At 41.5% G+C, this 70,721-nt stretch overlaps 6 protein-coding genes across 8 annotated transcripts in view; 1 reads left to right on the plus strand and 5 right to left on the minus strand.

The window, feature by feature from the left end:
• Positions 1-3,171: 3,171 nt before the first annotated feature.
• LOC310933463 (branched-chain-amino-acid aminotransferase, cytosolic-like) lies at positions 3,172-21,475 on the minus strand. 2 transcript variants are annotated; one of them, XM_083896961.1, is made up of 18 exons: positions 21,269-21,475; positions 21,145-21,183; positions 20,314-20,411; positions 19,204-19,270; positions 18,707-18,798; positions 17,035-17,139; positions 16,871-16,938; positions 16,084-16,180; positions 11,079-11,150; positions 9,546-9,746; positions 9,083-9,193; positions 7,786-7,905; positions 7,416-7,579; positions 5,216-5,358; positions 5,041-5,126; positions 4,789-4,929; positions 4,622-4,696; positions 3,172-3,522 (listed from the first exon to the last, which is right to left on the minus strand). In XM_083896961.1, the coding sequence occupies exons 1-18, from the start codon at positions 21,348-21,350 to the stop codon at positions 3,481-3,483; spliced, it is 1,803 nt and encodes a 600-aa protein (XP_083753087.1). In that variant the 5' UTR covers positions 21,351-21,475; the 3' UTR covers positions 3,172-3,480. The 2 variants fall into 2 exon arrangements, with proteins under 2 accessions (XP_083753087.1, XP_083753086.1); XM_083896960.1 differs by lacking the exons at positions 16,084-16,180; positions 16,871-16,938; positions 17,035-17,139; ... (3 more) ...; positions 21,145-21,183; positions 21,269-21,475 and adding an exon at positions 13,311-13,445.
• A 1,141-nt stretch (positions 21,476-22,616) lies between these two features.
• On the minus strand, positions 22,617-32,544 carry ifi35 (interferon-induced protein 35). 2 transcript variants are annotated; one of them, XM_083896958.1, is made up of 10 exons: positions 32,504-32,534; positions 31,933-31,961; positions 31,413-31,493; positions 29,983-30,141; positions 28,269-28,385; positions 28,022-28,181; positions 27,817-27,926; positions 25,405-25,588; positions 24,374-24,486; positions 22,617-23,535 (listed from the first exon to the last, which is right to left on the minus strand). In XM_083896958.1, exons 1-10 carry the CDS (start codon positions 32,520-32,522, stop codon positions 23,329-23,331), a joined length of 1,179 nt encoding a protein of 392 aa, XP_083753084.1. In that variant the 5' UTR covers positions 32,523-32,534; the 3' UTR covers positions 22,617-23,328. The 2 variants fall into 2 exon arrangements, with proteins under 2 accessions (XP_083753084.1, XP_083753085.1); XM_083896959.1 differs by lacking the exon at positions 31,933-31,961 and having other exon boundaries at positions 32,504-32,544.
• Positions 32,545-33,504: 960 nt separating this feature from the next.
• On the minus strand, positions 33,505-37,378 carry rpl27 (ribosomal protein L27). Its single transcript, XM_083896966.1, has 5 exons — positions 37,325-37,378; positions 36,696-36,778; positions 35,553-35,722; positions 34,143-34,253; positions 33,505-33,608 (listed from the first exon to the last, which is right to left on the minus strand). The coding sequence occupies exons 2-5, from the start codon at positions 36,774-36,776 to the stop codon at positions 33,560-33,562; spliced, it is 411 nt and encodes a 136-aa protein (XP_083753092.1). The 5' UTR covers positions 36,777-36,778; positions 37,325-37,378; the 3' UTR covers positions 33,505-33,559.
• Positions 37,379-40,098: 2,720 nt separating this feature from the next.
• On the minus strand, positions 40,099-47,069 carry rundc1 (RUN domain containing 1; the record flags this gene model as incomplete). The annotated part of the gene is made up of 5 exons (XM_083896955.1): positions 40,099-41,140; positions 41,781-41,876; positions 41,996-42,194; positions 43,286-43,444; positions 46,674-47,069. The coding sequence occupies 5 exons, from the start codon at positions 47,067-47,069 to the stop codon at positions 40,278-40,280; spliced, it is 1,713 nt and encodes a 570-aa protein (XP_083753081.1). The 3' UTR covers positions 40,099-40,277.
• A 2,627-nt stretch (positions 47,070-49,696) lies between these two features.
• The window catches only part of grna (granulin a), a gene marked incomplete at its 5' end in the record, with an annotated part of 22,595 nt that continues 1,570 nt past the window's right edge, over positions 49,697-70,721 (minus strand). The window contains 18 exons of the mRNA XM_083896480.1: positions 49,697-49,923; positions 51,172-51,423; positions 52,844-53,104; positions 54,102-54,434; positions 57,785-58,021; positions 58,539-58,778; positions 60,128-60,367; positions 61,616-61,855; positions 63,115-63,354; positions 64,620-64,859; positions 65,766-66,005; positions 66,224-66,321; positions 67,178-67,309; positions 67,394-67,547; positions 67,729-67,835; positions 69,666-69,747; positions 70,403-70,531; positions 70,634-70,721. The exon at positions 70,634-70,721 is cut by the window's right edge and continues 50 nt beyond it. Coding sequence (XP_083752606.1) covers positions 49,780-49,923; positions 51,172-51,423; positions 52,844-53,104; positions 54,102-54,434; positions 57,785-58,021; positions 58,539-58,778; positions 60,128-60,367; positions 61,616-61,855; positions 63,115-63,354; positions 64,620-64,859; positions 65,766-66,005; positions 66,224-66,321; positions 67,178-67,309; positions 67,394-67,547; positions 67,729-67,835; positions 69,666-69,747; positions 70,403-70,531; positions 70,634-70,721 — 3,457 coding nt within the window. The 3' untranslated portion in view covers positions 49,697-49,779. The remainder of the gene's footprint in view (positions 49,924-51,171; positions 51,424-52,843; positions 53,105-54,101; positions 54,435-57,784; positions 58,022-58,538; positions 58,779-60,127; positions 60,368-61,615; positions 61,856-63,114; positions 63,355-64,619; positions 64,860-65,765; positions 66,006-66,223; positions 66,322-67,177; positions 67,310-67,393; positions 67,548-67,728; positions 67,836-69,665; positions 69,748-70,402; positions 70,532-70,633) is intronic.
• On the plus strand, positions 55,998-56,990 carry LOC310933466 (S-adenosylmethionine decarboxylase proenzyme-like; the record flags this gene model as incomplete). The annotated part of the gene is made up of 1 exon (XM_083896964.1): positions 55,998-56,990. The coding sequence occupies one exon, from the start codon at positions 55,998-56,000 to the stop codon at positions 56,988-56,990; it is 993 nt and encodes a 330-aa protein (XP_083753090.1).

Raw genomic sequence — 70,721 nt, forward strand, 5'->3', positions numbered from 1 at the left:
ACAGGGGCATCATGAATAGTAAATAATAATGATAATATCAGTGTCATCACACATGTTGATCACGTGCAGCTTTAAAAGACAATAATAAAAATAAAACCTGCTTTGTCATCATATTATTATTATTTTTTTTATTTTTTTAAATGGAAACAGAAAACCCTTAAATGTCTTCATTTATTCACATTTCTCTGACATTAGTTTACATTTATGTCGTCTGTGTTCCTGCAGATTTGCTTCGGGGTAAAAATACATAAAAAAATAAGTCGTTTGAAGCGATGAGTTATTTTATTAGTGATAAAAGTCGTCAACATCAGAGTTACATCAGAAAATAAACATTTTAACTTTTATCATCACGTCCATCTTCATTTGTACATTTATACACATTTGTGACACAGAGTGTGTGTGTATGTGTGTGTGAGAGAGAGAGAGAGAGAGAGAGAGACTGATAACAGTAACCAGATTATTGTTAATGTAGTTTTATTTCTATTTTTCTTTAAACAAAGAAATAATTTAAAAACTCAATCATTCTGCGTTTGTGGACAAAAACAAAGACGTTTGACAAACTCTGATCAATGTTTTCTAACATTTTCTAACGTTTCATCGTCAAAATCCAGGAAAATTAAGTGATTTCTGAAGAGAATCGTTGGCTGCAGCTCCACTACGGTGGCCCTGAAGGCCAGATCACCAACACACAACGGGAAAACACAACAACGTCAACTGAAACAACTGAAATGCCCTGAATCATGTTGTTTTTGCCCGTTTTACCTGATATAAATCAAATCAAATGTTGTTTTTTCCATTCACTGACATACTGTGTGCTAATAATCAACAATGAAAAGACACTCTGGGTACAGTGTGGAACATTTTGATATTTATATATATTATATATATATATTTATATTTCTCCAACAGTTTCATTGTCACAGAACTCAGGGACTTTATATATTATTGTCCAAGAAAATAGTTATAAATAACATTAAGTACTTTAAAGATTAATAAAAACATTCCATTGAATATCATAACTTCTTTTGTTGACGTGGCTGACAAATAAAGCTAACTTATCGTTATAATGACTATTATGGTTCATATAATGATCCTAAAATATTAAAATAAACTGCAGACTCTAACATGACCATATTATTAGGATCAATAACAACAACGTGTTAAAAGTAGTTTTTAACTCCAGATTCTTTCACTCAACATGTTCATCTTCAACTCTAATTCATGGTCCCATCAGTATTTTTTGTTGCAGTACCCAGAGTCGCCACCAGGACAAACTTGTCTTCAAGGCAGAGGGGGCGGAGCTCTTACATCGATGATCACGAGTCTCACTTCCATTCCATGGGTTTTTAACTGGGACTGTTTTGCACCTAATGCTGAGAGTGTAACACTTGTTCGTACACGGTGAATTTTAGCCTCAGGCAATGAACAAAAAGGTGAATTTAACAATGAAACAAACGACACTCGGTCACTTCAGATCAGTTTTAATGTAAATACAACAACCAAGTAAAAGTAATAGTGTGTTTTTAAAAAAAACAACAAAACTGACATTTTAATAGAATCTAGATAAAACCCTGACTGCACAGACAACGACAAAGCTAACAGGCTAACAGGTCAGGCACTTCGACACAACATCGGAAAAAGAGTTTGTGTGTGAACATTAAAAAATACGTTGAGCGAAGAAGAAGAAAGAAAACAGCCGGAAGACAATCAACGAGAAAAAAAAACATCATGATTTAAAACCTCGGAAATCTACGGGAGAGGATGAGGGACATAAACAAAATAAATACATTCAGAATTCTGAAGATTTTTTTTTGTTTATTTCTTTGTTTGTTACTCCTCCCCCTTTACGAAAAAATCGACATCACAAACCACAAACTTTGCGTTGGCGGACGTTGATCACACAGTAACTAGTGCAGGGCGGAGCCTTCTGTGCGTTTACATTTATGTTGACCCCGCCCCCTCGTCAGTGCAAACATGGTGTCATGTGACATGGCCCCGCCCCCCCCCACCCCCATCAAAACCACCACCAGTATATAACACGACAGCAACAAAACCACATCCTATGATGACGTCGATACAGTGATGAGTCAACAACTCACGTGTAACAATTTTTCTGAATAAAATTGTACGTTAATACGTTTCCTTGACGTCTAACAGTAAAAATAATACCGTCCAACATTATTGTTGTTTCAAAGGGATATTTCATGTTGATTTCAAGTGTGGTTGTATGAGGTTACGACGGAGTATAATGACTTAAACGTGCAGTACGGCATTTCTCTTGCGATCAAAACGATACGTAAAAATGTGTCCTCGCTGCGTCGTTTCACTGGAGTCGCTTAGTTTTTAAACATTTGCTAACGTCACACATTGACGTCGTTTTAACGCACGTTATGTAATTTCTGATGCTGCTGATATCACTCAAAACAGACCTAGTGTAACTACATCAGCGGGCAGTAGGGGGCAGTGTAGGATCATCCTGGTATTTCTTTCCCGAAGTCGCTTTGTTTTTTTTTGTTGGGAGACATTTTAGCTAATGCTAATGTACGACATTTCTCGCGCTTAATGCTTCGAGTGCAACACTTGTTCGTACGTTGTGTATTTTAGCCTTTTAGTTTACGGCGGATTTTAAAAAAGATAATGTAACGCAGTCGTGCTACATTTAACGCTTTCATTGTTTCGTCTCAATATTAATAATGAAAAACATTTAATGTAACTTGTTTCTTTTGATACAAGGTCATATCGTTAAAGGTAAATTTGCATGATCGTGTTCAAAAAGGTCACATGTATACATACTGGAGATGATTGTTTCACAATAAAAGAAACTATATTATGCTATAATAGAATCTACTAAAAATCAAACTGTCCACTTTGTTGTGACGGGAAAAAAAAAAAGTCAAATTTCAAACAACTCGTTTAAAATCTAAAAAAAACGTTAAAATTCAAAGATTTCAAGCACCTGCTCGAACCCTGATCATTACACTTCCTGAGTCCTCACTGAGCGTGTGCGTCTCTCGACCAGCAGGGGGCGCCGACGGTAAAGTCTGTATGTCTGCACCTCATAAAACCACACTTTAAAAAAAAAAAACCCTGAACTATCTCTAACTGTAACAGATCTCACCAAACCTCCGTTGTTTTGTTTTGGTTTAACCCCGCCCCCCCCCCCCAGGACTCTGAAGTGCGTAACCTCGAGGTCAAAGGTCGTGTTAAGTCGGGGAAACTTTGCGTTAATATTGCTTTGCGATAAAAAGCCGGCGGCCGCGTCTAAGACCAGCGACCGTCTTTACGTCAGAGTCTGCAGAGGAAAGGACTTCTGTGGAAGTGGTTTTTCCCCCCGAGAAGACGGAAGAGAAGCAGCAGGAGTGTGTAAGTGTGTCCAGAGCGAGGGAAGGAGGGAAGGAAAGGAGAGAAGGGAAGGAGAGAAGGGAGTCTGGCCGTCCAAACTGGAATTATGGGACTGAGTGACGTGTGCAAAATGGCCGTTTAAACGACAAGTGGAGCCCATTCACTGGGTTTGCGTCCGTACTGTAAAAAAAAAAAAACAAGGAAAGAAAAAAAATAAGACTTTTTTTCTGCACTTTACTGTAAAATAATGTTTCTATTTTTATTTCACCATACTTTAAAAAAAAGTTTTTTTCCGGAACTTTAGTTTACTCTGATATTTTGTAAAATCTTAAATGCACTTCACAGGTTTAAAAACATTTGACATTTAATGCACTTTTTAGTGCAATTTATTTTATTTAATTTTTTACTTTTTACTGTAAATTAGTAAAAAAAAAAAAAAGTTTTCCCACTTTGGTATTTACTTAAATGTTTTTACTACGCCTATTTTTTAAAACATTTTAATGACTTTCTTTCATGCCCTACTTTACAACTTTAACGATTTTAGTTTACTGCGATATTTTGTAAAATCTTAAATGCACCTTTTAGATCTTTACTACACCAAAAAATGTGTTTGAACCTTTTACTGTAAAGTAGAAAAAAAGAAAGGTTTTCACACTTAAGTATTTACTCAATGTTTTATGAAATTTTATGCTCCGCCTATTTATTTTTTTTACAAATCCGAATTTTTTCCATGACAAATTTTTGACGACTTTGGTTTACTGTGATATTTTGATAATATTTAAACACTTTACGACACTTAAATTTCACATTTTACTGGCAAATTATTTTATACTTTTTTTCCCTACACTTTAGTAAATTGCGATGTTTTAAATCTTTAGCTTTTGACCACACCCAAAAAAAAATTCTCACTTAATGTTTTTTTTTACTTTTCAAGCTTGACAAAAAAGTTTTGAATTTTTAATACTTACGTTTTGACGCTTTACTTCACTACACTTTCGGACTTTTTTCAGTATTATCTTAGTTGTTTTTATAACTTTTTTCATGGCCTACTTTACGAAAACTTTACGATATTTTCACACCTCAAAGAACGAGTTTCGGTTCCTTCATTTCGCCGATGATACTTTTATTTCCAGAACCGTAACGTGACCATTTCAGCTTGGACTCTAACGATTTAACCTTTGTATCTGTACGTTTGTTTGCAGACCGTTGTCAGTAAAGCTGTAGCACGGTGTGTGAGTAAAAGCTAAGCGCGCAGCATTAGCACCAGATTAGCATTTACCTGAATATCAGTCAGTTCTTTGTGGAACTTCTTTGTCAGATCTGGACCGTTCTGCATCGTCGGGATCTGATACGTCTGAAAGAGAGGAGACAAAAAGCAAACGCTGACACTTTGAACCACGCAGCTTTCCTGAATCAGAGCGGATTTTGACCCGTTTCAATTCCTACCTTTCCTTTGTAGAGGATGGAGCCGACAGGACAGACCACACAGGCCGTCCCTGCGCCGAACACCTCCAGGATCTTGCCGGCGTCCAGAGCCCCGAGAAGCTCCTTCATGGTCATGGTTCGCTCCGTCACCTTAAACTCTCCCTGGAAAACACAGAAACAAACAACCATGGAAAGATGACTTTAGCCTCTCATGGACGTGAAGCCTGGAAATAACAGTGAACCAGTCCAGGTATCCGAGCGTGGTCGTCTTACCCAGGATCTGCCCAGGTCCAGCAGAGACTGTCTGGTGACTCCTGGTAGAATGATGCCATCTAGAGGCGGAGTCAGCAACTCTCTCTCTGCAGACAAACATTTATTAGATTCCTTTTTGCATGTTTTGAGAGAACTACGAGGTTGTTTTTTCTGTCGAGGGTGTGAAGAGTCTGACCTCCTTTGTCGTTGGTCCAGTAGATGAAGAGGTTCATGGTGCCGACCTCGGTGATCTCCTCCTCCTCTCCGTACAACCACAGCACCTGCTGACAGCCACGCTTCACCGCCTCCGTCTGCACCATGATGGTGGGACCATAGTTACTGGACACACAGACGGGGACAGTTAGGGGACAGTAAAAGGATGGTTAGGGGACAGTTAGAGGACAGTTAGAGGACAGTTAGGGGATAGTTACAGGACAGTTAGAGGACAGTTAGAGGACAGTTAGAGGACATAGGGGAAAGTTAGAGGACAGTTAGGGGACCGATACAGGACAGTTAGAGGACAGGGGACAGTTAAAGGACAGTTAGAGGACAGTTAGGGGACAGTTAGGGGACAGTTAGGGGACAGTTAGGGGACAGTTAGGGGAGGACAGTTACGGGACAGTTAAAGGACAGTTAGAGGACAGTTAGAGGACAGGGGCCAGTTACAGGACAGTTAGGGGACAGTTAGAGGACAGGGGACAGTTAGAGGACAGTTAGGGGACAGTTAGGGGAGGACAGTTACGGGACAGTTAGAGGACAGGGGCCAGTTACAGGACAGTTAGGGGACAGTTAAGGGGACAGGGGACAGTTACAGGACAGTTAGAGGACAGTAAGAGGACAGTAAGAGGACAGTAAGAGGACAGGACAGTTAAGAGGACAGTTAGAGGACAGGACAGTTAAGAGGACAGTTAGAGGACAGTTAGAGGACAGTTATGGGACAGTTAAGAGGACACTGGACAGCAGCTGAGTTGTCCTCGGGATGCACTGATTGTGAAGATTCTGAGGCGTCACCATCTCTGAGGTGTGGAGCTTCATGATGGTGAAGCTGTGACTCAAATTAGAGCTGCGACAATTAATCAGTTATTAATCCATTACTAAAAAGGCACAGGGATAAATGTTTGATTATTTGTTGATTTATAAAATGTACAAAAGTAAAAAAAAAATGTTCTTCACTGACGACCTAGTATGTAGTATGGTGCACCTGTTACCACAAGGTGGCAGCAGCAAGCAGTTGGTCAGTGGACTAGTGATGACTTTTCTTCAATGCATTTTTAGAAAATTCAACAAATATTTATGATAATGAATATTTTTTGGGCTAGAAATGCATCAACTATTTCAAGTGTTTAATGATTAAAATTAGTTTCTTTGATTTTTCAGCTTTTCAATCAAATATTTTCTAGTTTCTGTGATTTTTCAGCTTCTTAAATGTGAATATTTTGTAGTTTCTTTGATTTTTCAGCTTTTCAATCATATATGTTATAGTTTCTGTGATTATTCAGCTTCTTAATTCAAATATTTTATAGTTTCTGTCATTTTTCAGCTTCATAAATGCAAATATTTTCCAGTTTCTGTCGATTTTTCAGATTCTTTATCAAATATTTTCTAGTTTCTGTCATTTTTCAGCTTCTTAAATGTGAACACTTCCTGGTTTCTTTGCTCCATAGAACGGAGGAATCATTAAAACTTAATAATTGTGTATTTTTGACCAAACAAAACTTCATTACTTCAAGGTTCTGGAAACATTTTCTGACATTCTACGAGTCAAACAAGTACTGGAGAATTCAACAGAATCACATTCTGATTTATCAGTAATGAAAATCTTGTTGAGTTTGAGCCCGGCAGAAACAGACAGGTGTTTGTTTGTGCTGAGGAGGAAACATGACTAATAAATCTGTCGTCCCTTAAAAATACACAAATCATTGTTTCCTTGAAAGAACACAACGTTTTGTTGTCGTTTCCAAAAAGTTCAAGGAAACAAGTATCCAGGTTTTCTCTGATAACTGCACAATAACACGTCTTTGTCTCTGAAAGTCAACAAAGTCTTTGTCTGCACCATCATAACAATGAGTTTGCATTGTTGTCTCACAGTTTGTAAACCGCTCACTCTCCTTCACCAAAGTCCACAGAGAAAATCAGGGATTTTCAGTGACTGACCTCGTGTGGTCAGTTTGTGTCACTGAGGTTAACTTGAACAGAAGACTTTTGATGCTGAATTGTCAAAATAAGACATTTGAAGTTATTGATGGAGGCAGCAGTGGATCAACGGCTCCTGTGTGCTGTGATGTTAAAACTGGGATTTTTCTCTATGGACTTTGGTGTGGGGCGAGCGAGCGGTTTCTGACGCGACACTCGATTCAGTTTCCATGCAGACAAATGCTGAGAGACGGTGAACTCACCCTCCCATCTTGAAAGCGCCGACGCCTCCTTTACAAGCTCTGACGAACGCGGGGTCGGCCAGAAGAGACACGGGGTTAAAGAATCCTGTGGTGAAGTACGGCCCCACAGGACCCACGATGACGAAGAGCATGGCCTCTCCTGAGCGAGACACGCCGAGAGACGGCTGAGGACGTCAGCGAGGACGCGGGGGGGTGAGAGTTAGTATGAATATGCACAATGAGAAACAGCAGTAAACATATTCTGAATGGAGCGAGGTGCCAGACTAAACCCCGTCATCTATGAGAGGCAAGACAAACCTCTTTTTGTGGAAGCTAAAGGTGAATGTGATGCCTGCGATTGAAAAACACTCGTGTTAAAGCTTTCGTTTACCTCGGTTCCTATGAAGGTGGGTCTGATGTAGAGACTGGCGTCCTGCGAGTAAGGAACCCACTCCTGGTCGACCTCCACCAGCTTCTTGATGCACGACAGCAGTTCACCTTTATCAAAGAGCTGCAGAGGAACAAAATGACACTTTTTTAATCATCAGCATAAGACTAATTATTATTTATTCATCAGCCAATTATGGGCCATTAAATGCTGTTGTTTCCCTAAACCTGGAACTGATGATAATCTCAACCAAAATGATGGAGATTCATTAATTAATGGAGAAAATAATAGTCAGTTGTAGCCCTGATGAACACAGACCATTTTTATGACATTTCCAGCCCCTAAAATTTATGGGACAGTGTTTTTAGTCTCGGGGAGAAGAAACTAAAGACTAATTATGAAAACGTTTGTTTGTAAAATGACAACAAAGCAGCGAGGGGCTAGCAGGCTGTAGCCTGAGGAGGAGGCTGTAACCTGCCTGTAGCCTGAGTAGGAGGCTCTAAACTGCCCGAGGAGGAGGCTGAAGCCTGAGAAGGAGGCTGTAGCCTGCCTGTAGCCTGAGAAGGAGGCTGTAGCCTGAGAAGGAGCCTGTAACCTGCCTGTAGCCTGAGTAGGAGGCTGTAACCTCCCTGTAGCCCGAGGAGGAGCCTGTAGCCTGAGTAGGAGCCTGTAGCCTGAGTAGGAGGCTGTAACCTGCCTGTAGCCTGATGTAGCCTGAGTAGGAGGCTGTAACCTGCCTGTAGCCTGAGTAGGAGGCTGTAACCTCCCTGTAGCCCAAGGAAGAGCCTGTAGCCTGAGTAGGAGGCTGTAACCTGCCTGTAGCCTGAGTAGGAGGCTGTAACCTCCCTGTAGCCCAAGGAGGAGCCTGTAGCCTGAGTAGGAGGCTGTAACCTCCCTGTAGCCCAAGGTGGAGCCTGTAGCCTGAGTAGGAGGCTGTAACCTGCCTGTAGCCTGAGTAGGAGGCTGTAACCTGCCTGTAGCCTGAGTAGGAGGCTGTAACCTGAGGAGGAGGCTGTAGTCTGAGGAGGAGGCTGTAGCCTGAGGAGGAGGAACTAACCTGCCTGAGTAGGAGGCTCTAACCTGCCTGTAGCCTGAGCGGGAGGCTGTAGCCTGAGCGGGAGGCTGTAACCTGAGGAGGAGGCTGTAGCCTGAGGAGGAGGCTGTAGCCTGAGGAGGAGGCTGTAGCCTGAGGAGGAGGCTGTAGCCTGAGGAGGAGGCTGTAGCCTGAGGAGGAGGCTGTAGCCTGAGGAGGAGGCTGTAGCCTGAGGAGGAGGCTGTAACCTAAGGATGAGAAACTCACGGGCAGACAGCTCCTCTCGGCGCTGCGGTGCATCCTCTCCATGTTCAGCATTGGTCTGAAGAGGCGGACTTGGTTGTCGGCGCCACGAAAAGCCTTCATGCCTTCAAAGAGCTGCAGAGGACAAAGAAAACAGACTCTCAGCAGGGATTCACTGTAATATGGTTTGTTTACATAAGTGGAACTGTCCCATTTTGAGCTGTGTCAGCACATTCCTGTCCTCGAATTTGATGTCAACCCAGGTATGGGAAGAGAATCCCGAGTTCTCCTCACAAATGAATCCGTGTCATGCTTTTCTTTTAACTGTATAAATTAAACATGTTTATTATATTTGTATATATCAGTTATCCAGTCCATTCCCATGGAAAATTTCCTGTTTCTCTGCCTCTTAGTAACCTAATCATGATGAGGTTACAGATGTGTGTGTTTCAGTGTGTGTGTGTGTGTGTGTGTGTTCCCCTCTCACCTCTATGGAGTAGTGCAGGGCTGAGGAGGCAGGATGCAGCGACAGGTTCTGGAAAGGTTTGATCTCCGGCTTCTCCCAGCCGCTCTTCTCCGACCAGTTGATGGTCAACATGTGGTCGGAGAACTGTTTGCCGAACACCAGCGTGGACGGGTCGGGCTTGGGCTTGCATGTCGCGTTGCGCTCGATGCTGAGGTCCGCCGCCTGAGTCGAGGACGAGGACGAGCGCACGCCGAAGAACGGCGGAGAAAGACGAGAGGAAGCGAAAGGGGGACGAGACAAAGGAGTGGAGAGCAGAGAAAGGCCACGGACACAGCAACTGATTTTAACTCGGTATTATTGGCAGAGCATGCTTTCACAGGACAATTAGTGGAAGAGCGGACGCGTCGGCTTCATTAAGTTCAATTAAACTGAATTAAATAATGACAACGGGCAGACAGTGAGGGAAAGACAGAGGGAAAACAACAGTTTATATTCATCATCTCGACTCCAGAGACTGCAGGCACCATGGCGCGTTCCACTTGGCGTCAGAAGTCGGTATTTGCGTAGCCTGGAGTCTGGGGAGGGCGTCGACCACACCTCCCACTTTCAAGAGGCGTGGCCAACGGGCGTAGATCAATATGTACGCAATTGGACGGACCTACAACCAACTGCGTAACAAATGTCGATAACCTCTCTTATTGTAGTTTTCTAGCAGAGACGGTTATCTCTCGGAAAGTCGTAGCAGCCCCATACCCCGACCTGTGATTCCAAGATGTCTGCCGCTCCACTCCCGTCGCTAGTAAAAAAGCTTGGCTATATTTAACGCGAAGGTAACGAAAATCGGTCATAAACATCGTACTGTTCACATCTGTGTGCGTGGACATGTTGCAACGCCATGTAAACGCTAGAGCTGAAATGATTAATCGATGAATCGATTACTAAATTAATCGCCAACTATTTTGATAATCGATTACAAGCTTTTTTTTCATGATTAAAACAAGATTTCTGATCGTTTTAGCTTCTTAAATGTGAACATTTTCCTCGTTTCTTTGCTCCACATAACAAAGAAATCATTAAAACGGAATCATTTTGGTTTGTGGACAAAACAAAGACATTCAAGAACATCGTCGTTTACAGGTTTGACGAACACTGATAAACGGTTTTTAACATTTTCTGACATTTTATGGACCAAACGATTCATCGATTAATCGAGAAAATAATCGACAGATTAATCGATTACGAAAATAATCGTTAGTTGCAGCTCTAGTAAACGCACAAACTACCATGTTGGAAGCAAGTCATTTTTGCTTGAGCCAATTTTACTTTTGCCATTTAGTTTCTTCTGTAGTGAAATTCAGGTTTAAATCCGATTATATCACGAATCCTTACGAACAACCGCAAGCCCACGATACATTTGTCGCTAGTTTTTTTTTTTCCTCAATTGGAACACGGTCGACCCGAGTACCGACTTCTGACGTAATTGGAACAACAAACCCCATGGAGCGGAGGTAACCGGGGAGAAACAACAGCGTTAACAACGTGGTCCAGGGTTACCTTAAAGGAGCTGGACAATCGCAGCGAGCCCGTGGAGAAAGGGAGGGACTGGACAAGTCGTGCATGAAGAGCCTGCAAATGAAGACATAAAAGCTGGGAATGTAACCGTGTTGTCGACATCACAATTAAAGAAAAGTGTCTTAGATGTGATTTTCAGTCACTTCCACTCTTTAAATCCTAACTGAAACCCGACTGCTATCGTCCTCGCTGACACTGTAACCTGTTTAACTTGTTTCTTTGTTTCCTTGTGGGTTTTATTGTTTTTATTTCTTTGTCACAGAGTGCTAAAAAAGGCCAACTATAAATCAAATGCATGATTATTACTCAGTGGTCAGTTTATTAGGAACACAAAGAGCAGTGTAAAAACAACAACGCACTCATGTACCTTTGTCGTCACCTTGAGTGTGTGTGACACACGCGTCACATGTGTTCGACCACAAATAGAACCAGGCTGTAAAGGGTTTACGATGCAAGGAAAACAAGGAAAACGCAAGGTGAAAATGACTTGTCCTGATTTTGACAATCATCAACCATGTTTAATGTGTACAATTTAAATGTGTTTTAATGACCTGGAGAACTTATTGTACTTTTACAACAGTTTTAGAGGTGAATACCTTTCGTATTTTTATACCTACTTCATTTCCTGGAAAATGTGCAAGTACTTCTTAGATATGGTGCAATATTGGGTACTTTTAATGACCTGTAGAACTTTGGGTACATTTTATTTTAGTTGACAATTATCAACCAGTTTTAGATATTTTTTAATTAACTGTAGCACTGCACGGATGTATACAGTATGTGGTACTTGTACACCTTTGGAATTAACTGGGGCTCCACTCCTTGTACTTTTTGGATACTGGTACTTTTACACTGGAGTACTTTAGGCCAGTTTTAGATGTGTACGATATACCTTTTGTACTTTTATATACCTTCTTCATTACCTGGAAGACTTCAAGTACTATGTGCAATTTCTGATACTTTTTTATGACCTTTAGAATAAGAACCTTGGATAATTTATAATAATTTATTTAAGTAACCATAGCACTTCAGGTACATTTAAGAAGTGTACAATATCTAATACTTTTAGACTTCAGTCAACAATATTTGGTACTTTCATACCATTTTAAATGTTAACAAAATACCTATTTTTTTTATTTACTCTTAAACCGTTTTACCTGAAAAACCACATGGAGTACTTTCAGAACACCTAGTACTTTCTTTAAATTTAGTGGAGTATTTCATGTTATTTAGGACGTGTGCAGTATCTCGGGTAAGAGATAATGTTGTTGACAATGTAATTAGTTGTTGTTCAGGATAAACGTTGCCACGTCACGCGGGGCAGGAATGCGTTTAATTAACGCTTAGTGGAATCTAAACCACTTGAGTTTGTGTTCAGTTGAACGGATGATGCAAGTTTTGTCCTCATTGCGAGCACGAGTCAAAGCAGTAAAGTCAAACTCTAACGTAGCCATTGTTAGCATCGACGCCGGCTAGCCTCGTACTTGAGCGAGCTAGCTAGCAGCGACTTAGCTAACATCTTTAATAGCGACAAATGCGAAACACGTAGTAATAATATAGTAAACATACACACAATGCGGGTCATATAAAAGCACATACGTGTCTTAAAACACACAAAAACATGCCATTTTACAGCCCCAGACCAGATTCCTTTGGCAAATCTAACAATTAAACAAACACGTTCTTGTTTTGAAAAGTGTACATACATATTTGTATATGGTTATTAATGTTTCAGCATTTGTTGGATATATTTTGCAATTCGGCATACTTTTTATAAACCAGAGGCACGTACTTTTTAAAGAAAAACGCAACTATTTACTGGATCCGAGTAGTGTGTTAATCCGTGTGAAGTTAGGTCACTTAAAAAAAAAACTAAATCACAATAAAACACGGTTTAAATTGTTAGACGAATTGAAGATCAGGTAGAGAAAGGTTTATATCCGAAATCGTGTCCTGCTCAGGCTGTGCACGGTTTCACGGTGAAGCGCGAACAATTTTGGTTTCCATTTTTTCTGAATGAGGTTTGGTTTGCGTGTCCTCTCCCGTGCTGCTGCCGCCAGCGTCGGCGGGACAGTAGCGGGGACAGAAGCAGCCGATCAAAGGTCGCGTTATCACCGTCTGCCTCCTTATCTTTATGACGCAGTGAATCATTCACCAGCACAGTCGAAATATAAACAGACACACACTTAATTCGCCACAGGTCACTGAACTCACCGTCCGGAACGCTGCCATGTCCGCTACGTAATGACGATCCCGTTTATTCGCCCGTGTGGAAACAACAAACTCGGATCAAAGTCAAATAGAGTTCCGCTTTGAAACGAAGACACGCAGACGGAGCTGAGGGGGGGGGGGGGGGGTAAATGTGACAATATTGACGGTTGAACTCTTTTCAAATGTATATTAAAAACTATTTTAAATGAGCGACAGTTGAAATCTAAGGTTTTATTGATCCGTGGAGTCACCGGAGGCCTGACAAAAAGCGTGACGTTTCATTGGTGCGGTTATTAAAGGTCAGCGAGGCGGACGATGATTGGTCCCTGAGGGGGAGTGGACCGGACCGGCTCATGTTACACGGAAACTCGGTCTGACAAGAAGCACAAACCAAAGAATGAAAATAATCTTTCGCTTACACGTGGTGTTGACATTCTGAGCGATCCGATCGTTGTTGGAATCACAGTGTGTCACATTTAGGAGGATTTACAGGCTCCAGATTAAACATGCTAAGCACATAAAGTACGTTTGTACGAGCGTATCGTATTCACGTAGCCGGTAGCGTATTCACGTAGCCAGAAGGTCCAAGTTGGCTTGGTTAGCCACTGTTAGCAATAGCAATAACGCTCAACACTTGATTTTGTCATTTTAAAAACAACGTTGCAGCGCGTCGACGCATTAAAACATGTAAACATTACCGCGCGTACGCCTGATTTTTTACGACAAAATTGCGACTAACAGTAAAAGAAGCAACATTTGTACAAGTGGCGGCCATTTTGGAATCCCATGACACAGTTGGTGATGTTGGTGGAAATCTGACTGGAGCACACCTTTAATTTCATTTTGTGACTTTAAATATTGTGATAATGTGAGTTTTTGATGTAAAATATCTTGAAATAATTTTGTAACTTAAATATCGTGATATCGTTCTGTGACGTGAATATCGCGATAATATCGTATCGCGGTGTCTTTGGCGATGTATATAGATTTTGCTTTTATTTTTAAAGCTGCAGTGTGTAACTTTTTTTCAAATTTTTCCACCTCTGATTGACGAATGTTATTCGACTGAGGGAGCCGTTGTGTGTATACAGCAGCCGAGCAGGGATGGGCGGGGACAGGAAGCGTTTTTGAGCAGGAGAATTCGCTTCTCAAACACATTTCTTTGCGTTTTCGCTCAAACTCGTCGCTAGCTCGACGCTCCTCTGTCTGTCTGACCTGTCTGTCTTGACGTTAAATCACTTCCTGTGTGCAGCGCGGCAACACGACGCGAGTCGTGTACGATGTGGCGTGTTTATATAGGTTACGACGTGCTACAGCTTTAAACGTAAACAGGGCTGAGTCTCACACACTGATTTTTGGTATCAAGCTTTAATTGATTTGATCCATCTTGATTAGCCAGCTCAGCTAACAACCATGAGGAGGCTGCGGAGAGTCCGGACCGGATCAGGACCGGATCAGGACCGGATCAGGACGGGATCTTGGTCTTGATGCCGTAGTCGAGCTCAGCTCCTCCGCTGAACAGCAGGTCAATCCCGGTGCAGTAAGTAGCATCAGCAGCGAGAAACAGGACGGCCAGTCCACACTCTTCCTCTGTCCCCATTCGACCCATCAGCTGTTTGAGAAGGAAAACACAACAATTTGTCGTTGTTGTTGCGTCTGTGTGTGAACACAACAACAGAAACACCACTGAACGTGGTCACGATCGGAGTCCTCTGTTAAATACTGACATTTGGGACATTTCCTTTGCTAAATGTTGGAGATTAAAGTATGTTTTCGGGATTTTTAAGTCTTTTTAACTCATTTGGAAGGTTTTTAGTTTGTCAGTTAAAAACAGAAATGTTAAATGTAAAGGTTCATTCTGTAATAAGGAAAAACACAGTTGACGCGTGTAAATCCGCCATTTTATTTACCTCCACCAGGGGGAGAAACCGAAAGAAGAGGAAGGTCAGTCTCTATTAAAAGTTCACATTACTGTTGAGTTATATTCACCGACTGTGTCCTTGAAGTTTAAATTATTGTTGTCTAAAGATAATAAAACATAATTCCACTTTTTAGTTATTTGATAAAGAATGAGTAAATAAGATAATAATAATAATAAGATATAAATAATAGATCATCAGACAAAAACATCACAGGTGTCTTTTAATTAATGACAATTTTAATAATTTAGTGTCTGAAGCCCGATCAAAGGCCATTTACCATTTCAAACTGGACCGTACCATGATTTACCGGCTAGAGATAAAACATACCAAACACATTAAGTACATTTGTATGAGTGTGTCGTACGTTAAAATCACAATAAATTGGTTTGACGTAGCCAGAAGGTTGGAGGTTGGACTAGGGAGCGACGTCTCCTCCCAGTTAGCCTGGTTAGCCCCTGTTAGCAATAGCAATAACGCTCAACACTTGATTTCGTCATTGTAAAAACAGTGTAGCATCGCGTCCACGCATTAAAACATGTAAACATTTCCGTGTGTGTAAGACTGATTAAAGACAAAAGTGCGATTAACAGTAAAAGAAGCAACATCTGTACAAGTGGCAGCCATCTTGGAATCCCAAACCGAACCGTACCATGATGGCAACACAGCACAGGGATCAGATCAGTTCAGTCTGTCGGGTAAGTAAACTCTGACGACTTAAAACCATCACGGGTCCCGATCATTTTTTGGCAGAAGCTTTTCCTGCCAATATGGCAGAGTAAACAAAGCTAACTCTCAAAGCTAACTCTCAAAGCTAACTCCTAAACCAGGTCTGAACAGAACCAACGAAAACTCACCTGACACTTTTCTCCCAGCTCAATGGTGGCGGCGGCGTCTGGAGTGTGTCCGGCTAACTCCTCCCACAGCGGCGTCATTACGTTACCTGGAGAGAAGCTGCGACACAAAGAGCGACGTCACCTCCGAGTTTCACCGTGACGTACGCTAATGAAACGTTACTATGGTTACGACTGATTTACCGAGGAACAAAAATACAACAAAAGGTGAAATTTATCTGTAAAAGTAGCACAACATTTTTACGATTGATGCGAGTGGCAGCCATTTTGAAACCGAATCTTGGGATTTGTGACGTTGCTCCGACTTTTTTTCCAACAGGACTGGGAAATTCCAACTTCCGATCACAACTGGAAGATACCATTTAGTGAACGCACTCACAGATTTACTAAGGGCTTGAAAAATAAAGTAAACGTTGGAGCTTTAAAGTAAAACACGTTATGTACGTATATTTTATTATATGTATATATATATATATTTTTAGTTTTTTTTCTATGATTGATTCTGATTTCATTTGCCATTTTTTTAATTGCTCAATTTTGCTAATCTTTGTTTAATATTTTTAATAAATCTGAGGAATTTTAAATTGCTGTTTGGATTCTTTTTTAATCACAAATACTTCTAAAACAAACATTTTTGATGAAAAAACGTTGGTTAAATTTAAGTTTAAATGTTTCAAACTGTGAAAACTGTGGAGTTTGTTTAACTTTAAATATTTTTAAATGTGTTTAATTTAATTTAATTTAATTTAATTGTCTTATTTTTTCCTGTGTAAAGGAAACACTTCCTCACCAGTTCACTCTGACACTGTAGCGACTCTCGTCCACAGCCATGGCCTTTGTCATGGAGACGATCGCCCCCTTGTGGAGAAAACGTCACATGACAGGACTGTGTGAGAGCAGCAGCAGCAGTTACTGTTGTTTCTGTTGTTGTTGTTGTTGTTGTGATGGACTCACCTTCGTGGCGACGTACGGTGCCGCGTCCTTCTGCCCGATGGTCGCAACCAGACTGGACACGTTTACGATGCTTCCACGACGCTGACGCAAATACGGCAACGCATACTGAGAAAGAGAGAGAGAGAGTGAGACCTCCTGTGAAATCAAAGATCCTACACAGAGACCTCCTGTGAAATCAAAGATCCTACACAGAGACCTCCTCATCCAAACTGATCATGTCATCGTGTTATTTTATTCCTCTATATTCATATATATATGGATTAATCCGGGCTGAACTAAGCCTCAAATCGAGTAATACGTCACCATGGTGATTCATTCTTTGCTTTAGCCAAAGAATATTTGTTGTCTTTTTACATTTAAACTGTGAGACGAGGAAACTATTTTAAAGAGCAAATATGATGATGTCAGCTGAGCCGTGAGCGAAGAGCTCATTTGAATTTTTTTTCTTCCTTTTTTAGGTTTTATTTGTAGGACACTTCTGCTTTTTTACATGGAATCATGACATATATAACCTCAGTTTATACTATGGAAGAGTGTAGAAGAACAAGAACAATATAGAACACTGTAGAACAGTATAGAACATTATAAAGGAGTATAGAACAACACTATAGAAGAGTATAGAACACTATAGAACACTGTAGAAGAGTATAGAGTATAGAACAGTATAGAAGAACACCATAAAACACTATAGAACAGTATATATTCTATAGTGTTCTATACTAGAACATTATAGAACACTATAGAAGAGTATAGAACACTATAGAACAGTATAGAAGAACATTATGGAAGAACATTATAGAACACTACAGACCATTATAGAAGAGTATAGAACAGTATAGAAGAACACTATAGAACATTATAGAAGAGTATAGAACAGTATAGAAGAACACTATAGAACATTATAGAAGAGTATAGAACAGTATAGAAGAACACTATAGAACATTATAGTACACTATAGAAGAGTATAGAAGAACACTGTAGAAGAGTATAGAACACTATAGAACAGTATAGAAGAACATTATGGAAGAACATTATAGAACACTATAGAAGAGTATAGAAGAACACTGTAGAAGAGTATAGAACACTATAGAACAGTATAGAAGAACATTATAGAACACTACAGACCATTATAGAAGAGTATAGAACAGTATAGAAGAACACTATAGAACATTATAGTACACTATAGAAGAGTATAGAAGAACACTGTAGAAGAGTATAGAACACTATAGAAGAGTATAGAACAGTATAGAAGAACATAATGGAAGAACATTATAGAACACTATAGAACAGTATAGAAGAACACTATAGAACATTATGGAGTACAGATGGAAATTAGCCTCTGGGCTATAATCTGGCGCATTTAAATGTACTTTTGTATATGTTCATTAATGTGCATTGTCCTGATATAAATAAATTATAGTACACTATAGAACAGTATAGAGCACTATAGAACATTATAGTACACTATAGAACAGTACAGAACACTATAGAACAGTATAGAAGAACACTATAGAAGGGTATATAACACTATAGAACAGTATAGAACACTATAGAAGAGTATAAAAACCGCTGCTTTGCTCACATACTTGCTGTGAGTATTTATATTGCGTTTCTTTTTTAGTAATCAGTTGTACTTTTACCCTGACGACTAAAAAGGACGTGTGTGCATTACTTTAGAAGCCAGGAAGTAGCTGATGAGGTTCAGATTGAGCAGATCTCTGAACTCGTCTGCCGTCGTGTCGTCGGTGGCTTTGTGAGGTGGATCTGAAGGAAAAGAGAGGAAGAGAAAGGAAAAAAACCACACAAATGATGCAACACTCGCACCTCGTGTCCTCGTCTGAGGTTCTGCTGAGAAAAAGTGCTGAACTCGGTGTTTGTGTTGCTTTGTCAAACAGCTCAATCCAACCTCTCACCAAAGTCCATGCAGAAAATCAACTACACATGTCTGATTTTGACAATTCGGCATCAAAAGTCCTGCGTTTTAGATTCACCTCGGTGACACAAAGTGACCACACGAGGCAGCAGCAGACCAGCAGCTCCTGTGTCGCCGCGAGCTAAAAATCACTGGTTTTCTCTATGGACTTTGGTGTGGGGAGAGTGAGCGAGTGAAAGAGTGAAATATTTTTGTGACCGAGAGCAGGTTTCAAGAGACAATAAAGTGAGACTGACGCCAGCCGGCGTTGTTGACGAGGCAGTCGATGTGTCCGTGCTGCTCCACGGTGAAGTCGATCAGTCTCTGCAGAGAAAAGACATAAAGGAAAAGTCAGGAAGTCAAACAGAGACCTGAAAAACCTGATCCTGATCCAGAGCAAACAATGGAAAGAAACACAGACCAGGCCGGGGTTAAAGGTCACGGTTTCACTGTAAAGTAACGTTATTATTGCTATTATTATTATTATTATTCTTTAATCTGACACCGGCTGATAAACTAGCATCACAGAGTAAAAGAATTCAAATAAAAAGCTTTAATTATGAACAAAAAATGTTTTTTCTAATCATTAACATTGACGTTTGTGTGGTTTAGTCGAGTTTGGATTGAATATTTTGCGTTACGAGTGCTGTCAAACGTTGACGCGTCAACAGCGTATACCAGCGTCGACGTTAACGCACGTCGCGTTTCCGTGACGACCGACCGAAAAAAGACGCGCGCGACGTCACGTTTGCGCGACTCCCCGATTTGTTCAAATGAGTCTCTAAAGTAACGCTAACCTTTAAAAACGGAGGCACACGTACGCAGTTACACAGGTACGCTAACGTTATTTGTAGCGCTGCTCTTTTCCTTTAATAGACAGACCGATCCGGTTCCACTGTAGGCTAACGCTAACAGCGCTAAAAGGAGCTAACGCAGCTAACGCAGCTAACGGTAAGCTAACTGGTAAACGGTGCCCGGGCTACGGTGTGGCGGCACGCAAACATGACGTCACGCGCGCCTTTTTGCAGTCAGTCGTCATGGAAACGTGTCGTGTTTTAGCGCGTTAACATGTGTTAACATGCGTTAACATGCGTTAACACGTGCTAACCTTTTGCACAGCGCTAGTTATTGTTATTGTCTTGTATTTACATTGTTTTACTTAATTTGAGAGTTTTTCTGATTTTAAGCAGCAAACAAAAATGTTGTGTTTTTTTAAGAAAAGACCGGGGTATTTATTGACACTGTGGAGGTTTGTGTCGCCCCCCTAGTGTACCGTAGTGGCATTGCAGGTGATAATAAAAATTGCAGGTGGCATTGCAGGTGATAATAAAAATAATAAAAGTTTTACACAGTGTCGTGTTTTATACCTTTATGTCGTCCTCTTTGGAAATGTCACATGAGATGAATTTGCATGACCCCGGTCCTGCTTTGTTTAGCTCCGCCTCCAGAGCCTCACCTGCTGCAACTGTTGAAAGAACAAAGAAGAAGAGAAACGAGGAAAATTAAATAAACATATTATTGTTTTAAAAAAAAAAAACTTTATTGTGTCAAACATTTACTTCTATGTACGTCATCAATACATTTGAGATTAGACTAGATTATGTTGGACGAGATTAGACTTGACTAAATTAGATTGGATTTGGTTACATTAGACTAGATTAGATTACATTAGAATAGACTAGTTTAGATTTCATAAAACTAAATTATATTATTATAATAATACATTTGATTTGAAAAGCCATTTCCAAGTCAAATAAAACACAAACATCAAACACACCGAGGTTAAAAACATAAAACAGATAATTATTGCACTAAACTAGTTCAGATTACACCACACTAGATTAGATGAGATTAAATTAGACTAAGTTAAATGTGACTAGACTGAATTAGATTACACTAAAATACATTGGATTAAACTAGAACTGATTCAACTAGAATAGATCAGTCCATCTTGGACTAGATTAGATTAGATTAGACCACTGATACATTCATAATAATAATAATAATAATAATAATAATAATAATAATAAAAGTACATTTAAAAAATGTTAGAATTTAAGTTAAAATATAAATCAATATTTCTGTGAAAAAGTACATCATACATATTAGAACACAAACTTAATTCAACTTAATTATTAATAATAATAATGATGATTTAATCCCGACATTTGACCCAGATTAAAGTCAGATTAACTCACCTCCTCTGGCACAGAACACCACTTTAGCGCCGTTTCTCACTGAAAACGCAAGGGAATAAATTGGGATTATCGTGAGCAGATTAACACAGAAACATTTGTTGAGATTAAAGTGTGTATTAGTCACCAAACACAGAGACGATTCCTCTGCCCACGCCCTTCGAGCCTCCGCTCACGATCGACACTTTGTTCTCGAACCTCAGCGACATTTTCTTTTTTTTTTCACGCCGCGTCTGAAAAAACGCTGTGAACGTTGAGATTAACGCAGAAAAAGTGACGCTGAGGCAGAAAAAGTGACGCTTGTGTCATGAGCGAGAGTCAAGTGAACCTCATGACTTCTTCTTCCGTCTGAAACCTTTGAAAAAAACACGTGTATGTCGCCACCTGGTGGCCGAGAGCCGGAAGTGACGTGACCATGTTTATAATATCAACGTTTATATGTCAGATTATTTCAAATACAACCACATATTCTTTTAAATTGCACTAGATTGAGATTAGATTAGGACACTGTAGATATGTAGTATAACTAGTCCAGATTAAGACTGTAGATATATAGTATAACTAGATTAGATTAGGACTGTAGATATGTATTATAGCTAGTTTAGATTAAGACTACAGATATGTAGTATAACTAGATTAGATTAGGATTGTAGATATATAGTATAGCTAGTTTAGATTAGGATTGTAGATATGTAGTATGACTAGATTAGAGTAGGACTACAGATATGTATTATAGCTAGTTTAGATTAGGACTGTAGATATGTAGTATAACTAGATTAGATTAGGATTGTAGATATATAGTATAGCTAGTTTAGATTAGGATTTTAGATATGTATTATAGCTAGTTTAGATTAGGACTACAGATATGTAGTATAACTAGATTAGATTAGGATTGTAGATATGTAGTATAACTAGTTTAGATTAGGATTGTAGATATGTAGTATAACTAGTTTAGATTAGGATTGTAGATATGTAGTATAACTAGTTTAGATTAGGATTGTAGATATGTAGTATAACTAGTTTAGATGACAGTGTCACCGTATTTCAGGATTAACCTCTAACAATGTACTGTTTTTAAATCTGAACGGATTATGTTTAATCCCTTTTGAAAGAAACATATTGTTATTGTTATTGTTATTGACAAAGGAGAGATTAAATCAGCCTTGAAAAAAATAAAGCCATAAATATAAGAGTTGCATCGATCATAGAAGGAAATTAATAACATAATTGATAAATTGTTAATCCAGTAGATTATTTGTTATTAAAACCCAAATGTTCAACTCTCACTGCTTAATCCAACCGTAGACTATTATAAATCAATCAAACATAAATAATGTGTGTATGTATATGTACACTAACATTTATCAGATATAAATCCACATTTTAAAGGATTAATCTTTCATTTTTAAAAACAAAATCTCGTCACATTTCATTTGAAAAATACTTGATTTATTTTACTGTGAACATCAGCCGTTACATTTTCAATCCTATGAAGTTATAAAGAAAATGGTTTTAAAATCCTTTTTATTATTATTATTATTATTATTATTATTATTATTATTATTATTATTATTATTGCACGATAACCGTAAAGTAAACCTGATATCACCATTGATTTAAACAGGAAACACAGGAAACGTCTGATACACTCTTAGAAATGAAAGAGCTAAGTCGAACCATGTAAGGTTCTTGGGCTTGTCCTCATAGAAGAACCCTTTTGGAAGGTTCCACCAAGAACCCTTTATAAAACCCTTTATTCAGGAAAGAGGTTTTAAAGGGTTCTCTGGATCAAAATGGTTCTTACTGGAACCATTAGTGTTACCAAGAACCCTTGAAAAACCCTTTATTCAGGAAAGGGGTTTTTCAGAAGCAAATGGTTCCAGGTAGAACCTCAGCCCTTGTAGAAGAACCCTTTTGGAACCCTTATTTCTAAGAGTGTACACAGGAAACACCGGATACGCAGGCAACACCCTCTTCACTGATAAATCATCATGAAATCATGACAAGCAGAGAAGGAAAGGAAAGAGAAATTTAAAAAATTTGGTTGTTTTTTTTATTCCAGAAATCGATCAAACTTATTTTTGAACGCTTGACTTCCTGTTTTTGTGCATTGTTTGTTTCCTTCACGAACCACGAGCAGCAGCATCAGCAGCAGCGGCAGCAGCAGCATCATCAGTCATCATCGCTCTACTGCTTCTCCACTCTGGGCGCGACGCTCTGGAACAGCGCCGAGGTTTGCTGACCCAGAGGGTTGTAGAGACAGGCCTCGATCTCTCCGCCGCCGCTCACGCTCTTCTGGAAGTGGATCTCCAGCAGGTCCTGAAGAGTCTCCTGCTCCATGACCGCGGGGATCCCGGTCAGCAGCACCGTACGAGGACACGCCTTCATCCTGGTCTGGAGCACAAGACAAACTGTGAAGTCCAATTCCTTGCTTAACCCTCAATCTTAACCCTCAATCTCAAAAATGCTCTCCCTCTAGTGCAAGTGCTGTCCCGATTCTCAGAAAAATTAAGTTGAGGGTCAAGTTTAAGGGCTGTATTGCCCTCAATATTGAGATTTTTCCGAGACCACCCTTGGGAGCAAGGGCTACCCAGAATGCATTGCGTGTTTCGACAGAACAAAGATGGCGCCGAAAGCAGCGAAACGAGTAAGATACAAATGAAGTATTTTCTTTGTTAATAGAGATATAAAAATGATGAAAACCATTGTATTATCTTAGTTTAGGCCCATATTATGGATTAGTGACGTCATTGTTGCGTAACATTTATTTTTATTTTACGATCTTTTGTCAATAGTCGGCCGGTGCGGACAAGCGATGGTTTGCTATGGTTTACTTTTCAATAAGTCGTGGTGTGTGGTAACTGTCAGCTGAATATTTGTATGAGTATCATCTTATAACTAACTGACAACCTAATAACTTGACTGACAAACGGATCGTAATAAATAATCCTGACGTAAATGTCTTCTTCTTCTTCTTCTTCTTCTTTGGAGTTGACAGACTGGACGCAGCTTTCGCGTTATTCTGCCCCCTACAGTCTGAAGACGTATCTGCATTTAAGGGGTGTCCCATTTCTAAGTGACAAAATAACCCTCAACACTTGGTTTTGAGGCCAGTAAAGATTAAGGGTTGAGCTTGAGGGTTAAGATAGGAGTTGGAATTGGCCCAAAGACTTAACGTGACCGAGGAGGAACATTGATCAAAGATAAACGTAACGAGTTTAACTTTGTTTACCTCTAACTTTGTCACTGTTCCGTTGAGGAAAGGCGTCACTCTCACTCTGTGCTTGTTCTTCTTCGTCTGTATCTTCACGTTGTGGAACTCGGTGTCGGTCAAACCTTTGGCAACTGACGATTAAAAAACATCATTTTCGGATTGTCATTAAAAACATAAACACATACATCTTAACTAAAAAGTTGGATACATTTCTGAAAATCAGCTTGGGGAACCCCCCCAAAAAAAATCTAGAGCGAACCATCTGTGGGCCCCGAACCAGTGTTTGGGAATCCTCAACAACACTGCTGCATTCAATTTATATTTATGGCACAAGTTGGAAGTTGGAACTGGGAGTGAAGCCAATCGGGAAAAACACAAATACATGGTTTCCAAGGTCAAATTCCATGCTGCCAGCAGGTGGCGCTAATATGCCCATGTTTTCTGGCCGAATCTCTAATCACGTGTGAAGTTTTATTCAGAACGGTAACTGTACGACAATGTTGAAGGCGACTTCCTGTTTCGCTGCAAAATTAAAAATGGCCGACTGCCTGTTGCGCCAGGAACTGTTGCAACTTCCGGCGCCAATGATCAAATTTCGACAAAATCCCGACGGGTGCCGTGGCCACGCCCATTTGAATCTACGAGACCTTTTCATAACTTCATCTTTGATGTGTTGAGTACAAATTGACACATTTTATTTATTGTTTTGGTCCACTTCCTGTTGAGTTGGGATCATGGTCCCAATGGACTTTTTTGTTCGTCCTGGACTGAGACGTCTTTCTACCAAGTTTTGTGTCATTTGGTGCAACTTGGTTTCGGCTTCGTCCTACCAGGTTTCACCTTTGGGGGGGCGCCGCTGAGCCATTTTGCACCGCTTTTGCGTATTTTCCTTCTTTTATCCAATTTTTTTTTCAATTCCAATTATTTGATGAACTCCAAGGATTTTCAAGCGCACGTACGAACCCTGTTCACAGTTATTAAAAACACACGTAAGCTTTAGTCAAGAACGCGTCCCGACGAACATCGTCAAAAGTCAAAACTCCACCCACCGTCTTTCTCCACGAACGTGAGGACGACCGTCCCAGAGTCGGACAGGAAGTCGCAGGACTCCACCTCGCCGCCGCCGAATTTCCTTGTGTGGAAGTGAATGTTCAGCTTGTCCAGCAGAGTGTCTTTGTCCATTTTGGGAAGGTTGGAGATTAAGATTCGTCTGGGACAAACTTCTGACTCGATCTGCAGGACAGAGACGGACACGGACATGGACACGTCAGACCGGGACGTTTATTGTTTATCGTTTTGTGGGTGAAGGTGAAAGTGGACAAAGACTTCTGGTCCGAAAAGTAAAGGCCAGGACATTGGACAGAAGAAGCACTTGGCCACCAGGGGGGGCGACTTAAGAGGCGCTGCTTGTGAACAGGAAAGGCAGGCAACTGCTTGGGGCCCCGAGCCGATAGGGGGCCCCCGACACTCGGAGCCTGAGGGCTGTTTTTACTGAAATGTGCAGTGAGCAGCCGCCTCCCCGTCCCCCTTAAACAACAATGACATCTCAGTAGTAAACCCCCCCTAAAGGGGCCCCACCTCACTTTAACCTGTGTGAAGTTATCGTTCTGCAAGTTGGAAAAATTAAGAGGATTATTTTATTGTTCTATATATTTATATTGTTTTATAATGTGGGTTCTTTACAGTGTAATGTTTTTTTTTTACTAAGTTTATATAGTTTTTTAAAAGCTATTTACAGTATTTTATTGTTCTTTACATTTATATTTTCACATACTTTTTAATTACAAGGTTTTTCCAAGTTATTTCATTCATTTAAAAAAAAATAATAATAATTTTGAAGTCATACATTTTTCATTGGTGTCAGATTATTTATAACATAATGGTGATGAACACTGGTTGGAAGGAAGGGGCCCCTGGGAAATTTTGTGTAGAGCCCCTACAGACTCTAGAACCGCCTCTGACCTCAACCCTAACCCATGTTTATGTTAAGGTGCTAATAGTTATACGCAGGTAAAGTTGTTCTATGTATTTATATTGTTTTATAATGTGGGTTCTTTACAGTGTAATGTATTTTTTTTACTAGGTTTATATAGTTTTTTAAAAGCTATTTACAGTATTTCATTGTTCTTTACATTTATGTTTTCACATACTTTTTAATTACAATGTTATTTCATTCATTTTGAAAAAAAATTTTAAACTCATACATTTTTCATTGGCGTCAGATTATTTATAACATAATGGTGATGAACACTGGTTTGAAGGAAGGGCCCCCTGGGAATTTTTGCTTAGGGCCCCTACAGACTCTAGAACCGCCTCTGACCTCAACCCTAACCCATGTTTATGAAAGGTGCTAATAGTTATACGCAGGTAAAGTTGTTCTATGTATTTATATTGTTTTATAATGTGGGTTCTTTACAGTGTAATGTATTTTTTTTTTACTAGGTTTATATAGTTTTTTAAAAGCTATTTACAGTATTTTATTGTTCTTTACATTTATATTTTCACATACTTTTTAATTACAATGTTATTTCATTCATTTTGAAAAAAAAATTTAAACTCATACATTTTTCGTTGGTGTCAGATTATTTGTAACATAATGGTGATGAACACTGGTTGGAAGGAGGGGCCCCCTGGGAATTTTTGCTTAGGGCCCCTACAGACTCTAGAACCGCCTCTGACCTCAACCCTAACCCATGTTTATGAAAGGTGCTAATAGTTATACGCAGGTAAAGTTGTTCTATGTATTTATATTGTTTTATAATGTGGGTTCTTTACAGTGTAATGTATTTTTTTTTTACTAGGTTTATATAGTTTTTTAAAAGCTATTTACAGTATTTTATTGTTCTTTACATTTATATTTTCACATACTTTTTAATTACAATGTTATTTCATTCATTTTGAAAAAAAAATTTAAACTCATACATTTTTCATTGGCGTCAGATTATTTATAACATAATGGTGATGAACACTGGTTTGAAGGAAGGGCCCCCTGGGAATTTTTGCTTAGGGCCCCTACAGACTCTAGAACCGCCTCTGACCTCAACCCTAACCCATGTTTATGAAAGGTGCTAATAGTTATACGCAGGTAAAGTTGTTCTATGTATTTATATTGTTTTATAATGTGGGTTCTTTACAGTGTAATGTATTTTTTTTTTACTAAGTTTATATAGTTTTTTAAAAGCTATTTACAGTATTTTATTGTTCTTTACATTTATATTTTCACATACTTTTTAATTACAATGTTATTTCATTCATTTTGAAAAAAAAATTTAAACTCATACATTTTTCGTTGGTGTCAGATTATTTGTAACATAATGGTGATGAACTCTGGTTGGAAGGAGGGGCCCCCTGGGAATTTTTGCCTCGGGCCCCTACAGACTCTAGAACCGCCTCTGGGCGACTTCACTGGTTGCAGAAAAGACATTTTAAATGTAAATGACTTCCTGGTTCCTTGACTTTACCTCCACCAGTTGGGGCAGCATCAGTGTGACCGTCTGCGCCTCCACTGTGATGAAACTCTCTTCAGTCAGATTCACCTTATGCTGCTTCATGTTCACGATCTTCTTTGCCACTGACGACGACGACACACACACAGAACACACTTTAGTTTTTTTTTTCCACCGCCCGTCACCGGACTCTGACCGCACACTCTGGACACAAACTCACCGACTTCCTCCTCGAACGTAATCAGCGCCGTTCCGCCGTCCATCGGGGAAACGATGCGCGACTTCATTTCAAACGCCGACGCGTTCGCCGCCGCCGCCGCCGCCGCCTTCGCCGTCTCCCCGGTGAAGACGAGCGTCTTCTCCGGCACGCTGCCGAACACCTGAAAAAAATCACATCCTACGCTTTTTAAAACGGAGCGTGTCAACGCAGAGGACAGGTGCATGCTGGGAAACAAAAAATCACGTACGTCGACCTGCTCTCTCAGGTGCAGGTTTTTAGACTCCTCCTCCTGCAACGCCGCTTCCACTTTCAGGATCTCCTCCATGATCTGCTTCTCCTCCTGCTTCAGTGAACTCACCTTCGCCTGCGAATGAGGTCGCAATCTTTGTAAATTACAGATTATTGTATCATCATCTTTGTAAATTACAGATTATTGTATCATAATCTTTGTAAATAACAGATTATTGTATCATAATCTTTGTAAATAACAGATTATTGTATCATAATCTTTGTAAATAACAGATTATTGTATCATAATCTTAGTAAATTATATATTATTGTACCATAATCTTTGTAAATTACAGATTATTGTATCATAATCTTTGTAAATAACAGATTATTGTATCATAATCTTTGTAAATAACAGATTATTGTATCATAATCTTTGTAGATTACAGATTATTGTATCATAATCTTTGTAAATTACAGATTATTGTATCATAATCTTTGTAAATAACAGATTATTGTATCATAATCTTAGTAAATTACATATTATTGTACCATAATCTTTGTAAATAACATATTATTGTATCATAATCTTTGTAAATTACAGATTATTGTATCATAATCTTTGTAAATAACATATTATTGTATCATAATCTTTGTAAATAACAGATTATTGTATCATAATCTTTGTAAATAACAGATTATTGTATCACAATCTTTGACTAAAACGATCAGATTTGACACATGACACGAGCGAATTCTTCGCAGGACTTTGCGATCGTATTTTGGCTTCTCGCGATGAGGGCTAGCATAACGACGTATATAGCGAAGTATAACGAAATATACAGACTCTGCTTTCCGGTATCCGTCTATCTGTCTTCTACCACTTCTCCGCATGACCTGCGGGGGGTGCTGTGCCAATCTCAGCTAACATAGTGCAAAGGGCGGAGTCAAACCCGGGAAAACGTGGAAAAAATCTAACGGTGATGGAGTTACGGTAATGTGAAGAACGCATGCTAAATCCTAAATAATAGAAAATAATGTACATTTTAAACGTTATTCCATTGTTTTCCTTTCGGTTTTGTTTATTTTTACGTGTGATATTTTGTTGTCATGTTACAAATATTTGACGTTTCCTCACGTTATCGACTACTCTTGCCTTTTTATTATCGTTTTTCTTTGCTAATGACTTTTCCCTCACAAGTTTTCTCAATTAAAATTCACTTATTCATTGGAAAATACACAAATAGGCCACTTATGACACACAGCAGCAGCCATTTTATTTATGTCATTAATGATTATTCTTTTGTTTTTCTATCAAACAAACAAACAAATTTACTCAAATCTAATGACACATTATTGTGAGGTTGGCCATTTTACTACTTTTCCCTCTCAATTTTTCCCGGATAAAAATGTATTCATTTAATTTATAGTCGGTTCTAAGTGGTTTAAAGCTCTATTTTGAGCTGTGAATCTGTATTTACACGTCAAATATTGGTGATATTCACCGAATCAGTCTCCATTATGTGCATGAATGTGTCGTTCATGAGCAGTGACTGCCATCTAGTGGCAGAAATTAGGTTAAAGTAGGCGACAAAGTAAAAAAAAAAAAAGGCTAAAGGATTATACGATACATAACTTAACAAAGAACGGCAGAAACACAATACTCAGACATCAACAGGGGGCGATAAAGGATTCACACAGTGGAGCTTTAGATTTAAGAAAAAGGACCAAACCATTTCCTTGGTGAGCTGCTCCATGTATAAACGCTGCTCTTCCTCCAAAGTCTTCGTCAGTTTGACGGATCGCTCCTGAAACTTCTGCGTCATCTCCTGATGGTCACTCCTGAGTTTAGCGAGCTCCGTCTGCTCCTCCATCAGCTGATCGTACTTGGCCTGACGACACAGAAGAAGTCATTATTGAAAATATTATATATAATTTATTATTATATATAATAAGAATAGCTGATGACGTCAACATGGTATTTTAATCCCAATCATGATTTTGGCTTCAAAAACACGTGATTGGCCATTGTTGAAAACGCACTTTTTGAAAACGCATGCCCCCCCCACACCACTCAACATCAAAACAAGCTCTTTTATTTTGAAATTCTGTGAAACATCACATTATTAATCTCTTATTTCATGATGTCAAATTGTGTGATAACTTTAAGCTCATATTGCACACATGCTACTTAAGAGTTGTTAGTTTTTCTTCTTCTCTAGACCCGCCCACTCTTGGCCACAAAAGTCATTAAGACACTCAGATGTCCATAAGGGGGCGATAGAAGCGCCACACTAACATCATATTTATCGTATTTAGATTGTTACAGTGGTATGTGCACGGATGTTTTCGTATCCTTTTTATTTTACATAATTTTGATGTGTTTAAATAAAATAATTAATTAATTCATTAATTAATTAATAATTAAATAAATAAATAAATAATTAATTAATCAATTAATTAAATAAATAAATAATTAATTAATCAATCAATCAATTAATTAATTACTTAATTAAATTAATTATTTATTTAATAATGTCATTAATTAATTATTTAATCTATTAATTAAATAAATACATACATTATTTAATTAAATAAATACATAATTTAATTAAATAAATTATTTATTTAATTAATTAATTATTTATTTATTTAATTAATTATTTATTTATTTATTTAATTATTTATTTATTTAATTAATTAAATAAATTATTTATTTATTTATTTAATTAATTAATTAATTAATTAAGTAAATTATTTATTTATTTAATGAATGAATGAATGAATGAATGAATGAATGAATTAAATAAATAAATAAATAAATAAATAAATACATGCATACATACATAAATATTAAGTCAGTGTAATTTAAAGAGTAGTTTAGTTAGGGAAAAAAATTATAATATCTCTAAAATCTCAATACAATATAATTGTATTGTTGCATTTTCTACACATTTATGTCAGAAAGTGTCTTATTATTGTCTTTTTTTCCCATTCCTATCCAGTACAAAGTAGAGATTGGAGCGACTGCACAGCTCAAAGAATCTCCACCAGCTGAAGTCAAGTCAGAGCGAGCAGCAACATTACGAAAACAAACCACCCCTTATCGTCACGAAGCAAACCTGAAACTCATGTTTCACAATCGCTGCGAGAGCGTCAGCACCTTGTTGTTGGAGATTAAAGTCTGGATTCCCTCTAAAGTCTCTTCACACGGCAGAGATTTCAGCAGCGGCAGAGAGAAATCCTGACAACAATCACAAACACACAAAATCACAAACGCACAATCACACACTTCTCTACCAAGACACGACTTAATAATAACAACTTTATTACATACGACCGAGTGTCACGGACAAACTGAAGAGTATTCTTTGATCTTTTGAAGATAAAGTCGTAACATTCCGAGAAAAAGGCTGTAATTTTATCAGAGAAAAGTCGTAATATTCCGATCATAAAGTCGTAAAATGATGAGTATAAAGTTGGAGTATTGTGAAAATAAAGTCATAATATATCAAGAAACATTTTTTAATTTTATGAGAAAAAAGTCGTAATATTACAACTTTTCTCGGAGGATTAAAAACAATTTTCTTCAGTTTGGTTTCATATACTTTTACATGTATATAATGTATATATATATATTATATATACACAGTATATGTAGAAAAAAAAGAGTCACATCTCACCTCGTCTGACGCCATTGTCAAAATATTATCTGAAATAATTCACAGATTTAAGATTTAACGTCTGACATCAGATATTTACAGAAGAAGAAAGAAAAAGAAATTTTAAATTATCATTAATTTCCTCACTCACAAAATTAAAATATGAACTAGTCTAGATTATAATCCAACACGTGTGTATGCTTTTAACTAAAAGTAAAAACTTTAGTTCAAAAACGTAACTCAGAAGTTTTGAAAGTGAAACCTGAAGTTCAGTCAAATAACGTCAGAAAACAAAGAAAGTAGACGATAAACAAAGTAAAAGAGAGCAATAATTAAATATTAAATTCAACAAATTTAAAAAAACAGTAAATAAACGTTATAAGTGACTTCGAGGCCTGAGAAGTCATGAAACCAGTACCAGATCTAAGCTAACGCGTTCAAAAACAGGTGAAAATGAAGATAAATCAAATAAAAACAAAGCTACAGAAACGTCCACGTGACACAATCACGTGCGTGAACTTTAACTAAACTTAACGTCGCTTTTTTTAAATGTTATTTATCGTTGTTTTAAGACAGTTCGACGTGAACTCACCTCTGATTTCTGAACTCATTCCTTTTCTTCTTTCACTTTCTGTTTCTCAGAAAACCACCACGTGACTAACCGTGTCACCGGTGACCAGCAGAGGGCGCTGCTGCCGCTTTAACTCATGCAGATTCACACCGAGGAAACAAAGCAATGTTTTTCTTCCGTTCTGTTGATTTTACACGTGTTATTTTAATGTCTTCATGTTATTGATAATTGTTGTCTTTTTTATAATTTTTTTGTTTTTCTAATGACTTTTCTCACATATTCTGTCAATGAAAATTCACGTTTTCATTAAAAAGAAATGCACTAATAACACACGGCAGCCATTTTTTGTAGGTTCTAATTTACCTGCCTAAATTATTGTAACGCAAAAAGTAAATGATATACTTTTTAAACGTTACGTTTACGCCATCGTTTCCCTTCTGTTTTATTTTTGTGTCATTTTGTCATCACGTTACAAATATTTGAATTTTTATTTAATATTTAGGTTGAACGTTTGAGACGTTTTTCTCGTGCTTTTTCTACCAATTCAATCCAATAAAAACAAATGTACTAAAATCTAAAGAAACATTGAGAGCTTGTCCATTTCACTACTTTTCAACCAAAAAAAAATAATTAGACTAATTTAAACCTCTATTTTGAGCTGTGAATCTGTATTTACAGGTCAATTATTGGTGATATTCACCAAATAGGTCACCATTATGTGTATGAATGTTTCGTTAATGAGCAGCGACTGCCATCTAGTGGTTGAAAGTAGGTTACTGCAGTAAAATTGAGCTCATGAGTTACTTTGACATGGCAGAAAAAGTCGTGCAGAAAAGCCAACGCGTATTTCACTGTGGTCGTCCTTACACAATGCATTCCACTAAGACTTTACTTACATTAGGGGCCATCTTTGTCCATTTACTGCAGTTAAAATTAATTTAAATATACAGGTATGAGGGAAATATAGAGATCAGTGAACCAATGAAAAAACACCAGTGAGTGGAAGTCAGAAACATGGATACCACAGACATTCTCTCATTTTTTTTTTTAAACATTTATTTGTGAAACCGGGTGAATTTAGAATCTGAGCTTCTGGAAAAACCACTTGTTCTTTCCCGTCTTGTACCTGGAAACAAAGAAAAAAACAACATTAAACCCGACACAAATTACTTGTTGGCGAACAAGCCAGTTTAAAACGCGACACCCACAACTGTCTCATAATCATTTCAGCTCTTCCTCTTTAATAGAACGCCGTGTCAGTTCGGGGATTCATCCTCACATTTAGAGGAAAACGGACGATAAATCACACGAGTGTTATCGTCCAATAGGAGCGCGGCTGCAGGTGACGTCTGAATTTCTATTAAACCAGTTTTTAAAAAGATCTTATAGAATCTATTACTTTTAAATCAATATTCGAGTTAGACCCATTCATCGGATTCATTATAAGTCACAAAAAATTCATCCAAATCTTCCATTTTCGAGTTGCCAGATGACCGTGTGTGATTATTGAAAATACAGTATATAATATAAAATATATATATTTAATTATTTTGTCATCATTTAATAGCGATGTTTTATTAATACTGTTCAATTGAACTATTTTTGCGTTTCAGTTTTGAAGTTCTGATTCCTGTGACAGGAGACGACGTCCCCGACTCACCTCTCCTCAAACTTGACCTTGGCCTCCCGTCTGGCTTTGCGCTTGAGGGCGGGGTCTCTGAAGACGTCCTTGTTGACGACGGTTTTGTCAAGAGGAATATCCACAGAGTATCTGAGAGAGAGAGAAAGAAAACACAGACGTGTGATTCTTCTGAGATCATGACGAGTACGACAGCAGGTGAGACGTCTGCGACGAGTCAACGGCTTTTTCTCTGGACTCATGAACAGTTTGTGCTTTTAAAAGACTGAGAGTAACAACACACTGCAAACACACGAGATAAAACAATCTACTGTATTATATTGTCTTTAAACACTACATTACACATAATACCTGCTTTACTTCTTTGGCTTTTTAATGTTAAACAGATATTTATGTGCGTTACAAACTGAAATGGACTAAAAACATGGTCAAATTCTGCTACAACACAAATAATTAGCCATAAAATTAAGTGTTGAGTGACGCAAGAGTCATTTTGTCATCAAGTCATTACAAGATACTTTTTGAACTCACTGTCAAAGTGTATCAGGGCAAATGGATCATTGCCTAAATTTCAAAAATTAATTTTAATTATTCCTGAAAAGGTTTCCAAATATTTTCAACAGATCCTTGTTCAGGGCCATGCCGACTATTATGATGGTAAATTTAGAGTCATTCCGAGATACTTTTTGTTTTTCAGACTAAAGTCAGTTCAGGGCGATGCCGACTATTATGATGGCAAATTTCAAGTCATCTTCATGCCATTATGCGATTTACATCATGTAAAAGCTACAGAAAACACATGTTTCGCTTCTGTAAACAGTGAAGCAGCAGTAGAACAAAAACACCATTACAGTTTTATCAGAACTAAACCACAAATCACTGAAGAATCAGTTTGAACAGTATCTTTGTGCAGAAGGGCCGTCACTTTTATACTCAAATTCAATGTTATTATGAGCTTTAGAAGTTAAGTTCATGTTTGAACTGTAATTATCTGCTCCACATTCAGCACTGCCACCTTACAAGCTTGTTACTGTCTGCAGGTAAATATTGATCCTGGCAAATAATATCAGAGCACTTATTGTTATTGTTCAGGGAGAGTCCATCACATCCTGTTGTATGTTATGAATAATGTTCGAGCAGCAGTTGGTAAAAGAACATTAAAACATTTATACAATGAAAACTGTGATACGTGTGGTGTTTTTTCTTATTCAAACAAATTACAGGTCATAAATGTGATTTTTTTTAATTCCTGTGATTGGTTTGCTTGTTTTGGTCAACCAGATATTTTATATCCTTGTATTTTAAAGACTTAGTAACAAAAGTTAACAAACATCCTGTCTACAAATGAAACAAGTCACCAAATTTATAAAGCCATAAAACCAAAATGGCTTCTTTGTCATCGACTCCGTTCACAGCTTGACGCCGGCTCACCTGGTGGGCATGAGGTGGTTGTAGTTGAAGACCTTGACGAAGGCCTTGATCTTGGACCTCTTGGCGATCTTCTTCTTGCCCATGGTTGTGGTCACCTTGCGGGGATAGCGGTCGATGCCTGCGACCAGAGCGTGGCTGTAAGGACGGTCGGCGGTGCCATCGTCAATGTTCTGCAGAGGAACGTTAGTGACAGAAAGAAGCGGTGAGAAACTCAAAGACTGTGGGAAATTCAGCTCTGCGGCGAGAGGATCATCTCGTATTCTAGAATCGCACAAATATCCACCGATGCAACACCCTCCACATTCCAAATTAATTTTAATAATTTTACCTGAATCACCAAATTCAAATCTTACATGGGCCATAACATTCATCTAGGGCTACATCGATTAATTACTAAATTAACTGCCAATTTTGATAATTGGCTATTTCTAACAAAGAAATCATTTAAATATTAGTTTGTGGACAAAACAAGACATTTGGAAACACTGATCAACATTTTATGGATAAATAATCAGACTTAACGCTTAAGAAATTAATTGTAGCCCTATTTAACGCTCAAGTTTATAAGAACAACGACAACATTATTAATAATGAGCCAATACTTGTTGTCCTCACTTGAAATGTCAGTTCTTGATAACGAAGAACATCCAGACCGACTAAATACATTAAAAGTCAACACTACTGGCACTTTTCCATAATAAAGTTCTGGCTCTACTCGACTGGGTTTGGTATCAGGAACGTCAGCTTGCTTGGAACCTTGTACCCAAGAAACAGCACCAGGTACTATTCCCATTGTAAAAGCAAAAGCATAAAGAGTAGAGTTGAGTCGTGCTATAACTGTATAATGGAAAATTGTCAACGGGATGATCCAAGATTGAATCCAATGAGAAGCAAATTATCTGAGAGAAAGTGTCTACTTGATGCCAGAGAACCAACAGACTGACTAACATCAACAGAAACTCAAACACACTCCATGTCCAGCAGCAGAAACACATCACGGGTGGCACAATGTGCAACTCCCGGTGTACCTAATAAAGTGGCCAGTGACTGGACCCTCACGAATGGATGACCTCCATGTAAACACCGATCGTTTAACACATTTAACACCACAGATATGTTCTCCCTCCACCAGCTCCATCTTACCTTAACGATGACAGCCTTGCGTCCGGCGTAGCGTCCAGCTAACACCATCACCACCTTCCCAGGCTTCATAAACTTGCCCATTCCTGCCACAAAGACAACAAAGTTAAAGCCCAGCGATAATGAATGAGACACGGACACATCGCTGACAGCAGATACAGACGCGGACCCGAAATTTAATCAATTAATCTCATCTAATGTGGAACTTCATGTGGGAATGTGGCTCCAAATGCTACACTACAGCTAAGCTAGGTAGCACTAGCCGCCAGGTGTGTGTATGTTGTGGTTTGCACGGAGCCATTTTAGCTCAGTTAAAGCTTTATTTAACGCCTTAAAGTTAATATAAAACAGGTGACACAACTTTAAGTCTGGAAATAAAACACAAAACCACTAAACCAGGCGGTTCACGCTCAAACAGAAGCCGCCATGTTGGAACGAGAGGCTGCGGAGACGAAGCCCTGCGATCATTTATTTACGCTTCTTTTTAATCGCAGCCGAATTAAAATACACAGAAATATGAACGGAATCTGATCCAAGTGAGTAACAAACACGCGTTTGATGCGATAAAAACTAGGAATTAGGCCGGATTTAGTCCGATGATCGAGGATTGTTTGCGTGGAAGTTTCACTCACTGATGCTGTGCTACGGCCGCCGCTAGCAAGAAAGGAAGTCCGGAAGGTTTTTTCCAACTTTGACCCCAACGACCAACTACGTCACTTCCGGAAGTAAAAAGGTCCTAAAAAAACATATTTCGACTGTTTGGTCTGTAGCTATTTGTAGTCATGCTTAAAAAGTAAGATATTATATTATATTCACATATAATATATACAATCAAAAAAGTACTATATTACGGAAGCGTTCACTGAAAAAAATGGCTGCTTTATGAGTTAATTATTTTATTTTATTTTATTTTATTTTATTCTATTTTTACTCTTATGTTATGTTTTATTTATTTTTTACTTACATTAGAGCGTAATGTTTACCTTATTGTATTTTATTTTATTAGAGTCTTACTTATATTTAGAGTGTGATTTTTTTTTACCATATTGTATTTTATTTTTATCCTATTTTTACTTCTTTTTATTTATTACGGCCTTGCACATTTTCTGCATCTCTTGCCCGGGGGAGGAATAAAGTCACTTAATTCAAATTAATTATGTAATTTTTCCAGGGTTTTTGTGTATACATATATATATGTACGCATATGTATACATATATACGCATATGTATATATATATATATATACGTATATACACATATACATTACACATTTACTTACATAAAACAACAACAAACATGTATGATGATGTAAAAAGTCACGTGACACAGACTGATAAACAGCACAGCGGTTCATTTATTATACGTTTCCTGTGTTTACAGCAGTTGGTACAGTAGGTATGAAACAAAACATGATAAAAAACACTAAATCAAGTCCACGGTTCATGTCACCCAATATATTAACTGTCATTAAAGGAATTTTTAAAAAAAACAAAAAAAAACAACAAAATATTAACACAATTTAAATCATCAGCGATGCGACAGCGGCTACATTAATCGTCTGATCGATGATATGTTCTTTCCTACTTCAGTGTTGAGCAAAAACATAAATGAATAAATGTCAGAAAATACAGCTTTACACAGTTTACAGAGTGAATACAGACCAGAAGGTAAGATAAAATAAAAACATGTGTGTCCAGGTGAACTAATAAGGGATTAGTCAGAGGTTTGGACCCAGGAACCATGATGTTTATGAACACCACATGTAAAATAACCTCAGTTTAAAAGCATCTACAGTTTTTTTTTTACATTCAGTATTTAAAGTGATAGTTCAGGTTTTTTGTTGTTGTTGATTTTGGTTGTGTGAGGTACTGGCACAGCGCCCCCTGCATGTGGGACAACAGGGACACAAAATAACAAGATTTTAGCCTCACTTACTGTAAAATACGTCAATATAATTATTTTAGCCAGACACAACAGCGAGTGCAACAAATGCTAAGTTACTTCCGAGTACCCGCTACGCCACGACATCGACGTTTTAAAAAGAAAGAACGAAAAAAACCTGAACTATCCCTTTTCAGGATATGATTCGTGCAACTCAGCAGTTTGAGGAAGATTTTGAAGGAAACATCTCAGATAAACAAGGTAAAATAACAGTGCTACAATCACGTTAAACATACGTTGTCGGTGGGAAAGAGCAGCAGATCATACAGGGTCGGCATCATCTCCACACACACACACACACACATGCAACAATCTGTGACCTGAGTGTTACTTTGACGATTATCGGCTCTGCTACATGCGATTGATTCAGCTCAGCAACGTTTGTGGACATTTCTTGCAGTATTTTAGCGTGTGTTAGGGCTGCAACAGACACTTGTTTTCTGTCTGTCAGTCGTTTTTGTCGTCGTTTGGTCCATTAAACATCTGAGGACCTGGATTTATTTGGATTTAATGGCTGTAGATTTGTCAAAAAAACATGTGCGATAGTAAACAGAGCTGCACTGATGAAACGCTTTATTGACTTTAAAGTGATGATTTAAAACCAGGGGTCACAAACCCAAATGACCTGATTATATTTTTATAATTCATAGCGTTACGCAAATAAAAATAAATTAAAAACAAACGAAAGGTAAAGTGATTTCAGTGTTTTTGGATTAAAATCAGATTATTCTTTTTTTTACAGTTATAACAACAATAGCGTGAATTTTGGTTATCGTGACAATGAGTTTTTTTTCGCATTGTCCCACGCATGCTAGCAACAGTAGCTACACCAGAACAATGCACCAGGTGCGGCCCACTGGACAAAGCTCCGCCCCCTAACACTGGAAGTCGCAGGGTTTTTTTGTAACGCGAGTAATACGTTTTGCGCCATTTTGTAAAATTGTTTTTCGCAACGTAATTCAACGTAAAAATAAAAAAACATTCCTAGAATTACTTCATCTGTTCCGTCGTTTGCCGTAACTTGTGCACATCGCGAATAAAAAAAAACACGTTTTATAGCCACTGTAAAAGTTTAAAGCGCACTTTTTTTTTTTTTACAAGCGTCGCAGTAATATCGTAGCTTACGATAAAGAAATGTTCATATCATTGAATGCCTGTTTGGCATTGGATAAAGTTTAAAGCAGATTTTTAAAACGATCACAGTAACTTCGTGAATTGCAGTTATTTCGGTCGAGATTATCGCGCTAACAATTTTTCATATCGTCTATGAGCCCAAGTAGCAAAGACACAAATTCTGCCCTAAAATACTGAAAGTCGCGTTTTCCGTCTCATGTTTTTTTCTAGTTTTCTCATAGTTTAAATGTCAGTGACATCTGTTTGATTGAATTTAATTAATATTTTGAAATATGAGTCGCGTCAGTTCATAGTTTCCTGTATTTGTATGAATTGTTTTGCACTTATCATAATGATAATGCGGTTTTAGTCTGGATAATTCTTTTCTCAGACTGTAGATTTGACTTCAGATGCTTAAATGACCTTTAAAAACGTGACCCCACTTCAAGTACAAAGACATGCAGGTACAGTTGGCGTTGGCGTCGCGTGGTTTCCGCTGATAAAAACTGTTTTTTTTTCGCCGCCGCCTCCTCAGAAAGCGTCCTTAATGTTCTTCAGCTGCCGCACAGCCAGGTCCACGGGGAGGCTGAACTTGAGGTGGCTGATGCGGCCCAGGATGCGCAGGGCCCCCTCGAAGCCGGTCTGCGCCATGTAGCTCCAGGCCTGGTAGTGCGGGTGGACCAGCGTCCCCGACTTACACAGCAGGTTGAGCCACGACACCAGCCGCTGCTCGTTCAGCGCCATGCACACCAGCGCTTTGAACTCCGTGTCCGGCCCCCGCTTGTAGCGCCCGTGCTCCTTCAGCACGGTGTGGATGGCCCACAGCAGCGACTGCTTCGGCGTGACGGTCACCGGGCCGCCCCCTAAGGGCAGCCTGAAGGACTGCGAGAGCTGCCGCGCCGGCGTCTCCACAAAGGCCTTGCCGTTTTTGGAGTGGTAGTATTTGACAAAGAGCTCCCACGGGTGCATGGGCTGTGTGTCGGGTCTGTAAGGCAGCAGGCAGGAAATGGGCGCCAGCACGAGGCTCATGGTCTGAGAGGGCGAGAAGAGGCCGTGCGACAGCAAGTCTTTCAGCGCGATCGCCAGCTCCTTCCTCACGGCCGCCGTCAGCTCGTCTCGGGGCCCGAGGGCCGCGTTGCTGGTGTAGTTGACGACGTGTTCGACGGACTGATGCCGTCGCGAGCCCAGCACCCGCACCCTGTCCACGGCCTCCTCCAGGCGCTGCAGCAGGGGCCCGTAGTCCCTCACCGTGGGCTCCTGGGGCCACATGTTGGGGGGGACGCGTCCCGCCGCGCAGCCGAACTGACTCGCGGCGAAGATCTGCAGCACGGCGAGGGCTTTCTGGATGAGCTGCAGGCCGGTCTCACGCATCCTCTGGGCCTGTTCAGGGTCCACTGTGGACCAGACAACATACAAATACATTTATATGGACAGCACGGGTTTGAACTGTTAATAAAAGGGTTTCACAGGCAATAAATCATGAAAAATAACAAGCACACACTGCAGGGATTAAATATGGCAACAAGGAAAATAAGAAATATTTGTTGACAGCTTTTAATCACCTTTAAAAAACAGTTTTTTTGACTGGAAACTGAAGTTTCGAAACCACTTATTCCCCCACACCAAAGTCCATAGAGAAAATCTTCGTTTTTAGCACACAGGGACACAGGAGCTGCTGGTCGTCTGCTGCCTCGTGTGTTACGTTTGTGACGCTGAGGTCAATCTGAACAAGGGATTTCACACACAGACGTCACAGAATAACACGTGTGAAGTTACAAAAGGAGGCAGCAGTGGATCCACAAATCCTGTGTGCTGTGATGCTAAAATCGCTGGTTTTCTCTATGAGGTTTGGTGCAGGGGTAAAGAATGTTGTTTTTAAAGAGTGAGACAATCTCCTTCCTGTCCTATTCTGATTTTCTACCAGCAGGGGGTGTGAACGTGTCAGCATTCACACTTTAGTTGAAGAATCTGTGCTTGTACTCCTTGCGTAAATGACAATAACATCACTACTTTGTTCACTTTGACCCGTCTGACCTTTCTTCTTCAGTCCCGGAGCTCTGGCGCTGGATCCTGCTGCCTGCGGCTGCTGATCGAGTCCACCGTCCGACAGGAGAGGATTCCCCACCTCGTCTGTGTTGTTTTGGCACAAAAAAGCAAAACGTTAAAAACATTGGAGTAACAAGTAAAAGAAAACCAACGCAACTGAACTGGGATCCTCCAGCTTGTTGACAGGCTGGCCTAACCCTTACCCTGGATGAAGTTGATGAACATCTCCAGGTCCCTGATCTGGGTTTTCAGCTGCTCCACCAGCTGCTCTTTGACCCTCACGGGGTTCACGATCTGAGCGATGGCACCGTCCACTCTCTGCCGCAGCTCCTCCGGCGACAGGTTCCCGATGTCCTCGTTCAGGTTCACGTCCAGCTTTTTGATCAGCTCGTCGATGATGACCTGAAAGAAAACAGTGGGTTTCTTTCAAACCTTTCAGGAACTGAATCTTACAGGAACCGAACCTTGGAGGAACCAAACCTTGCAGGAACCAAACCTTGCAGGAAACAAACATTGCAGGAAACAAACCTTACAGGAACCAAACCTTACAGGAACCAAACCTTACAGGAACAGAACCTTACAGGAACCAAACCTTACAGGAACCAAACCATACAGGAACCAAACCTTACAGGAACCAAACCTTACAGGCACCAAACATTGTAGGAACCAAATATTACAGGAACCAAACCTTACATGAACCAAACCTTACATGAATCAAACCTTGCAAGAACCACACCTTATAGGAACCAAAACTTGCAGGAACCAAACCTTACAGGAACCAAACCTTGCAGGAACCAAACCTTACAGGAACCAAACCTTGCAGGAACCAAACCTTGCAGGAACCAAACCTTGCAGGAACCAAACCTTACAGGAACCAAACCAAAACTTGCAGGAAAGTGTCGCTGCGTCTGCCAATGTTTATGTACATGTTTATGTTATCTTTTATTTACTTACTTATAAGCAATATACAAGTATGCAAATATTAAATATATTAAAAATATGCAGATATACTAAATATAAAAAATATCTATATTTTATAAATGTTTTCAGTTTAGTTAAGATTCTGATCTGATCGGTATCAAGCTAGCGCAGTAACCGTCCTCTGGCTTTTCTTATTCAAACACCTAACAGTCAGTTACTGGTGCCTTTAGTGAGTCAATGTTTGAGTTGTGTTATTTAAAGATCCATTTTTGCCCGTAAAAAACATAAAATAAACTGAATTCAGAAACAACCAGGCAGGAAAAACTACACCATGTACAATATTCATGGGCAGTTTATTCAATTTCTTATCGGAAATCATTTAAAATGAGTGGATAACTTGGAGAGGGAACTAAGAAGATAAATAAAGTAACGCCTGAAGCATTCAAAACAACTGGTGCCTGACTCGTTTCCCCCTGATCTGAACCAGGTAAACACTTTGTCATGTGTTGAAAGAAAAACCTGTCGATCACAGTCAGTTGGTGCCTCTCGTCCCCCCCCCCCGTCGTACGCACCTTCTGCCTCTCCATGACGACCGACTGTGGCAGCGAGTCGTAGCTGCCCTCCTGGTAGGCGAAGCGCTCCAGGTCGTCCAGCTGCGTCTTCAGCTGGAGGATGAGGTCCTTCTGTTTGTCTCTCTGAGCCTCCAGACGCTCCCTCTTCTCCCGCTCCGTCTGACCACACAAACACACAGAGTTAAAGGTTTTTAGGGTTTTATTTTAAGACGCTTTATCCATCCATCCATCCATTATCTACCGCTTTATCCTCCACCGGAGGGTCGCGGGGGGCGCTGTGCCCATCTCAGCTGACATTGGGGTACACCCTGGACAGTTCGAAGACGCTTTAACGTCATTAAAAAGTACGTTTATCTGGTTAAAATCCACGCCACATGAAGTCTGCGATATGTCAACAATAGGGTTCGCCACAGCCTTTTCTGACGCTTGTAAGCCGCTCACGTCCCGCACCAAAGTCTACAGAGCACGCAGGAGTCGTTGGTCCACTGCTGCCTCTGTTTGTTGTGTTTTATTTTGTGACGTCCGTGTTTAAAATCCTTTGCCTAAATTTACCAAACTGACACAAACACGGCAGCGGTGGAGCAGCAGCAGCAGCTCCTACGTCCACCGCTCACTAAAAAACACACATTTTCTCTATGGACGTTGGCCCCCGTTTACATGAGGACTTCAAAATATTTTTATCGGAAGTGCTCTTCGTTTAGACGGTGAATCTGAAACCACCCTCCAGAGTGGAAAAGTTGAATACGCTTCGTTTCGTACCGTTGCTATCGATTAATCGATTACTAAATTAATAAAATTCATGATTAAAACAAGATTTCTTATCGTTTTAGCTTCTTAAATGTGAATATTTCCTTTGGTTTTTTTGCTCCACATAACAAAGAAATCATTAAAACTGAATCATTTTGGTTTGTGGACAAAACAAGACATTTGAGAACATCTTCATTTCCAGCTTTGACAAACACTGATCAAAGTTTTTTTTACATTTTCTGACATTTCATGTACCATCCGATTCATCGATTAATCGAGAAAATAAGCGACAGATTAATCCATTACGAAAATAATCGTTAGCTGCAGCTCTAGTAGCCATGTTTTGGTTTTCGCGGCGCAGATAAGAGAATAAGGAAGATTCTACGCATGCGCTCAGACATGGTGGTGTTGTGTGAAAGTGTATCACAGCGCCACCTAACTGCCTGGCATGCATACTGCATACCCAATCCAATTCCACACATTTTTTGCGTCACTGTACGCACGCAGGTTTCGTCATCATGTAAACGTAGCCTTTGGCGTTGGAAGAGTGAGCGAGCAATTAACGTAAAACATATCCTTAAAGATATCAGAGCTAAAGCTTAAGATTTTATGAGGTGATCCTTTTGTGAAGTTGCTAAACTGGCAGCCATGTTTTTTTTATTGACAGTACCCCTATATAACATATTTAATGTATGGGGGAAAAATACACAAACCAAACCTTAAAAGACACATTACTCACCAGATCCACCTGAATGAAAAGCATGTAGGAAAGAAATAGGGAAAGAAAGACTTTAGCACGGACACATGATGAGAAATTAATTAAATCTTAATTCAGTTAAGGTTAAAGTGGGACAAAAAAAGGCAGAGAGCAAACACAGCGTCAGGAACAAAGCCGGCTGCTCCAACACTGATGTTTACACAGAAGCCTTTATTAAACAGATAAAGATCTCACACAGACTCTTTTTAATGAGCCGGCCTGCAGCGACGTGAGTCACACACCTGTGGCAGAAAACCACGTTTTCCATCAGAGATAAGAGCTGCTGCTGCTGCTGCTGCTGCTGCTGCTGCTGCTGCCTACAGTGTGACGCAATAATCCCTTCTATTCAGATTAAGGATAAAACAGGAAGATACTCGGTATCCAAAATAACTGGAACGGACATCGGAAAGCATTATGATTTAGAGCTTAAAGGCGCCATATGTAAGAATGTGGCCAAAATACCGAGGTCTTTTAGGTTTCGTTTTCTGACGTAACTGGCAACCCGTGGTTGCTCGGCAGCTGAGACTCTACAGACTGCAATGATTGGTAGACGGCGGTAGGTGGCGCCACATGACGCCAAAACATGATTTCAAAACATAAACATGATTTGCAGTCTGCAAAATATTTTTTTTAATGCAAATATTTAGTCTGTCCTGTTGTTGTTGGTGAGTTCAGTTTGTTATATGAACATTATTCCTGAGTCTCTGTGACATATTAGGAGGATTTTATGGCCAGTTGCTGTAGATTTATTACATAATGCACCTTTAAATAATTACTCGATTATTACTTGATTACTAAAGTAAAGAGAGAGACATGAGGACATCAGTGTATTATGATTTGAAGACGATTAAAAGATCAGTATCAGTTCTGACAGGTGAAGGTTAAAGGTGATATATGCAGATTAAGTAAGCAGTATTTTATATATATATATATATATATATATATATATATTTTATATATGCTATAAAACGAGTAAATCGGTATAAAGACGCGTTTAGACTGCAGGTAAACGTCCGTTCAGCTATGCAAGGTCAAAAAACTATTTTCCACAGTCATTTTGTTTCCCGATTTCTGTCCCAGACACAGCTGATCATTCTGATCCTCCCTGTTTGTAAATAGTGATCGGGAAACGGCTAATTTAAAACGAAAATGCGTTGGCCCTCAAGTACAGGGACCTTTGAGCAGAGGCGCGCAGCTTGTGAACAGGCAAGGCAGGCAACTGCTTGGGGGCCCCCCCGACACTCGGAGCCTGAGGGCTGTTTTTACTGAAATGTGCAGTGACAGCCGCCTTCCCGTCCCCCTTAAACAACAATGGACGATTTGCAATGACATCTCAGTAGTAAACCTCCCTAAAGGGGCCCCACCTCACTTTAACCTGTGTGAAGTTATCGTTCTGCAAGTTTGAAAATGAAGAGGATTATGTACAGTGTAATGCATATCTTTTTTACTCAGTTTATATATGTTTCTTTCAGTTATTTACAGCATTTTATTGTTCTGTGTATTTATATTGTTTTATAATGTGGGTTCTTTACAGTGTAATGTATTTTTTTCTAAGTATATATAGTTTCTTAAAAGCTATTTACAGTATTTATTGTTCTTTACATTTATATTTTCACATACTTTTTTAAGGTTTTTCCGTGTTATTTCATTCATATTGGGAAAAAAAATATTTTGAACTGAATTATTTGTAACATAATGGTGATGATAGGGCCCCCTAGGAATTTTTGCTTAGGGCCCCTACAGACCCTAGAATCGCCTCTGCCCATGAGGGTCAGTACATCACATATAGGACCTTTAACACTGACACTAGGTTGACACCTGTCACCAGGCCGTGACCTCTGACCTCTGACCTCTGTGTGGTCACGGTGGTCGCGGAAGCCTCACCGAGTTCTCCAGCTGTTTGGCGTCCTGAGCCCTGCAGCCGACCACATGAGGACAGCCTCGGAAGGCGAACTCCTCCAGCTCCGCCAGCATCCGCTCCTTCTCGTCGCTCTGGGCGTGAACGATCTGCTTGAGTCGGAACTGGACCTGCGCGAAGTGGGAGGTGAGGGCGAGCAGAGAGGAGTTCAGCTGCTGCTGCTCCTCCTCCAGCCTCCGCAGCTTGGAGGCCATTCCCTCGTCGCTGCTGGCCGAGGACGAGCCTCTCTGCTTCGGATGCGCAGCGCCGCGGCTCCCGCTCTCATCCTCGGGACTGGCCACGGCGCCCACCGGTGCCCATCGCTCCCCAGCGCCGGCTAACACAGCCTCGCTGTCCGAGGCCGACAGCTCCTCCGTGGACATCGTCGACGGCGAAGTTCAGTCCCGCTGTTTAACTGCGCCGCCCGGCGTTAAAAGACGAGTTTAGTTTTTCGTATTTTGTCAAGAAAACTGGAAGAATCGTCACCGCCGGAGTAACAGGTGTACGGACGCCATCTTGGAAAGAATGATTCATACGTCAAAAAGCTGTGCTAGGAAAACACCGGAAAGCGACCACCCTTTTCTTCAAAGTAAAAGCCTTCAGTAAAGGCTGGGTTATCAAGACGGCCAAAAATATATTCTACCGATATTTTAACGTATTTTAACACAAATACAAGTACGTGACACACACACACGCACACAGACTGGAACCTAAGGTGCGAAGTAATCCGTCATCTCTGAACGTGAGAGATTAGTCACTTGTGCTTTTATTCTGAATGAATTGACCGGATGTTTGGGTTTTTTCACACCCACACGCTTTAGGCTGCTCACAGAGGGAGGGAGGACCGGTGAAAACAAACAAACTGACGTCATTTAGAGAATAAAGGCGTGACGTATAAGAAAAAAAACGTATGTAAATAAGATTATTTGTTCGTTGTTTCACAGTTTTAAATGAAAGTATATTCAATACATCTGTGTTTAGCACTGTAGGGTGCTAATATTTTACCCAGGGCTGGCCCAAGTTTTTGTGGGGCCCAAAGATGAATTAGAATTTGGGGGGGCCCCCTCGCATTTTCACATTTTTTTAACATTTTAGCATTGTGTTCCCTGTTTTGATTTCATGTTAAGATTTATATATACATATATATTATGATATATTTTTCTCCCCAAACGATCGCATTTTTGAGGTACTTAAATGTTAGTGAAAACAGATGAAAATGTTTCTAAAATAAGGGAATACATAACAAATAGTGCAAAATGTCTCAGTTAGCGCCCCTCAAAGGCAAAAACCCAGTATCACAAAGCTGAAACTAAGTTGCATGACTCAGCTCAAAATCATCAAAAAAGACCACGAGGACCATGTCCTCAACTCAACAGGAAGTGGGCCATGTTGAATTTAGCATTGATCTTGGCGATTTGCCCGTGTTGTAATCGTACAAACTCGCATGAGCACGTTAATCATGCTAACAAAATAAAACTGCATCAAAGATGAAAAGTTACCAATGACATCTTGCAGATTCAAAAGGGGCGTGGCCACGGCAACCATCGAAAGTTGGGGACGAATTTCGACCATTCGCCGCAAAACAGGAAGTGCCCTTTAACTTTGCCGTACGTCGACCGATCCGCTCGAAACTTCAGGTAAAAGATCCGGCCAGAAAACTGAATAAAAGGCATAGCGCCACCTGTGAAAGAGCTGCTTGTGTTTTATGTATTTCTTTTTGCTGTAACAATAGAGTGAAGTAATTGTTTGTTTGTTTTACAGAAATACAGTTATACAATACAATTATTCACTTAACGTCGTAAAACCTCACCGTAATACTCCACACACAACAATCTGACAGCTTTTAAACGTCGTAACATCGTTCTGTTTATTGGTTTAATGGAGTGTCGAGGAGTTTTTAGGCAGCAAAAACACACAAATCATGTGCAAGTTTGACATCATTTTTCATTATTTTCAAATGAACACAGGGGAGGAATCACATTTCAAAAAGTGCAACAGTAAAATCATGCTCGGAACTGTGATGATTATTGGAAGCAGTGGCAGAATCAGCACAACGTACAGTTAGTGAACAGTTAGTGAGTGTTTTCAAGTAGTCAACTCTGTGATTAAAGGTCCAGTGTGCAACATTTAGGAAGGTTTCTCATTCATTTCCATTGACCTAGTTTGAATAAAACAGTTTTTAGTTGGGAGATTCTTGGTCAGCGCCTGAGTCAGTGTGTTTTGCGCTAAAGCGGCAGACCCACAATGCAGTTCGGCAACGAAGCTTGTCAGTACCGTAGTTCCTAAATGGTTGAATAACTGACAGACATGGAAAGTTAAAGTTATCTCACTCACTCATTGAGCAATTTTTGACTATTCTGCAGCCATAAAATCAAGATTAATTAGTGCTGGGCACTAGGCTAACGCACGTTAACGCACGCCGCGTTTCCATGACGACTGACTGCAAAAAGATGCGCGCGACATCATGTTTAAGTGCCGTGACACTGGAGTCCAGGCACCGTTTACCAGTTAGCTGTGTTAGCTCCTTTTAGCGCCGTTAGCGCACCTACAGTTGAACTGGAGCGGTCTGTTTATTAAACGAAAAGAGCAGCGCTAACAAATAACCAACGTACCTGTGTAACTGTGTATGTGTGCCTCTGTTTTTAAAGTTTAGCGTTACTTTAGAGACTCATTTTAACAATCGGGAGTCATGCAAACATGACGTCACGCCAGTCAGTCGGCATGGAAACGCATCATGCGTTAACGTTGACGACGCTAACGCGCCCAGCACTAAAATAAATATATATGTCATGATGGTCACAAGAGGGTTAAAGAGAAAGTTAATGATGCAAATAAAAAAAAAAGGGCATGATTGCTCTCTGCAATCTCACCACTAGGTTTCACTAATTCTCACACACTGGGCCCTTTAATGTGGATCATTTTCAAAACGAGCTCTGGTCTCCTGAACTTGATAATCAGACAGAAAGATCTTCTCATCTTCAAGTGCAAATCAATCGTTCCCTTCACCGTTTACCTACAAAAATCACTTCATCCTCCATTAGTGCAGCATTTGCTGAATCAGAGCGGGGGAAGGGGAGGAGGACGCCGATGTTTTCAGACAATCAGAGCTCTCTTTTTGTTGGCGAGGAACATGTGCCAGTCGTGCCACGGGAAGCCCGTGTTCTGGGTGCAGGAGCCACCAGGCGTGCAGGTGTAGCCATTGGGACAGCAGTGCTTCATGTCGCTGCAACACACCGCCTGTGAGGAGGGGGGAGATTTTAGCACGAAACACCGTCAGCTGATGGTGTCTTTACCGCCAAACTTGACATGTACCGTCCAAAATGTGACATATTTTTGGACGTTCCGTGTCAAATTTGGTGGTAAAGGATGATGATGTGATTATATTATCTGGAAATCGGAATTATCGGAAACTGAAAATTGTGCTGCAGCTCACTCTCCCATACCAAAGTCCATAGATAAAATCAGTGATTTTAGCTCGGGGGGACACAGGAGCTGCTGGTATAATGCTGCCTCGTGTGGTCACTTTGTGTCACTGAGGTAAATCTGAATAAAGGATTTAAACCCCTGAAGTCGCACAATGACAGATTTTAAGTTCAGACAGATTTAAGATTTTAAAGATCAACAGTTCCTGTGTGCGGTGATGTTAAAATCGATGATTTTCTCTATGGACTTTGGTGTGCGGAGAGTGAGTGGTTTACACAAACCTTAGTTTCAGTGGGAAAAGATCATCACAAAGTCAAATTCTTCGTGCTGGGCACTTTTAACTGCCATTAACGGCGTCAATGTCGTTAATGGCGTCAACGTTAAGCGCATATTAACGCACGCCGCGTTTCCACGCCGACTGACCGGAAAAGGCGCGCATGGCGTCCGGGCACCGTTTACCAGTTAGCTCCGTTAGCTCCTTTTAGCGCCGTTAGCGCGCCTACAGTCGAACCGGAGCGGTCTGTATTAATCGAAAAGAGCAGCGCTAACAAATAACCAGCGTACCTGTGTAACTGCGTATGTGTGCCGCAAACATGACGTCACGTTAATGGCGTCAACGTTAACGCATATTAACGGACGCCGCGTTTCCACGTCGACTGACTGGAAAAAGACGAGCGTGACGTCATGCTTACGTGACGCCCGATTGTTAAAATGAGTCTCTATAGTAACGCTAAACTTTAAAAACAGAGGCACACATACGCAGTTACACAGGTACGCTGGTTATTTGTAGCGCTGCTCTTTTCATTTAATAAACGGACCGCTCCAGTTTGGCTAACTGTGCTAAAGGAGCTAACGGAGCTAACTGGTAAACGCCACTTGGACTCCGATGCCGCGGCACGTGAACATGACGTCACACGTCTTTTTCCGGTCAGTCGTCATAGAAACGTGCCATGGGTTAGTTAATGTGCGTTGACGTTGACGCCGTTAGCTGCTGCTAACGTGCCCAGCACTGTACGACAGCTTGATCAAACGTGACAGTAGTTATGAGTGAAAATCATATACGTTGGGACTGGGACAGCAGCCCCACGACGTCGCCGACATCCTGCAGCATGTCTCCCAGTCCTCGCAGCTGGTCTGGCCGTCGCACTTCCGCGCATGGCCGGTGACTCGGTCGCGCGGTTGCTCGGGCAGACGCACCTGCGTCAGTGGCACCGTCTCCAGCTGCAGCATGACGAGCCTCTGACACGACCTGGAGGCCACGTTACAGCTGAAGCCCTGAGGGCAGCAGTGCTCCTGATCACCGCAGCACACAGCCTGCAGACACGGAAAACAGAAGGGAGGGGGGGGGGGGGATCATTTCACACGGGCAAACTCACGGACGCCGACAGGCGAGTGTGATAGTGTCGCGTCAGAGGACGTTCCCGTCTTCAATGAGTCTGGTATTCACATAAATTCTAAGAGATCTGATCGCATGCTACGACGTTTCATTTAAAAGCCGTGATTTTAAATCAGCATTCCAGTGTTTTTAACTCGATTTCAGCTCACTGTTCTAGTGCGAGTCGGAAGTCGGGATATCCCGAGTTTAGGGGGCATTTATTGAACAGGAACAGGATGCGCGCACACGTTGCTACTCTGTTACGTGTTTTCCGGACCTCTCAACTGGAACACGGTCAAATCAAAAGTGCCCTATCACTAACCTTAACCAGTTCATGACGAACCCTAACCTTATCAGGAACCGATCAAGCTGAAGTGCGATTGGTAGTGCTGGGCACGTTGACGGCGGTTAGCGGCGTCAACGTTAACCCACAATAACAAACGCATGACACGTTTCTATGACGACTGACCGGGAACAGACGCGTGTGATGTCATGTTTTACGTTTACCAGTTAGCTCCGTTAGCTCCGTTAGCTGTGTTAGCTCCTTTAGCGCCGTTAGCCAAACTGGAGCGTTTTGTTTATTAAAGGAAAAGAACGACGCTACAAATAACCAGCGTACCTGTGTAACTGCGTATGTGTGCCTCTGTTTTTAAAGTTTAGCGTTACTTTAGAGACTCATTTGAACGATCGGGAGTCACGTAAACATGACGGTCAGTTGTCGTGGAAACGCGGCATGTGTTAATATGCGTTAGCGTTGACCGGGCACCGTTGATGGCGCACTAACAATTTGACTTTGTGATGATCTTTTCCCACTGAAACTAAGGTTTGTGTCAATCACTCACTCTCCCCACACCAAAGTCCATAGAGAAAATCATTGATTTTAAAGGTGCATTATGTAATAAATCTAAAGCAACTGGCCATAAAATGTTCCCCGGGTCCTTTGTTCCCCGCTGTTCACCCAAAGGCTCCTATGTTCCCCTGTCACATACAAAGCAGGGGAACATAGGACCTTTTTTGGGAAAAACAGGGAACATAGAAGTACGACCCCCCTTATCCGAACCACAATTCAAATCTCAGTCCCAAACTCCCAAACCAGTTCCTCAGAAATGAGGTTCTGCCTGATTAGAACCAGGTTTTTGGTCTCTATGGGACTACTGGTCATCTATGGGACCAGTAGATGGGGTCATCCCCCATCTTGGTTCTCTTCTCGTCTCCTTGCCTCTTTAATACTAAAAAAAGTGACTTCAACTTCTACCAAAGTCATTTTCTGGTAAGTTGCTTGTACTTTTACTAGGGTATCCCTATAAAGTACTTTATACACGACCGTGGAACACACACACACACACACAGAATGCTCACATTTTGCAGTGGACAGCATCCCCACGCGCCCGTGAGGAGGCGACAGCAGGTTGTGCGCTCAGGACACTTGTTGAGAGCGTCACACTGCACAGAGCTGTGATCGGCCTCAGCGCCGACGACGACGGAGGTGGAGGTGGTGGTGGTGGATGGAAGCTTCCTGTACCACGGGATCACCACTTCCCCTTTAACGCAGGACGTCCTGCCCTCGACGCACGTGTAGTGGGCGGGGCAGCAGAACCTCCCGTTGGCGCAGCACACGGCCTGCAGAGAAGAAGTGAGACAAGGAAGTGCTGCTTTCACATCATTCACACTTCCCCTTTTTCTTTTTTGTTACTTCCCGTTTTTCTCATCTGCCCGAGACAGAAAATACACCCGGACGTGAAAAACTATGAAATATTCATGTTCAGGCCACAGTGTGACCTGAGAATATTACACTACACTTTAGCCACGTTGCTAAGATGTAAGCACCTGTTCCTCAGAGCGAGCATTTATTATTATTATTCTCCAGGTCTCTTGTTCTTCTTCTACAGCCACGAATTATACCTGAGTTACCACGGCAACAAAAAAAATCTAGTGCTGGGCACGTTAACGGCGGTTAACGCACATTAGCGCGTGCCGCGTTTCCATGACGACTGACTTGGAAAAGATGCGAGACGTCATGTTTTTTTACGTAGCTGCGTTAGCTCCTTTAGCGCCGTTAGCGCGCCTACAGTCGAACCTGGAGTGGTATTTTTATCAAACGAAAAAAGAGCAGCGCTACAAATAACCAGCGTACCTGTGTACTACTACACTTTCGAGACTCGGTTAGCGCTTTAGATACTCGGTTAGCGCTTTCGAGACTCGGTTAGCGCTTTAGAGACTCGGTTAGCGCTTTCGAGATTCGGTTAGCGCTTTTGAGACTCGGTTAGCGCTTTACAGACTGGGTTAGCACTTTCGAGATTCGGTTAGCGCTTTCGAGACTCAGTTAGAGCTTTAAAGACTCGGTTAGCGCTTTAGGGACTCGGTTAGCGCTTTAGAGACTCAGTTATCGCTTTCAAGAATCGGTTAGTGCTTTAGAGACTCGGTTAGCGCTTTAGAGACCCGGGAGTCACGTACTCATGACGTCATACACGTCTTTTTCCAGTCAGTCGTCATGGAAACGTGCCATGCGTGAATGTGCGTTAACGAAATTTCAAAAGTTACAAATTTCTGTCTTGAGACGTGGTCGACACTTTAGACAATGATCCCACAATCACAATAAATCATGTGACGCCCTCACCTCCGGCAGAGGGCAACAGCCCCATGACTGCGACGAAGCCATGAAGCAGCAGGTGGTGAATTTAGGGCAGCTGGTGTGGTCGTCACACTGGTTCCCGACGTTGTCCTCCTCCTCCTCTTCCTCCTCTTCATCCTCTTCTGTTTGCATGGCGTCTGTTCCCTGACCCACGCTCGCAGTGACCGCGGTGGTCGGGGCCGGTGTCACGAATGCGGGCACCTTCTTTTGCATGGGTGTGGTGAAGCCACTGCCAGAGGCCTGTTTACAGCTGAGGGTGGCCAGGTCACAGGTGGTGCCGGTGGGGCAGCAGTGCTCGTGGTCGTCGCAGCACACCGCCTTAAGTAGCAAAACAGAAGCAATAGTCAGTAAATGTTGGTTGTACAAAGTCTCGGGGCAGAAGCAGCTTTGCTGTTTTTATGTCTGTCAAATTCTGTCATCATTGGCATTTAGGGTGAATTCCAATTCCAATCTTAACCCTCAATCTCAAAAATGCTCTCCCTCTAGTCCAAGTGCTGTCCCGATTCTCAGAAAAATTAAGTTGAGGGCCAAGTTTAAGGGCTGTGTCGCCCTCAATATTGAGATTTTCCGAGACCACCCTTGGGAGCACGGGCTACCCAGAATGCATTGTGTGTTTTCATACAACAAAGACGGAGCCGGAAGCAGCGAAACGAGTACGCTACAAATGAAGTATTTTCTTTGTTAATAGAGATATAAAAATGATGAAAACCATTGTATTATCTTAATTTAGGCCCATATTATGGATTACTGACGTCATTGTTGCGTAAAACATTTATTTTTATTTTACGATCTTTTGTCAATAGCCGGCCGGTGCGGACAAGCGATGGTTTGCTATGGTTTACTTTTCAATAAGTCGTGGTGTGTGGTAACTGTCAGCTGAATATTTGTATGAGTATCATCTTATAACTAACTGACAACCTAATAACTTGACTGACAAACGGATCGTAATAAATAATCCTGACGTAAATGTGTTCTTCTTCTTCTTCTTCTTTTTTGGAGTTGACAGACTGGACGCAGCTTTTGCGTTATTCTGCCCCCTACAGTCTGAAGACGTATCTGCATTTAAGGGGTGTCCCATTTCTAAGTGACAAAATAACCCTCAACACTTGGTTTTGAGGGCCAGTTAAGATTAAGGGTTGAGATCGAGGGTTAAGATAGGAATTGGAATTGGCATTTGGATCGGAATAATGCAAAAGTCTTATATTTTAGCAAACTGTGAATGAATTAATGTAAATTATAGTTTAAAGAAGAACTATGCAGGAGTTTTACGTCATTGTGATGGTGATTGGGGGCCGTCTCCACTGCCCCCTACTGTCAGTTAGCGGGAAAGCACATCAACAACACTGTTGGGATGATGTGGTCCTGTTTGCCAGCTCCAAATGCGAGATCCATCGTCCTAAGCCAGAAAAGGGTGGAGTGCCCTCTTCAGGTCAGGAGTGAGATCACGCCCCAAGTGGAGGACGTTAAGGATCACAGTTTTGAAGTTATTCAACAAAAAAAATTGTTTCTGATAATCCCGTCCTGTGTCTTTGATCTTTACTCCGACAGAAAATTCCCTGTCATCGTGCATTGCTTATCGCAGGTTATGACATCATAGCTAGCGCCATGAGGTATGAAAGATTTATAACATAAAAGGAAAAGACATAGCAATAGGAGAGCTAAGTGTCTCTTGGCCAAAGGTACTCGCTGTCCGGAAGCTACTGCGACCTCGCAAATAAACCCACCGCGGCATCTGCATTTTAGCACTTTACACAATATGGCCGCCGATGTTAGCTAGCGCCCACAAATTGTGTTCTCTGTGAAAGGGAAGACGCAACAAAGCGAAGGAGCAGCATCTTTTAGGACTGGATTTAAGAAGACAAACATCACGTCACCCTCAGCATGGAAGATGCACATTTCTTTGAGGGGACCGAGAAGCTGTTGGAGGTGTGGTTCTCTCAGCAGGATGAGACCAAAGGAACCGGGGACCTCCGCACCATCCCCAGGTTTGAGTGGGACAAACTTTTGCAGAACGTGCATTGTTTGATCATCAGCGTGTCCAAGACGGACAAACTGGAAGCTTACATACTCAGCGAGAGCAGCATGTTTGTCTCCAAGACGCGTTTTATCCTGAAGACGTGCGGAACCACCCTCCTGCTACAAGCACTAAACCCTCTGCTGGATTTGGCGAGGCAGTACTGCGCCTTCGGTGCTGTCGAGAACTTTTTCTACTCCCGCAAGAACTTCATGAAGCCATCGCAGCAGATGTTCCCTCACCAAAACTTCCAGGAGGAAGTGGACTTTCTCCTCCAGATTTTCCCAAATGGTACAGCCTACTGTATGGGGCCGTTGAACTCTGACTGCTGGTACCTTTTTATCCTGGACCGACCTGAGCACTGGAAAAACAAGCATGCAGATCAGACACTCGAAGTTCTGATGAGTGACCTCGATCCAGCCATCATGGACCAGTTCTACTTGAAAGATCGGGTTTCCACAAGCGACGTCACTCGCACGAGCGGAATTCGTAGCCTGATACCGGGTTCTGTGATCGATGCCGCGATGTTCAACCCTTGCGGATACTCGATGAACGGAATGAAGCCTGACGGGACTTACTGGACGATCCACATCACCCCTGAGCCAGAGTTCTCTTACGTTAGCTTCGAAACCAACCTCTCTGCAAGATCTTTTGATAACTTGGTGAGGAAGGTGGTGGATTTGTTCAAGCCGGGCAAGTTTGTGACGACGCTCTTTGTCAACCAGAAGTCCAAATGTCGCAGCGTCTTCTCTTCGGCCAAGAAACTCGAGGGCTACAACCGTCTCAACCGCCAGTTGGCGCAGTTCAACGACTACAACTTGGTCTTCACGAGTTACGCCAAGAACTGCCAGCAGAACTAGCAGCGACGTATCGTCCTCGAATAGTGTATTACGGAATCGTATAATAGAAAGTTATGAGGTCCATCGTATCGAGATCATAATGACGTAATAACACAGACGATAATCCTTCCCTTTCAAGGATGACTTGTACAACTTTGAGTAGGGTAGGCACTGTGGTTAGTACTAACACCACTAGGACAGACCAGAGTTTGGACCAGGGACCGTCGCAGGTCCTTTCTGTGTTGAGTCTCTCCAGGTCTGGGTTCCTGTTTCCCCATACCATGAAAATATGTGTTTGGGTAATGCTCTTTGTAGCAAAGGATGGGTAAAATGCAAGGGACAAATTTCCCCACAGTGATTAATAAAATTACGTTCAAAGGGACTGCAGCTGGGAATCGTGACAAAGCTATTTCTAAACACTGTTAAAACAATGTTTTGATAATGAGTCGCAGTGCATCCACCGTTCCAGAAGGGGGAGCTGCGCTTCTGAGAGCTGGTGTGCTGATTATGTCACTTCCGGGTACTGGCCAATCACAAGACAGTTGGGAAGCCTCTACGCTGGCTGGCCAATCACAACACACTCTGTTTTCTGGGTGTGAGATTTCAGTCTGAAACACTGCGGCTGAGGACAGCGTCAGTAAGGAGAGATTTCTATCAGCTTGTTTACAGCAACTAGAAGGTTTTTGACCATAAAAACAAGTTAATGTATGCAAGTAGACCTCCATAACTCACATATATGTGCAACAGGACCACTCTATGTGAGCTTTAACTGGGGATTAAAGGGTAATTAGAAACGTGTTGCTCTGTGCGAGTACCTGACATAGAGGACAGCACGCCCAGTCGCCATCTTTGGTTTTACAACACGTGGTGTTGTCTGGACATCCGGTGGCTGAGTCGCATTGGACTATCCCCACCTGTACGCTCTGTCTGGTGACGGCAGGTTTCTTCTCCATCCACGGCACGGAGTACGTGCCTTTGTCACAGCTCTGTGCAGGCACGTCGCACGTCGAACCTTTCGGGCAGCAGTGTTTGAAGTCGTCACAGCAAACGGCCTGAAAAACACCCGATCAAAAGGACTTTCAAAACACAGCTTCATGCATTTACTTCTTTGAGAGTTGTGGTAGATAAATGTCTGCAGTTTAAAACATAATCAAAACTATCAGACCTGACTGACCACTTCTATTTCAGTCCAGTTGTTAGGAGAACGTGTTATAGTACAGACTTGTACAGACTAGTTTCATGTTTGGCTCCAAGACAAAGCTCTTGTAGAAGCCAATCAGAGCCTGGTGTAAACCAAAACATAGATAACGATGATGGAGTTTGTACCTCCCTGATTCTACAGAAATACGTGACAGGTCAGTAAACAAATGATTATGTGTTATCTTGAGAACTGGAGGTAGTGCCAGGCTGTGTAAATGCATTTATTCAAATAAATTTCCTTCAGATTAACTCATCACAGATTACAGGAACTTCTTCACTGTTTGAATGCAACCCACTATAATTTATGTTTAAAAGTCACTCCCTACAGCGACAATTGTCATAAATAAAGGCAGGGAAACAACACCGTACCTCTGGTAGAGGACAGCACGCCCAGCCGCCAGCTCTGGTTTTACAGCACGTGCTGTTGTCTGGACAACTTTTGGCTGAGTCACATGGGACGTCCTCCACCTTTACTACGCTCTGTCTGGTGACAGCAGGTTTCTTCTCCAGCCACGGCACAGAGCGAGTTCCTTCGTCACAGCTCTGTGCAGGCACGTCGCACGTCGAACCTTTGGGGCAGCAGTGTATGAAGTCGTCACAGCAAACGGCCTGAAAAACACACGATCGAAAAGGAAGGGGAGGATGAATTTCGTGCCCATTCTCTCTTTCCCAGTGTCCCGATCCCAGCTGACATAGGACTGAGAGGCGGAATACACCCTGGACACATAGAGACAAACAACCATCCACTCTCACACTCGCACTAACAGTCAGACCAGAGAACCTGGAGAAAACCCATGCACACACAGGGAGAACATGCAAACTACATGCAGAAAGGTCCTTGTTCTGACCAGGTCATGAATCTGGGTCTCTGCAGGTTTCAACAAGTCAAATTTAAGACTTTTTAAGACTTTTTTATGACCATAATGAATAAAATTTAAGACCCATTTCACATCAATAATGGCGTGCACAGCACACTAGCTAGTGGTGCTCAATAAATTCTCACCAGGCAGCACAGGTGGCCTACTTTAGTTCCGTGTTGTAGTTCTGTTATCGCATCCTCAAAAATCTAAACATTTCAAAGCGAGACTGAAGGTTCAACGTGAATAGATTTTTAAGACCTTTCAAAGTTGTATTTAAGACCTATTAGGAGATTTTAAGGCCTTAAATTCAAATTATTGGATTTAAGACTTTTTAAGACCCCGCGGATACCCTGTCATGAATCCGGGTCTTCTTGCTAACCACAACACCAAGCGTGTGGCCCCTCTTCTACAGCTACAATACAATTTTTATTGTTGCCTTTAATGGACAGGACAGTGAAGCATGAAAGGGATAGATCACGGCAAGAAGGTCGCGGGTTCGGTTCCCAGTTTGACCGCGGGCCTTTCTCCCCGTGTGCACACAGCGGTTTTCTCCCAAAAACATGCAGAGGTAAATTGGACGCTCTAAACTGACCACAGGTTTGTCCTGCGATGGACTGGCAACCTGTCCAGGGCCTGACCCGGTCTCTTTGTCAGCCGGGCTCGGGACCCTCGTGTGGAGGATGAAGCGGTCGCTAAGCGCTACACTTTTAAAGGTGCATTATGTCATAAATCTAAAGCAATAAATTGGCCATAAAATCCTCCTAATATGTCACAGGGACTCAGGAATAATGTTCATATAACAAACTGAACTCACCAACAACAACAGTACAGACAAAATATTTGCATTAAAAAAATATTTTGCAGACTGCATATCATGTTTATGTTTTGAATTTTGACATGTGGCGCCACCTACCGCCGTCTAGCAATCATTGCAGTCAGTAGAGTCTCAGCTGCCGAGCAACCACGGGTTGCCAGTTACGTCAGAAAACGAAACCTAAAAGACCTCGGTATTTTGAATTTGAATGTAGTAACCGTTTTTGGCCACATTCTTACATGTGGCGCCTTTGAATGTTCCAAATAAAGGCAGAAGCGTCGTACCTCTGGTAGAGGACAGCACGCCCAGCCGCCAGCTCTGGTTTTACAGCACGTGCTGTTGTCTGGACAACTTTTGGCTGAGTCACATGGGACGTCCTCCACCTTTACTACGCTCTGTCTGGTGACAGCAGGTTTCTTCTCCAGCCACGGCACAGAGCGAGTTCCTTCGTCACAGCTCTGTGCGGGCACGTCACACGTCGAACCTTTGGGGCAGCAGTGTATGAAGTCGTCACAGCAAACGGCCTGAAAAACACACGATCGAAAGGAAGGGGAGGATGAATTTCGTGCCCATTCTCTCTTTCCCAGTGTCCCGATCCCAGCTGACATAGGACTGAGAGGCGGAATACACCCTGGACACATAGAGACAAACAACCATCCACTCTCACACTCGCACTAACAGTCAGACCAGAGAACCTGGAGAAAACCCATGCACACACAGGGAGAACATGCAAACTCCATGCAGAAAGGTCCTTGTTCTGACCGGGTCATGCAGGTTTCAACAAGTCAAATTTAAGACTTTTTAAGACTTTTTTATGACCATAATGAATAAAATTTAAGACCCATTTCACATCAATAATGGCGTGCACAGCACACTAGCTAGTGGTGCTCAATAAATTCTCACCAGGCAGCACAGGTGGCCTACTTTAGTTCCGTGTTGTAGTTATGTTATCGCATCCTCAAAAATCTAAACATTTCAAAGCGAGACTGAAGGTTCAACGTTAATAGATTTTTAAGACCTTTCAAAGTTGTATCTAAGACCTTTTAGGAGATTTTAAGGCCGTAAATTCAAATGATTGGATTTAAGACTTTTTAAGACCCCGCGGATACCCTGTCATGAATCCGGGTCTTCTTGCTAACCACGACACCAACCGTGTGACCCCTCTTCTACAGCTACAATACAACTTTTTATTTTTGCCTTTAATGGACAGGACAGTGAAGCATGAAAGGGATAGATCACGGCAAGAAGGTCGCGGGTTCGGTTCCCAGTTTGACCACGGGCCTTTCTCCCCGTGTGCACACAGCGGTTTTCTCCCAAAAACATGCAGAGGTAAATTGGACGCTCTAAACTGACCACAGGTTTGTCCTGCGATGGACTGGCAACCTGTCCAGGGCCTGACCCGGTCTCTTTGTCAGCCGGGCTCGGGACCCTCGTGTGGAGGATGAAGCGGTCGCTAAGCGCTACACTTTTAAAGGTGCATTATGTCATAAATCTAAAGCAATAAATTGGCCATAAAATCCTCCTAATATGTCACAGGGACTCAGGAATAATGTTCATATAACAAACTGAACTCACCAACAAAAACAGTACAGACAAAATATTTGCATTAAAAAAAAACATTTGGCAAAAACATGACTGCAAATCATGTTTTTGTTTTGAAATCATGTTTTGGCGTCATGTGGCGCCACCTACCGCCGTCTAGCAACTGTTTTTGGCCACATTCTTACATGTGGCACCTTTGAATGTTCCAAATAAAGGCAGAAGCGTCGTACCTCTGGTAGAGGACAGCACGCCCAGCCGCCAGCTCTGGTTTTACAGCACGTGCTGTTGTCTGGACAACTTTTGGCTGAGTCACATGGGACGTCCTCCACCTTTACTACGCTCTGTCTGGTGAGAGCAGGTTTCTTCTCCATCCACGGCACAGAGCGAGTTCCTTCGTCACAGCTCTGTGCAGGCACGTCGCACGTCGAACCTTTGGGGCAGCAGTGTATGAAGTCGTCACAGCAAACGGCCTGAAAAACACACGATCGAAAGGAAGGGGAGGATGAATTTCGTGCCCATTCTCTCTTTCCCAGTGTCCCGATCCCAGCTGACATAGGACTGAGAGGCGGAATACACCCTGGACACATAGAGACAAACAACCATCCACTCTCACACTCGCACTAACAGTAAGACCAGAGAACCTGGAGAAAAAAACCCATGCACACACAGGGAAAACATGCAAACTCCATGCAGAAAGGTCCTTGTTCTGACCGGGTCATGAATCCGGGTCTCTGCAGGTTTCAACAAGTCAAATTTAAGACTTTTTAAGACTTTTTTATGACCATAATGAATAAAATTTAAGACCCATTTCACATCAATAATGGCGTGCACAGCACACTAGCTAGTGGTGCTCAATAAATTCTCACCAGGCAGCACAGGTGGCCTACTTTAGTTCCGTGTTGTAGTTCTGTTATCGCATCCTCAAAAATCAAAACATTTCAAAGCGAGACTGAAGGTTCAACGTTAATAGATTTTTAAGACCTTTCAAGGTTGTATTTATACCTTTTAGGAGATTTTAAGGCCGTAAATTCAAATTATTGGATTGAAGACTTTTTAAGACCCCGCAGATACCCTGTCATGAATCCGGGTCTTCTTGCTAACCACGACACCAACCGTGTGGCCCCTCTTCTACAGCTACAATACAATGTTTATTGTTGCCTTTAATGGACAGGACAGTGAAGCATGAAAGGGATAGATCACGGCAAGAAGGTCGCGGGTTCGGTTCCCAGTTTGACCACGGGCCTTTCTCCCTGTGTGCACATAACGGTTTGCTCCCCAAAACATGCAGAGGTAAATTGGACGCTCTAAACTGACCACAGGTTTGTCCTGCGATGGACTGGCAACCTGTCCAGGGCCTGACCCGGTCTCTTTGTCAGCCGGGCTCGGGACCCTCGTGTGGAGGATGAAGCGGTCGCTAAGCGCTACACTTTTAAAGGTGCATTATGTAATAGATCTAAAGCAACTGGCCATAAAATCCTCCTAATATGTCACAGAGACTCAGGAATAATGTTCATATAACAAACTGAACTCACCAACAACAACAGTACAGACAAAATATTTGCATTAAAAAAAATTGTTTTGCAAAAACATGACTACAAATCATGTTTTTGTTTTGAAATCATGTTTTGGCGTCATGTGGCGCCACCTACCGCCGTCTAGCAACTGTTTTTGGCCACATTCTTACATGTGGCACCTTTGAATGTTCCAAATAAAGGCAGAAGCGTCGTACCTCTGGTAGAGGACAGCACGCCCAGCCGCCAGCTCTGGTTTTACAGCACGTGCTGTTGTCTGGACAACTTTTGGCTGAGTCACATGGGACGTCCTCCACCTTAACTACGCTCTGTCTGGTGAGAGCAGGTTTCTTCTCCAGCCACGGCACAGAGCGAGTTCCTTCGTCACAGCTCTGTGCGGGCACGTCGCACGTCGAACCTTTGGGGCAGCAGTGTATGAAGTCATCACAGCAAACGGCCTGAAAAACACACGATCGAAAGGAAGGGGAGGATGAATTTCGTGCCCATTCTCTCTTTCCCAGTGTCCCGATCCCAGCTGACATAGGACTGAGAGGCGGAATACACCCTGGACACATAGAGACAAACAACCATCCACTCTTACACTCGCACTAACAGTCAGACCAGAGAACCTGGAGAAAAAAACCCATGCACACACAGGGAGAACATGCAAACTCCATGCAGAAAGGTCCTTGTTCTGACCGGGTCATGAATCCGGGTCTCTGCAGGTTTCAACAAGTCAAATTTAAGACTTTTTAAGACTTTTTTATGACCATAATGAATAAAATTTAAGACCCATTTCACATCAATAATGGCGTGCACAGCACACTAGCTAGTGGTGCTCAATAAATTCTCACCAGGCAGCACAGGTGGCCTACTTTAGTTCCGTGTTGTAGTTATGTTATCCCATCCTCAAAAATCTAAACATTTCAAAGCGAGACTGAAGGTTCAACGTTAATAGATTTTTAAGACCTTTCATGGTTGTATCTAAGACCTTTTAGGAGATTTTAAGGCCGTAAATTCAAATTATTGGATTTAAGACTTTTAAGACCCCGCGGATACCCTGTCATGAATCCAGGTCTTCTTGCTAACCACAACACCAACCGTGTGGCCCCTCTTCTACAGCTACAATACAACTTTTTATTTTTGCCTTTAATGGACAGGACAGTGAAGCATGAAAGGGATAGATCACGGCAAGAAGGTCGCGGGTTCGGTTCCCAGTTTGACCGCGGGCCTTTCTCCCCGTGTGCACACAGCGGTTTTCTCCCAAAAACATGCAGAGGTAAATTGGACGCTCTAAACTGACCACAGGTTTGTCCTGCGATGGACTGGCAACCTGTCCAGGGCCTGACCCGGTCTCTTTGTCAGCTGGGCTCGGGACCCTCGTGTGGAGGATGAAGCGGTCGCTAAGCGCTACACTTATAAAGGTGCATTATGTAATAAATCTAAAGCAATAAATTGGCCATAAAATCCTCCTAATATGTCACAGGGACTCAGGAATAATGTTCATATAACAAACTGAACTCACCAACAACAACAGTACAGACAAAATATTTGCATTAAAAAAAAACATTTGGCAAAAACATGACTGCAAATCATGTTTTTGTCTTGAAATCATGTTTTGGCGTCATGTGGCACCACCTACCGCCGTCTAGCAACTGTTTTGGTGCCACACTCTTACATGTGGCACCTTTGAATGTTCCAAGTAAAGGCAGAAGCGTCGTACCTCTGGTAGAGGACAGCACGCCCAGCCGCCAGCTCTGGTTTTACAGCACGTGCTGTTGTCTGGACAACTTTTGGCTGAGTCACATGGGACGTCCTCCACCTTTACTACGCTCTGTCTGGTGAGAGCAGGTTTCTTCTCCAGCCACGGCACAGAGCGAGTTCCTTCGTCACAGCTCTGTGCGGGCACGTCGCACGTCGAACCTTTGGGGCAGCAGTGTATGAAGTCGTCACAGCAAACGGCCTGAAAAACACACGATCGAAAAGGAAGGGGAGGATGAATTTCGTGCCCATTCTCTCTTTCCCAGTGTCCCGATCCCAGCTGACATAGGACTGAGAGGCGGAATACACCCTGGACACATAGAGACAACCAACCATCCACTCTCACACTCGCACTAACAGTAAGACCAGAGAACCTGGAGAAAAAAACCCATGCACACACAGGGAGAACATGCAAACTCCATGCAGAAAGGTCCTTGTTCTGACCGGGTCATGAATCCGGGTCTTCTTGCTAACCACTACACCAACCGTGTGGCCCCTCTTCTACAGATACAATACAATTTTTTATTTTTGCCTTTAATGGACAGGACAGTGAAGCATGAAAGGGATAGATCACGGCAAGAAGGTCGCGGGTTCGGTTCCCAGTTTGACCACGGGCCTTTCTCCCTGTGTGCACACAACGGTTTGCTCCCCAAAACATGCAGAGGTAAATTGGACGCTCTAAACTGACCACAGGTTTGTCCTGCGATGGACTGGCAACCTGTCCAGAGCCTGACCCGGTCTCTTTGTCAGCCGGGCTCGGGACCCTCGTGTGGAGGATGAAGCGGTCGCTAAGCGCTACACTTTTAAAGGTGCATTATGTCATAAATCTAAAGCAATAAATTGGCCATAAAATCCTCCTAATATGTCACAGGGACTCAGGAATAATGTTCATATAACAAACTGAACTCACCAACAACAACAGTACAGACAAAATATTTGCATTAAAAAAAAATGTTTTGCAAAAACATGACTGCAAATCATGTTTTTGTTTTGAAATCATGTTTTGGCGTCATGTGGTGCCACCTACCGCCGTCTAGCTACTGTTTTGGTGCCACACTCTTACATGTGGCACCTTTGAATGTTCCAAGTAAAGGCAGAAGCGTCGTACCTCTGGTAGAGGACAGCACGCCCAGCCGCCAGCTCTGGTTTTACAGCACGTGCTGTTGTCTGGACAACTTTTGGCTGAGTCACATGGGACGTCCTCCACCTTTACTACGCTCTGTCTGGTGACAGCAGGTTTCTTCTCCAGCCACGGCACAGAGCGAGTTCCTTCGTCACAGCTCTGTGCGGGCAGGTCGCACGTCGAACCTTTGGGGCAGCAGTGTATGAAGTCGTCACAGCAAACGGCCTGAAAAACACACACAAGGAATAAAGATCAGTCGTAAACTGGTAACATTTTTGTTCAAAATACAGCTCAAAACTGGAGACTCGGGCAAACCTCGTAGGTTTATATTCTGTAACAATACAAACACAATAGCATGTGGACCAGCAACAGAACTTTGAAATCTGTCCTGAAGCCGACTGGGAACCAATGGAAAGGACCTGACCGACAGTTCTAACTCTTACCTCTGGCAAAGGACAGCACGCCCAGCCGCCATCTTTGGTCTTACAGCATGTGGTGCCGTCGAGACATGCCACTGTGTCGTTGCAGGGGACATCATTACCTGGATTAAAAGATGAGAATAACCATGATTGGGGGGAAATAATCTTAATCTTAAGTAGCCAGTGGAGCCAGAATGGCACCTTGGGATGCTTAACCCACTGTCATGCATAACTACCAGTTAACGAGTCTCGCCTGCAGATCCAGAGGCAATTCTAGAGTCTGTAGGGGCCCTAAGCAAAAATTCCCAGGGGGCCCTTCCAACCGGTGTCCCAAAATGTTTTTTTTTTCAAAATGAATGAAATAACACGGAAAAACCTTGGAATTAAAAAAGTATGTGAAAATATAAATGTAAAGAACAATAAAATACTGTAAAAAAAAACGATATAAACTTAGTAAAAAATACATTACACCGTACAGAACGCACATTATAAAACAAAATAACAGAAAAAAAAAACATAGTAAAAAAGATATGCATTACACATATGTAATGCAAATAAAATGATAGATATGCAAATAATCCTCTTCATTTTCCAACTTGCACAACGATAACTTCACACAGGTTAAAAGTGAGGCGGGGCCCCTTTAGGGAGGTTTCCTGCTGGGATGTCATTGCAAATCGCCCATTGTTTGTTTAAGGGGGACGGGGAGGCGGCTGTCACTGCACATTTCAGCAAAAACAGCCCTCAGGCTCCAAGTGTCGGGGGCCCCCCTGTGGGCTCAGGGCCCCAAGCAGTTGCCTGCCTTGCCTGTTCACAAGCTGCACCTCTGTGCAGATCACTTACTCTTCTCAATCTTTGCCGGTCCTGGATGTGGCTAAAGATTTTAATATTCGACTTTTGTTTCGTCGTGTCAGGATTAAACCCCAATGGAAAGCAAAACACCTGAGAGAAAAGCATGTGCATGATGCTTTTATGTACCTTTATTCTCCTTAGCGACAGATGACACGGACGCTTCCTGCTGTGAAGGGGGAACCTCATTCGCTGGCGGGACTTCAGGGGATTTTCCCGCAGCTCTATCGGTAGCTGCCAAAGCGGTAACCTGACCAGCTTCTGAAAAAGTGGAAACCACGCGGAAATTAACGACATTATACAGAATGAGGAACTGGGAAGTGGAAAACGAAGAAGAAATGTGACCTTTCTTGTTCTCCCACTCTGCTCTTATGCGGGCGGGGAGTTTGGCCCACATCGGCGTCTCATTTTCGGTGGTAACGGAAATGCATTTGGCGTTTTGGACGTCACACGTCGTCCCCTCGGGACAGCAGTGAAGCTTGTCCTCACAGCACACGGCCTGACACACACACACACACACACACAGGATAAGACACCATAAAGTCACGATAACTGGAGCGTCTCGGCGTGACATGCAAATCCGTCATTTGACTGTTGTGTTCATTCATATTTTTATCTTTGGAGGAGCATTAGCGTCACCGGTGTTCAACCATAAACGCAACGCGACTGTAGTCGTCTACCTTGGGCATCGGGCAGCATCCCCACTCGCCCTCTGGACTTTCACAGCAGGTGGTTTGAAGTGGACACTCTGACACGCCGTCGCCGCATGGAACTGTCGTCACAGGCTCTGCTGAAACATTCACCAAAATGCTCAACAGAAAAGGGCCCAGGCTGGAGCCTTGTGGTGCTCCACGCCATTTTTATCCACTCTCGTGCTTAAAGGTGCATTATGTGAAAAAATCTAAAGCAGCGGTGTCAAACCCATTTTCACTGAGGGCCACATCAGCATAATGGTTACCCTCAAAAGGCCAGATGTAACTGTCATACAGAATAAATGTAACCAAATATAATGTAAAAATAAAGGTAACTTCTCTGCAACATATTGCTAAATAAATTTCTGTATTTATTACTTATTCAATTTCACTCGTCGCATGATGCGTATACAATGATACACTGTAGACGAGTGGCGGTGCCGTCACTTTGCCTGTAACGCAACCGCCATGCATTGTGGGAAATGTAGTTCATGGTCAACGCACGCCTAAAAAGCAGCATAGACCTATTTTAACACAGATTTTTAAGACCAATTAATCACTCACAGGCCACATAAAATGACGTGGCGGGCCACATCTGGCCCCCGGGCCTTGAGTTTGACACGTGACCTAAAGCAACTGGCCATAAAATCCTCCTAATATGTCCCAGAGACTCAGGAATAATGTTCATATAACAAACTGAACTCACCAACAACAACAGTACAGACAAAATATTCGCATTAAAAAAAATATTTTGCCCACTGCAAATCACGTTTATGTTATGAAATCATGTTTTGGCGTCATGTGGCGCCACCTACCGCCGTCTACCAATCATTGCAGTCAGTAGAGTCTCAGCTGCCGAGCAACCACGGGTCGCCAGTTACGTCAGAAAACGCAACCTAAAAGACCTCTGTGTTTTGAATTTGAATGTAGTAACCGTTTTTGGCCACATTCTTACATATGGCGCCTTTAACTACCAGTTAACAAGTCGAGAAAAAATGTACGTTGTGGACGGAAGCCTTCCAGTCTGTATTCACAATACATTAAAATTGAGAGAAGGCCATTTTTATTTAAAAAGGGTTGTTTGTTTCTCGGGAAATTATACAATTATGAAGAAAAAATACGATACGAAATACGAAATTTGTGAGTTAAAATGTGTGTAGCTCTCTATTCAGAATAAAGGGTTAAGAATATGTGAATTAAAGATTATTGTGTTTTGTTTTGCATGTCAACATTTTAATGTTGGTTTTGTGGCATCGTTGCTGATATTCTGGGGAATGCGATAAAATTGGTCAAAATAACCTTTGAGGAACAAGCAAAACAAAACGGGTGTCCACTGGCCGTTCATCATACAACACTTTAACACAGTTAGACGCTACCCTGCAGATCCAGAGTCAGACAGTTCCACACACTTAGCCACACTGTGGACGTTGTTAGTACAGGGTCTCAGCAGGTTTCAACAAGTCAAATTTGAGACTTTTTAAGACTTTTTTAAGACCATAATGAATACAATTTAAGACCCATTTCAAATCCATACTGGCAAAAAAGTACAAAAGACATGAAGGAAAATTGGAGCCACAAATCGTTGAAGTTGCGATTCGGCTTAGCTGTGGGCTTTCATTAAGTTTTCTCCGCTGCTATGCTAGGCTGTAGCACACCGCGGCGCGCGCACAGCACGCTGGCTAGCGGTGCTCGATAAATTCTCACCGGGCAGCACAGGTGGCCTACTTTAGTTCCATGTTGTAATTATGTTATCGCATCGTCAAAGAGCGAGACTGAAGTTTATGCATGTTTTAAATAAAAGTAATGTTAATAGATTTTTCAAAATTGTATTTAATTATTTAAGACTTATTAAGGCCTTAAATTCAAATTATTGGATTGAAGACTTTTTAAGACCTCGCCGATACCCTGTAGTACAGGAGTCTCACCTTGTCTGGTGCAGGAGCGACTGTCTGCGCTGCACTGGCGACCCGCCGGACAGCAGTGTTTTCCATCCGAGCAGGGGACGCCCTGTTGTGAAATCAAGAATAACTCACAGTAATAATGTCATTTCTAATCAGTTTTTGGGGATATTCATGATGGAAAATTAATCTGTAAATAAGACAAACACAAAAAGTAATTTCCACTTGTTGATTGAGTGGCAGGCCATATGAAATGGTGGATTTGTTTTGTTGAGAATTGGGACTGTGCAGCAGTTACATTCTGCATGGCCATTGCGCATAAATGAATTGGCAACATAAGAGTAAAAACTGCAGTGTCTGCAAAAAACCAAGCTGCACATTTCCCACACTAGCAGAGCACATTTCCTACGCATCGGTTTTTCTTGTGTGAAGTGAAACAACTGAGCGCGTTCACCCAAAACGTAAACAGGAACTAACCACAGAATCGACCAACTGATGATTTATGTACTGTTCGTACAAACGGGGAAGAGTTTTAAGGCAAGAGAAACATCACAATAAGAAGAATACACAATAAAAACAAACAATAAAGCTGAACTGAACTGTTAAAAGAAGACACGGTGGTAGCACACGTCATGTCACGAGGTGGAGAGTTGGACCAAATTGGCTGAATTTGAATTCATGAAATGTGAATAACCCTAAACCAGGTGACAGTACTGGGCCACGTCAAGCACCGATCATCGTGGATATATTTATATGTTGATTACCTGAGCTATGGGGCAGCAGCCGAACCCTCTCAAGGCCGTCAGACATGAAAACTCAGGAGGGCATCGTGACTCATCGGGACAGACGTTGTCTTCGTCCTCCCCCATGTACGGCTTGATCATTCTGAAGGACTGCAGGGACAGAGTGGGGAGGACAAAGAGGGACAACCTTATTAAACTTCACCTCATGTGTAAGTAGGACAGTAGCAGACGTTACGTTAGTTTTTTCCTTACTTTGGAGCGCTTTGGGAGCTCAACGTTGGCTCTTTCCACCCATGGGACGGACACCGTGGCGTTCACACAGCTGGATTTGCCTGAATCG

Source organism: Microchirus variegatus, assembly GCF_963457635.1.
Source record: "Microchirus variegatus genome assembly, chromosome: 10".
In the NCBI taxonomy this organism is placed as follows: domain Eukaryota; kingdom Metazoa; phylum Chordata; class Actinopteri; order Pleuronectiformes; family Soleidae; genus Microchirus; species Microchirus variegatus.

What these genes read in the sequence shown, in the direction of transcription:
- LOC310933463 (XM_083896961.1), bottom strand. Translation starts at nt 21,350, where the DNA reads ATGTCGCTGAGGTTCGAGAACAAAGTGTCGATCGTGAGCGGAGGCTCG. An exon ending in GGTGTTCTGTGCCAGAGGAG is followed by an intron (nt 20,412 to 21,144) that starts GTGAGTTAATCT and finishes TTCTTTCAACAG; the next exon opens with TTGCAGCAGGTGAGGCTCTG. An exon ending in CCAAAGAGGACGACATAAAG is followed by an intron (nt 19,271 to 20,313) that starts GTATAAAACACG and finishes TTTTCTCTGCAG; the next exon opens with AGACTGATCGACTTCACCGT.
- ifi35 (XM_083896958.1), bottom strand. An exon ending in TACGTTCGAGGAGGAAGTCG is followed by an intron (nt 27,927 to 28,021) that starts GTGAGTTTGTGT and finishes CGTCGTCGTCAG; the next exon opens with TGGCAAAGAAGATCGTGAAC. An exon ending in GAACAGTGACAAAGTTAGAG is followed by an intron (nt 23,536 to 24,373) that starts GTAAACAAAGTT and finishes CTTGTGCTCCAG; the next exon opens with ACCAGGATGAAGGCGTGTCC.
- rpl27 (XM_083896966.1), bottom strand. Translation starts at nt 36,776, where the DNA reads ATGGGCAAGTTTATGAAGCCTGGGAAGGTGGTGATGGTGTTAGCTGGA. An exon ending in GCAAGGCTGTCATCGTTAAG is followed by an intron (nt 35,723 to 36,695) that starts GTAAGATGGAGC and finishes GTTCCTCTGCAG; the next exon opens with AACATTGACGATGGCACCGC. An exon ending in AAGGTCAAGTTTGAGGAGAG is followed by an intron (nt 33,609 to 34,142) that starts GTGAGTCGGGGA and finishes CTTTGTTTCCAG; the next exon opens with GTACAAGACGGGAAAGAACA.